Source organism: Apus apus, chromosome Z, assembly GCF_020740795.1.
Source record: "Apus apus isolate bApuApu2 chromosome Z, bApuApu2.pri.cur, whole genome shotgun sequence".
Taxonomy (NCBI): Eukaryota; Metazoa; Chordata; class Aves; order Apodiformes; family Apodidae; genus Apus; species Apus apus.
The window spans coordinates 55,161,464-55,233,552 of NC_067312.1; the positions used below are offsets into that span (position 1 = coordinate 55,161,464).

The following is a 72,089-nucleotide window of genomic DNA, read 5'->3' on the forward strand; positions in this document are numbered from 1 at the left end:
AGGTTGTCCTGTCTCTTCAAGCCCTGCAACTGATAGCAGCGCAGGTTACACGCTTGTGCAGATAATACTAGTGGGGCTTTACCCAGCAGCTTTCCTGCATCCAATCTTCTCTGCCCAGCTTCTACTTCCTCAGCAGCAGCTGTTCATTTCCACCCAGCTCTGATTTTATGCAGAGGATATATTAATCCCAGTTCTTTTCAAGGGATGCAAGTTATCTGGGTCCTGCAGTATACGTGGAAAAATAAGACAATGTTCATTGTCATAGGCAGATAATGTGTCTGGTTGTTTTCAGTAGTTAATGGAGCAAATTAATCAAAACAGTGAAATAAGCTAAATGGATAAAATAGGAGCAAAATTTTATCCATTAAGCAATTCTATTAGATTACAGACCAAAACAGATTATTGATTCTAGGAGCACAGAATGAGACACTCAATACTTCTGAGCATCAAAGATGCACTGCAGTCCATTACTGCTCACAGTCACTGGAGTTTCATATTAGGACAGAATGTGTTGTTAGAATGTCAGTGATTTTTTGAAAAATTATGCTGCTAGTGCAAAATATGATAGTGCACATGTAAGGACTACAGACAAGTGATCATACAGGGAATATATGACCTTCTCAATGAACTAATTATACTGCTACTGATAAGCAAACCAGGAAGAAGCACAGAAACTCAAATACAGACTTCACACAAGACTGGCTCTTATGTGAAGGCTAAACTCATACTTTTTAAGACAAAATTCAAAAGAGACTAAGCTTATCCACTTCTTGGATAATCAGTCACGGTTTTCATTACAAGTTAAATCTCCACATTCAATCTGATGAACCTCTACGTTAGACTAGAGGTAACAAACAATATTAGAAACTGCTACGGTTGAAGTCTCTGTGGGACAGCAGATGGGCAGGTGGGTTACTTCTACAAAAAGGAAAAAGGTAACAGCATAATTACAAGGGGTAAAAAATGGCAACTTCCAAAAACAAGGGCAAACTCCACTGAGCAGCAGCAGAGAAACAGAGGCAAACACTGTACCTAAACCTTATTAATTATCCTAAACTTTCCAAATGGTTTTATATTGCCATGCAGACATGATGTATTTCTTTAAAGGCTTAATTTTTAGAGTTTGCTGAAAAGGAGACAGAGACGCTTGCACATCTCATACACCTCTTGTCTTTCATCCAGGATGAAGACAAGAGCCACGTCTATTATGTGTGAAACTGAAAAAATACCACATTTGCAAGTCTCCTGATGTTTGTCCATCATTAGGCTTCCACTTGTAGATGAGGCTGAGCTGGTTTCCTCAAACAAAATTCAGTATCTGCTGAGGGAAATGCAGAAAAGTGCACACAGAAGCAAAGCATTTTGCATAACCATTTCCCTTTTTCCACACTGATCCCTCTTCCCTGTTTAGCTCCTATGTGGATAGAATTAAATTATACTTAAAGCTAGTTTTTATTCCAACAGCATCACCACTGTTTCCCACTAGAAGCAAATGCACATAAACACAAGTTCAAGCTGATTTAAAAAATCCCTCTGTTGTCTGATCAGATTGTTCCTTGGCAGGGCTGGCTAACATCAACTTTTACAAGTCAGAAGCTGCCCCCTCCCCACGGTGTGGAATCCACTGGGTACTTTCGTTTCTAACTGTGTGTCTTGAATTCTTCTTAATTCTCAAATGCTAAAGTTGAATTGGGGAACTAGGACTGTTGGAGGCTGTTGCCAGGTGGCAATTTAGAAGGGTTTATGAAACCAGACACCCTGCCTTTTGCAGAAGAGATTTCACACAGAATCACAGAATCCTAGAGGTTGGAAAGGACCTCGAAAGATCATCTAGTCCAAGCCCCCTGCCAGGGCAGGGTCACCTAGAGCACATCGCACGGGAACTTGTCCAGGCAGGTTTTGAATGTCTCCAGCGAAGGAGACTCCACAGCCTCTCTGGGCAGCCTGTTCCAGTGCTCTGTCACTCTCACAGGAAAGTTCTTCCTGATGTTAACATGCAACCTCCTATGCTCCAGTTTGCATCCATTGCCCTTTGTCCTGTCACTGGACATCACTGAAAAAAGCCTGGCTCCATCGTCCTGACACTCACCCTTTACATATTTGTAAACACTGATGAGGTCACCCCTCAGTCTCCTCCAAGCTAAAGAGACCCAGCTCCCTCAGCCTTGTCTCATAAGGGAGATGTTCCACTCCCTTAATCATCTTTGTGGCTCTGCACTGGACTCTTTCAAGCAGTTCCCTGTCCTTCTTGAACTGAGGGACCCAGAACTGGACACAATACTCCAGATGCAGCCTCACCAAGGCAGAATAGAGGGGGCGGAGAACCTCCCTTGGCCTACTAACCACACCCTTTCTAACAGACTCCAGGATGCCATTGGCCTTCTTAGCCACAAGGGCACATTGCTGGCTCATGGTCATCCTCCTGTCCACCAGGACCCCTAGGCCCCTTTCTCCTACACTGCTCTCCAGCAGGTCAGCCCCCAACCTGTACTGGTACATGGGGTTGTTCTTCCCCAGATGCAAGACTCTACACTTGCCTTTGTTGAATTTCATCAAGTTTCTCTCCGCCCAACTGTCCAGGTCTCACTGAATAGCAGCACAGCCTTCTGGTGTGTCAGCCATTCCTCCCAGTTTAGTGTCATTAGCAAACTTGCTGAGGGCACGCTCTGTTCCCTCATCCAGGTCATTGATGAAAATATTGAACAACACCAGTCCCAGCACCGACCCCTGAGGGACTCCACTAGTCACAGACCTCCAACTAGATTCTGTCCCATTGACTACAACTCTCTGACTTCTTCCCTTCAACCAGTTCTTGATCCACCTCACTACCTGACCATCAAGCCCATACTTCCTCAGTTTATCTACAAGGATGTTGTGGGAGACAGTGTCAAATGCTTTACTGAAATTAAGATAAACCACATCTACCGCTCTACCATCATCTATCCACCTCATAGTTACTTCCTCATAGAAGGCTATAAGGTTAGTCAAACATGACTTCCCCTTGGGAAAACCATGTTGACTGATCTTAATGACCCCTCATCCTTAATATGTCTAGAGATAGTGCCAAGAACAAGTTGTTCCATCACCTTTCCAGGGATGGAGGTAAGGCTGACCGGTCTATAGTTACCTGGGTCCTCCTTCTTGCCCTTCTTGTAGACTGGAGTGACATTTGCCATCCTCCAGTCCTCAGGCACCTCTCCTGTTGCCCACAACTTACAGAAGATGGAGTGTCCTAGCAATGACCTCTGCCAGCTCCCTCAGCACCCGTGGGTGCATTCCATCTGGACCCATCAATTTATGGATGTCCAGATTGCTCAACTGATCCCTAACCCAATCCTCATCTACCAAGGCAAACTCCTCCTTTATCCTGACTTCTTCTGGGGCCTTAGGGATCTGGGGCTCCTGAGGAGAGTCTGCAGGAGTAAAGACAGAGGCAAAGAAGGCATTCAGTACCTCTGCCTTCTTTATATCCTCTGTCACCAGGGCACCCACCTCATTCAGCAGTGGGCCTATATTGCCTCTAGTGTTAGTTCTATCTGCAATGTATTTGAAGAAGCCCTTTCTATTGTCCTTGACCTGACTTGCAAGATTGAGTTCCAAGGATGCCTTAGCTTTCCTAATTGCCTCCCTACATCTTCTGACAACTGTCCTATATTCCTCCCAAGTGGCCAGCCCCTCCTTCCATGATCCATGGATTCTCTTTATCGAGTTGAGTTTGCCCAGCAGTTCCTTGTTTACCCATGCAGGTCTCCTGGCTCCCTTACTTGATTTCCCACCCATTGGGATGCTCTGATCTTGAGCTTGGAAGAAGTGGTCCTTGAATGTTGACCAACTATCATGAGCCCCTTTACCACCTAGTACCCCTTCCCATGAGACTTCCCTTAACAATTGATTGAGGAGGCCAAAGTTGGCCCTGCGGAAGTCCAAGATTGTGGTCTTGCTAGGTATTCTATTCCTCCCACACAGGATCCTGAACTCCACCATCTCATGATCACTGCAGCCAAGGCTGCCATTGACCATCACTCCTTCAACCAGACCCTCCTTGTTGGTGAGTACAAGATCCAGCAGCACTCCTCTCTTAGTTGGTTTGTCCACCATTTGCGTTAAGAAGTTATCATCAATGCACTGGAGGAACCTCCTAGACTGTGAAAGGCTGGCTGTGTAGGCCTTCCAGCAAACTATCAGGGTAGTTAAAATCCCCCATGAGGACCAAGGCCTGTAGTTGTCAGGCTGCTTTCAGCTGCCTGTAGAAAGCCTCATCAACTCCTTCGTCCTGATAAGGCCTGTAAATAGACCCCCACAGCTGTATCACCCATGCCAGCCTGCCCCTTAATTCGTACCCACCAACTTTCCACTTCTCCTCATCTGCCCCTGGACAGAGCTCAATACATTCTAGTTGTTTTCTCACATAAAGAGCAACTCCACCACCTCGCCTCACCGACCTGTTTTTCCTAAAAAGGACCTAGCCAACCCTGCCATGGGAGAGGGTCCTCCATGAACCTCTCCTTCATAAGGTCTGCAGCAAGCTGCTCCAGCCTGGACTTCACACAGAGTCACAGGCAGCGTTCGGAACAGTCACCTTCCCTGGCGCTGGGGTCTTCCACAGCTGCATAATCCAAGTCCACTGGCAGCAAATCCAAGTCCACCCTTCCTGTACTACCTAACAACCCAGACTTGGCTACCTGAGTTAGGGAAGCTTTTAGTAGCTTTTTACAGGAGCTACCCCTGGGCCCCTCCCCTGCTACCAAAATCATGCTAGAGGCAAACCAGCACAATGAGCCTCATGAATCTGATTGTAAAATCACATGTGAACAGCCATCATGTGATTCCATGTCAAGGGCTTATTCTGTCAGAACATAGTGGATGCAGAGCCCAGGATTTCCAGTTTCCATGTTCTCCACCAAGCAGTTATGAGCCACACGCTTGGCTGTGTCAGAAATACTATGACCATTGCAAGCAGCTCCTCAGGGACGTGCAGACATGATTTACAAGCTCCCAGTAGTTCTGTACAGTTGTGAAACCCTGATTTACCATATGCAGTGATCTTCTTCACCCTGTACCACAGCCTACTGTCCTGCCTTGAGAATGTCCAAGTGACTTTGGAAGAGAAATTGTAACTAGTAGAAGCATCTAAATACAATTACATGGTTGTTGCCTTTAACAATCCTGAGCAATCACTGTTACTCATTAGTAGTCAGACAAATCACTGCTGCAAATTAAAGACCAATGATTCAGGAACATTTTTCTTAGTTCCCCAGAGCAATATATTTACTTCAAGGTGATACAGTTTTTTACACGTGCAACTCAGCAACACCAACAGAGATAGACACCAGCCCTAGTTTAAGGAAACCACGTTCCCAGAGTGGAGTGGCTAACCCATGGGACAGCTGTGGGACATCGAAACATGGCACAACCAGGGAGGTTTAAGAATTGTGGTTGAGATCCTTTCTTTACCAAGCAATTCCTTTTCTTTTCAGGGACACTCCTCTGGAAAATGTCCAGAAAACAGAGAGCCAAAGCACCCTAGTGTGGGTCTGTTAGTAAAAAATAAAAACCGTATTTTTTAAAGGAACTGAATAGAAGATACTGATGTTTATGTCATATCATGTTAGTTCAGTTCAGCAATGCCATCTGGGTTAAGTTACTGTGTATTTGGTACTGGACCTGTATTTGTCTCCTATGAGGTGCATGTTCCCAATTTGGTACTGTTTCCTACTTGGTTTAGTCTACTAAAACTGCTGCAGCTGCTAACGCTCCAGAAATTCCACAAAAAAGGTAACTTTTGAACCTATAGCCTTCATGTTTTTCGAATAAAGTTCTTACAAGTTAGGCCACATCATACAGTATACTTTTTTTTTTTTTTTTAAATGAGGAAATTCTAATGCATTGTAACAGCCAGTAAGCATTTGGCTCATGTAAACTCCATCAGCTTTTCAACAAAGAGACCAAGCGAAAAAGGTACTAGGGTTTTCTCTTTTCTATCACATATGGCCACATAGCCTACCAAGCTACCTAACCTGAGCACAGAGCACCTTCTCATGCTGCAAATTAAGTTGCAAAGCAGCAAAAAAACCTCAGGAAATAAAGTAGAGGTCCTGAGTTTCTGCAGCTATCCTTGATCTCCCTACTCAAGAGGTCTGGCAGGAGGGGTGGTCTGGCAGTTTCCACAGTCATTGCAGGACAAGCCAACTTTGGCAAGTCACTCAACACCAGTCTTCAATCGAAGCAGACACTAGCATGCACGGAGTGCCCACAATGCCTGTGTTTGCTTTGTTACTCGTTTTTCTTCTCTGCAGCTCATCCAGCGCTTTGCAAGCTGAGGCAATTAGATTTTTTTCTGCTGTACCTGGTAGACAAGTAAGAGGCAGGCTCAGCTGTCCGGACGCCAGAGATAAGGGTGGAAGGACAGGGCTGGATGGAGGGCAGCTGCAGGCAAGGCTTCCTGACAGCTGAAACTACCCAGAAAGGCAAGCGCTGACCCCGGGGAGGAGGGCGTCAGGCAGGGCGACGGGGGAGAGCCCGTTCCGGAAAGTCGGCAGCAGCCGCGCTGTAGGCGACAGGCAGGCCGGTTCTGCGGCTGCCCCACGCCACACCCGACGGGCCGCCCGGTGCCCAACCCCAGGCTCCCCGCGTCTTCCCCCCGCGCCGCGCTGCTGCGGGTCGGCCATCGCCGGCCGTCCCCCCGCTGGAGGCGGCGCGGCCCGGACACTGCCTGCCTGCGGCTCCTCGCAGGCCGCCCGCCCGCCCGCCGCCATCTTCCCGCTTGGCTGCCGGCCGCCATCTTCCCTCGGGCGCGAGGGCAGCGGGGCAGCCCGTACCCGGTACGGACCTGCCATCTGCTGGTGGACGCGGGACACAGCAGCGCGGCAGGGCTGCGGGAGCCGGTTCCGAGAGCCGGAAATACGAAAAGACAGGGCGGGTTGTATTTGTTTGGTCTTACTAACTTCTGCACCTAGCGCACTAGTATTTCTCCTGCACGCGGCACTCTTCATACAAATCCACGGGATCTGGCATTTTTGGCAACAGGATTATGCCGTAACAGCCGAGTTCCCTTTGGCAGGTCTACCCTTTTCCTCTCAGCCAGGGGTGCCGTGGCGCGATGGGTGCAAGTGCCTCCTGGTTTGAGCCTGAGTCAAGCCCATTTTCTTTCTAGTCATTTTACGTTTCAGTTAAGTCTCTTCTAAGTAGCCACACTTGCTGAAATTAACAGCATCTTTTCAGGCAGCGTCTGCTTCTAAGACTTACAAAGCTCAATGTTTTAGTTACAGCTCGAGAATGGCATGCAGAACCAAGGCTGCTGCTTGGATCTGAGAAAACCTCTTATGCTGTTTCTTTAATTGCCTGCCCAGCATTAACCCATGACGAGATGATTTACAAATCACATCTATGTTCACCTTTTGAGAGAAGGCACAACATTAACAGAACCTTTACAGCAGAACGTAGCCAACATGCAGAGTCTGTACCACAGTAATTCCCCAGGCAAGCCTAGTTTTTTGGAACATCTGGGGAGCTTGGTGTGATGACTCTAAGGACACCAGCATGGAGACACCACAGGCAGGCTCTGTGGTAAACATGGGAACCTGAAGGCACTATGGGACTGGTAAAGCTGCACATTTGGAGAGATGAGGGGCTCAGAAGCCTTGCCAAAGCTGTCACTGGGGAAAGCCGTGCAGGCCAGGGCCCTCAGCATGGGGCAGGCCCAGTGGAGAACTGAGATGGTTTGGCCCCCGGACCTGGACATGTGGAAAGCATAAAATCCCTGGGAGCCACATAGGGATCAGGGTCTCACAGCCTTGGTGCTGCCTGGAGGCCTCTGCACCCCTGAGGGGCCCCCCCCCCCCCCCCCAAGAACTGGGGCTTCCACTGCCCGTGTGGTGTTCTCTGGCTGCTGCCATGCTATAAGCATGAGAGAGTTGAAGGCTGAGAGCAAGCCCTAGCAATCTGTGCAAGATCTGTCACTTGATCATGGGGCAGCTTGTTAAAACTGAAGGCAAAATAATTTTCCAGTTCATAAAAAACAAGCTGCTTGAAAAATGCTGACTCCATGGTGCTCTGTCTTCTTTGCAGGTGGCTGCAAAGTTGAGATCCGTGCTTCTCAGCTATTCTTATTTTTAACCTGCAGAAATGCTGTAGCTCTGAGGAGGAAAGAAGCCATAGAATCATAGAATCATAGAATCTAGGGGTTGGAAGGGACCTCGAAAGATCATCTAGTCCAACCCCCCTGCCAGAGCAGGGTCACCTAGAGCACATCACACAGGAAGGCGTCCAGGCGGGTTTTGAATGTCTCCAGCAAAGGAGACTCCACAACCTCTCTGGGCAGCCTGTTCCAGTGCTCTGTCACTCTTACAGTGAAAAAATTTTTCCTGATATTAATCTTAAACCTCCTATGCTCCAACTTGTATCCATTACTCCTTGTCCTATCACTGGTCATCACCGAAAAAAGCTTAACTCCATCTTCTTGACACTCACCCTTTACATATTTGTAAACATTGATGAGGTCCCCCCTCAGTCTCCTTTTCTCCAAACTAAAGAGACCCAGCTCCCTCAGCCTTTCCTCATAAGGGAGATGTTCCACTCCCTTAATCATCCTTGTGGCTCTGTGCTGGACTCTTTCAAGCAGTTCCCTGTCCTTCTTGAACTGAGGGGCCCAGAACTGGACACAATATTCCAGATGCGGCCTCACCAATGCAGAATAGAGGGGGAGGAGAACCTCTCTTGACCTACTAACCACACCCTTTCTAATACACCCCAGGATTGGCCTTCTTAGCCACAAGGGCACATTGCTGGCTCATGGTCATCCTCCTGTCTACCATGACCCCCAGGTCCCTTTCACCTACACTGCTCTCCAGCAGGTCAGCCCCCAACCTGTACTGGTGCATGGCGTTTTTCTTCCCCAAATGCAAAACTCTACACTTGCTCTTGTTAAACTTCATCAGGTTTTTCCCCGCCCAAGTCTCCAGCCTGTCTAAGTCTCTCTGAATGGCAGCACAGCCTTCTGGTGTGTCAGCCACTCCTCCCAGCTTGGTGTCATCAGCAAACTTGCTGAGGGTACATTCTGTGCCCTCATCCAGGTCGTTGATGAAGATATTGAACAACACTGGTCCCAGTACCGACCCCTGAGGGACTCCACTAGTCACAGGCCTCCAACTAGATTCTGCCCCATTGACTACAACTCTCTGACTTCTTCCTTTCAACCAGTTCTTGATCCACCTCACTGCCTGATCATCAAACCCATACTTGATCAACTTATCTACAAGGATGCTGTGGGAGACGGTGTCAAATGCTTTACTGAAATCAAGATAGACCACATCTACCGCTCTACCATCATCTATCCACCTAGTAATTTCCTCATAGAAGGCTATGAGGTTAGTCAAACATGACTTACCCTTGGTAAAACCATGTTGACTGCTCTTGATGACCCCCATCTCCTTGATATGTCTAGAGATAGTGCCAAGGACAAGTTGTTCCATTACCTTTCCAGGGATGGAGGTGAGGCTGACCGGTCTATAGTTACCCGTGTCCTCCTTCTTGCCCTTCTTGTAGACTGGAGTGACATTTGCTATCCTCCAGTCCTCAGGCACCTCTCCTGTTACCCATGACTTACCGAAAATGATGGAGAGTGGACTAGCAATGACCTCCGCCAGCTCCCTCAGCACCCTTGGATGCATTTCATCCGGACCCATCGATTTATGGATGTCCAGATTATGCAACTGATCCTTAACCCAATCCTCATCTACTATGTCCTCACCTATCTTGACTACTTCTGGGGTTATATGAATCTGGGGCTCATGGGAAAAGCCTGCAGGAGTAAAGACAGAGGCAAAGAAGGCATTCAGCACCTCTGCCTTCTTCATATCCTCTGTCACCAGGGCACCCACCTCATTCAGCAGTGGGCCTATATTGCCTCTGGTATTAGCTTTGTTGGCTATGTATTTGAAAAAGCCCTTTCTACTATCCTTAACCCGACTTGCAAGGTTAAGTTCCAAGGAGGCCTTAGCTTTCCTAGTTGCCTCCCTACATTCTCTGACAACATTCCTATCAGATCTCTGCCCTTCTGCTGGAGCTCCCCTCTGCACACCCTTAATTCAGGTATGCTGGTAGGTTGTGATGCTGGAGTTACTCTACTGAAAACAAAGACTTCATCAGAAATAAATTCTGTCTCATTGTTATTCCAGTAATTGCATGTTAATTTGTACTGAACTAAATCCAATAGCTGAACAAAGAAACATTACCTGTAGCTGTCTTTGTTTTGTGACAAACTGGATTTTCATTTATAAACAGCAGACAGCTATTGTAGTTTTTTACAGTTACCCTTTACTTATGGTAGTAGGGAGCAATAACTTTAAATTCTGGCTCTCACATCTATGTTGGTTTGGTTCTGGCATGGTTTCAGTAGCAGGGAAGGGGCCCAGGTGTGACCCCTGTAAGAAGGTATTAAAAGCTCTCCCAGCTCAGGTGGCCAAGGCCAAGCCAGTAGAGAGACAATAAAAATGTGCTTTCATTTAACATATGAAAGAACTGATATAAGACCTGAAAGCAGAGGCAGTAAAGTAGAAAAGCTGTGTTGGAGAGGTGGTAGCAGTGCTGGGGTGAGGATCCTGAGGTTGGTGATGAAGAAGGGGAAGGAGGTGCCCAAGCATAAGTTCCCCTGCAGCCCATGGCGAGATGGCAAGTTGTCCCCTTGCACTCATGGAGGAACATGGTGGAGCATGCCCTGAAGGTGCCAGGAGGGGCAGATGTGTACTTGCCCGTGGACTTGGACCAGAAGCCATGGAGGACCCTGGTGCCAGGAGAGGTAACTGTTCTCAAAGCAGCCCACGACTCTGTGGGAAGTCCGTGCTTGAGCAGCTTGCTCCGGATCTCGTGGGAAGGACTCATGAAGGAGGTTCGTGAAGGACTCTCTCCCATGGGAGGGAGCCCGTGGGGAAGCAGGGGAGGACTGTAAGGAATCCTTCTCCCCAGGGAAGAAGGAGCGGCAGGAACCATCAGCCTGTGAACTGAGTAAACCCCATCCCTTGTCCTCCTGTGCTGCTGGGGGAGGGAGAGAAATCAGAAAAAAAAGTAATTTGGGCCCAGGAAGAAGGGAGGGGGGTGGGGGTAACATACATAAGCACTGATCTTAGTTTTGTCCGTGTCCTGTGGGCATTTGATAAGTGGTAAGTTAAGTCGGTATTTTTTCCCCACACTGAGTCTGTTTTGCCAGTAACCTTAATCAGTGAAGAACCCACCTTGTCCTTTGTCTCAACCTATGAGCTTCTAGTTGGCCTTTGTCTTCCACATCCCACAGTGTGTAAGTGAGTGACTATGTGGCTGGTTCTTTGTTGTTGTGTTCTGGCCAAACCACAGCAATATCACGTGTATCTTCCATTGTTTACAGTTGAGTGTTTTAGCTATAATTTTGTCAGCAAAAATGCTTACAAAAAACCCAAGAAACCAGTCCTGGAAACCAGTTGATTGCTGTGTGACTGATAAATTGACAGGTGTTTCTGGATACTTAAATTAGTTTCTTAGTCATTCCTTGTAAAGTCTGGTGGTGCCAAGTAACTAGTTTAATGTCTTACATGCTTTTGAATATTAATCTTTGCTGTTACTTGTCTTTGCTTTGAACTGGTTTACAAGGAACAGTTTTGCCAGGAACTTTCTGCAGTACTTTGAAAATTGGTGTGATGTGTTTGGCTTTGTTTTGTTGAGACAAATCACTTGCTTTCTTAATTCTTATCTTATTTTTGGTGTTGACACATCTCCTAATTTTGTTGGCATGTGATATTTCCTTCAAGTCAGCATTGTCACTGAAAGACAAAAAGGATGTATACCATGCGTTTTTTTCTCAGTAATTTAATTCAACATGCCACCCAATCTCCAAGAAGCTCAGTGTTCTTAAGAATCTATGTGCATTGTATGAATGGGCTAACATTTTCACCACAAGTACTTACAGGTTTTCTTTCTGCCAATCTGACAGGCATCACATTAGTTAAAGAAGCAGTAAATTACACTTAATTGCATTTTTGATGCACTGCAAAGCCAATGTGTGTGATTTCCCATGATAGTTCACAAGCGCGCCGTTTAATGGAAAGAACTGCAGTTGTGTTTGTGATAGGGTGGTATTGTTTCCCCTGTTTTCATGTGTATGTGTAATCCTGAGATGTTTGGTGTCTCCAAAATAGGTTTGTTGTCCCTACTTTCACTTACTCAATATTTTCGATTTCACAGTTCCTACAGAAGATGGTGTTCATTTCCTAATGGTGTATCCTGGTTATATGTGGAAAAAAAACCCCACTGCCGCCCCTTTGGTATCCACTTTTGCACATGTTTGATAGAACTGCATAAAATTTACTTTATCATGTCTTAGTTACATTTTTTTCATGAAACTGTTTTTACCTAATAATCTGCAATGGCATAATTAATAGTTGTTCTTACTACCCCTCATGTATAAATTCAAATGCCTTCCACTCTTCCCAACAAGTAATTCAAAGCATCAAGGGATATGTTTTGAACATATCAGAGAGAGCTGGATTGGAATTAATTACTCAAACATATTAGGGAGAGCTGGAAGTGTGCTATTGATGCAGAGTACCATATTTTTGTATGTGATTCCCCATTGTGTCAACTACTAATGAAAAATAGAATGCCAAGACAGAAAGTGAAGCTCCAATAGATAGCACAAAATGCCAAGAAAGCAAATTTACTAGACCAAATGGCTAAATTTCCAGGTCTTCTAGTTTTCAAGTGCTCAAGCTGTGCAGAAGTCACTCTGTTCCAGCACAAACAATTGGCTTGCTCAGGAAGAACTGAAATACGGCACTCACCATGTATCCTTAGCCTGCACTGTCATCTCTAGAAGTGTCTGAATATTTCCATACCTTCAGTTCCCATTCCCATAGCGCAGACCCTAAAAATGGGCAAATTTTATAAAGCATTGTGCTTTAATACGTTAGACTATTTTGAATCATATCACAGCGCTGGTTTTCAAGACTTTATCAAAATGTTACCACGTGTACAGACATGCAGAACATTAGTAAACATTTTGGGATGGACATAGGTATCTTCCAGGCACTAAAGTGGCTGGGCTGTGGTTATCAGGTACAGCTTAGTGTAGCGATACTGCCTTCTAAGTATCCTGTCTGAAGGACAAACCCGTGTGCATGGCTAAGTCATTGTTCGTTCCATACATCTAATGAAGAGTGAATACGTATTGTGCAATTCTAAGTAGCACTTACCCATTCCCCCCTAGTAACTGAGACTGATTTTCCTTTTGAGGTGCTTTTGACCCTCTCAACTAAATCAGACCAAACTGGTATTGGCACCTGTCACTGTTTGACTCAGGTTGACAATAATGCTCTTGATCCCCTCCCCCTCCCACCCAGGTAGGGAAGGAGAGAGAGAAAAAGAGAGAGACTTGGCTGGATTGAAAACTAAACTACACAGCTTTAATTAAACACTAATAATATAAGAAAATATATACAATTATATACAAATATGTTCAGATATGTGCTAAATCTTTTGCCTCCCCCCACCCCCAGCAATTCCCACAGCATCTCCTGAGCTGCAGACAGTCCTGAAAAATCCCAGAGCTGCTGCTGGAGAATGCGGAGGGTGATGAGGGTCAGGAGAGCTCGAGCCTGGGGGTCGATGGTGATGGATGGATGGAGTCCTCCCTGGATGCTGGCCATAGATGGAAGGCAAAGGGAAGAAGAAACAGGAAGGAAGTTGTCTTCTGTGATCTCTGACCTTCCTCTGAGCTTACGTAGATATATGGAATGGAGTATCTCTGGCCAGTTTTGCTGTCTGTCTAACTCAGCCTCCTAAGGGGGGGTCACAGATCTCCCCATAGTGTCTGAGCTGGCAGAGTAAAGATGTGACGTTGACGACCCAGCAGTTACAAAAATAATCCGTTCTTATCAGCCTTAGTTAAAACACACTATGACTAGTTAAAAGAGAGCTTACTGAGGGAAAAAAACAAAAATCAGTAAAAGGAAAATTGGCTTCATCCTGGCTCAAACCAGGACAGCACCCTTTGTCAGGGAGGGCCAACCTGCATCCCTGCCTACTTCATTGCTTGCCTGTAAAGTGTCACTCCACAGAAATTATCAATGCCACTCCCAGTACTTAATAAATCATAAGGCTATCTTGCAGTTTCAGGTGTGCCAGTGGCCAGCATGCAGCAAATCTCTTTCCTCTCAGTTACTTTCATCTAGTAATCAGGTTTTCCAGTCAGGAAAAAGGGAACAGCATAAAATAGCAGTATGTCTGCATCCAGTCAAGGTCATTTCGGTGCAAAAATCCAGTGAAACCCATTTATTCAATACAGATGTACAATCACTTCCTCACTGTGTGATGCCACGCACACGTAAACCTTTTGTCCTCACAGCTCTAGGCTTTGATCCTGCCTGCTGCTCTTTACTTTGCTTGCTGTCCTGGATACCACCAGCTCTGCTCCTTGCTCCTTTAAGCACAAACATTTTGTCTATTTAAACACTTGTAGCATCCATATAGCCTGTAGGACTCCACACAGTCCTATTGGTCATACAAGTCCAGACAACTCTGAAATAATTTTTCTTTCCCTCTTTCTTCTTCCCAAGCTTTAATATTTATATCCCAAAACTTTTACTTGGGCCAGCTTACCAAAGCTGGTTAACCCAGGTTTCTGTGCACAGTTGCAATACTCCATGTATTGTGTCAGTATATTGTATGATTCTCTTACACATTGTTTCTTTTTTCAAACAAAAGCACACAAGGATGGAGTGAGAAGTGTTTCTTCTTGACAAGGTTAGTCTGGCCCACTGGCTACATGCTAGTAATGAAGTGAAATGGTGCTACTAAGTATAGGTCATGTTCATTTCATGCTTGGAATTGAAAATTATTGCAAACTACTTTTAAGAGAAAAGAGAATCCTCTTTGTGGGACCAGAACGATCAGATTTTAAATATATCCTAGTCATAATACACAAAGATGTAGCTGTTTCACAAAAGCTCACAAACTCATTTAGGTTTGTGAGGTTTTTTTAAACAAAACAAAACAAGGTGCAAATTGGTTTAAGAACCAAACTGATGCAGTGGGTATTTATCAAACCACTGGTACATCAAAAGGAAAAAAAATAACCACTGAGTTATTTAAGAGAACAATGCACTTGTGTTTAACCAAAGCCACACAAGTAATCTTCTCTTCAGCTTTATGCTAGCCACAGCTCCCCAATGGAATTTCAGTTTGTATCTCTTACATAATCAGAGCACACGTTCAGGGGAGAATTTGACCCTGAGAGAGGCAGGAGAACTGGAGAGACTTGCTAATGGTCATGTGGTAAAAATAGTCTTTTCATAAGCCCTGCATGAAACACCAAGAGTGTGTTGAAACATGCCCTAGCTAGTATCAGAAATAGCCAAGTCAGAGATGAAAAGCATCCTTCTGCTCAAATGTAAAGGAAAAAAAAACCACAACCCTAAGATATTCTATAAAAGTCCTCATGAGTCACTCCAATGTGCTAATGAGTTCGTCACAAGCCACCATCTAAAATATCATCTTTCTCACCAGCATGGAAGTATACCAGTTTCCTGGGCATTCAGACTCTCACGCATCCCTTTTCTTTGTAAATGTAGAATATAGTAACATCAGTCTCATTGCAGGGTTATAGAAATTAGCCTTCCCAGCACAGGTGTTTATTCTCAAAAAAAAAAAAAAAAAAAAAAAAAAAAGGCAATCAAGCTTAATGATCCCTGGAAAGCAGCACTTTCTCCTTACTCTTTCTGGAAGCAGCCTGGCCCCTTAATCCTCTGTTGTTTGACAGTCGTAGAAGATTTGTCCTACTTAATGCTTGGAGGGTTAAGAATTTTGTGTTATCATTCTTCTAAATGAATTACTTTAATTACTTGCATCTCTGAAGTTTCTCCTGGAGTGTGGAACTGCTTATCTGGCTTCTATAGGATATAAAGAAGGTATAATAAGGTGGATTTTTTTTTCCACTTAGGTACAAACAAAATACATAGAAAGTTGAAAGTCATCTCCTATTAATTGGATAAGCACCTCAGGCATGAGGAGAGGACATGTCTAGTCCTTTTTATGACTGTACAAAAGAATACCTTATTTTATCCCAACAGGTAAGTCACATGAGGTATTTCAGTTTCAAAACAGTTTCCTTTTCTGTCTCTTCTCTGTCAGCTTTTGAGCCACCGTTCCTTGTATAAAAGTCACAGGGCGGATGGTGGTTTGAGCTCTGTTTGGGTGCTAAATGCAGCAGGAAAGAAGTTGCTGGCTCCACAGCAACTCCCTGTTTTCTGTCAGAAGGAAGGCATGTCTGACTTTAGCAGAGGAAGTAACGTAACCAAAGAACCAGATAATCCTGAATGGCAGATGAATCTTTTTAGGTTCAGTAGGGTCTGAAAATCCTCAGCTTCTCCCACTAGACTAGTTCTGACAACTAGTCAGTCACAGAATAGTCTACAAAATGGTGTTATGCCAAACTGGACATTTACCAAGTTCACTCCACTTGAAGCACAGAATTAAAAAGCTCATTGAGCCTCCATCAGCAGGAAGACTGGGATGTTAAACAAAAACTGGGTTTTACCCTTTTTTTTTTCTTTTTTTTCTTTTTTTCCTTTTTTTTCTGGAAATGTGCCATTTATTTTAATTGAAGTGTGAGAGTGGTTTTTTGATTATGATCCTGGACTGCATTTGTGGTTACTTGTTTGCATCTGAATCTCTAAGGAGAAAGTGTTCTTTCCTGCTGTTGAAATATCTGTTCTCCTTAGACTTACGCATTTTCTTTAAACACTCTTTATTTCCATATTATGTTGGTGAAACTAGGATAGTATTTTTTTCCAAGTGAAGACATGTGGGAATACATTTTTGTAAGGCATCTTAGTACATGGTATACTGGCAGAAGCCAGAATGGTGAAGGCTTCAAGCATGTAAGAGGTATGCACAACATTCTAACTTTTTTTGTATAGCTGGAGTAAGTGCTGAGCTGAAATTATAGCAAGTTAGAAGCAGGTGATACCACACCTGTCTAGTCCGAAACATGCAGAAGTGATCGTGACCTAAGTAAAGGAAATGGTTTGGACCTCTGTTTCATTTTGGGGCCGGTCCAAACAGATGGTCCAAAAGGCTACATGATCCTTCAGGTACAAAAGGCCAAGAGGCTCCCAAGAGGTCTCAGTGACCTCTCAGTGTCTCTTAGGAATTCGTGATCACATGAGACCCTAAAAATGTGGAAGCAGTTACGAAAATTGCTGTCTTTCTGGGGTGCATGCAATGCCAATAAGTGTGCAATGCTAATGTGCATAGAAATATGGGCAGAAAATAATTTAAGCATTCTGAAAACAGAAATGAGTCATGCAATGAGAAGTGAGAAGGAGAGAAAAAAACCATTGAAGTGGAATACAGATTTCATTTGAATGCCACTACAACCAGTGGAGTGACAGTGGATCTTAGGAGCATGATGGAGGTAAAAACAGAAATGTCCCTCAGCTGCCATCTCTCACTGACACCTAGATCCACCACATTAGATCTTAGGAGCAGCCAAGCTTTCTGTTTTTAAGCACTGCAGACATCTATTACATGTATGCCTGTGTGGGAGGACTGAAAGATGGGAGGCATTTGAGAACATCAGGGATGTTCTGCTCAGTTTCTTCCCAGACAGAAAACTCAAATTATTCAGTGCTGAACTAGGACCAACTCTTCTTAAGCCTTTCAGGCAATCATCCTATCAAATTGAAATTCATTCTCACATTCTCAGACTATCTGAATGTCCTTTGAACAACTACAGCATTGACATGCTGCGTTATAGTAATAAAAACACAGTGATTTATTCAAGCAGATCTCTTGATGTAGAAGTCTCCTTTAAGTTATGTGCTTAGGCTAGGATTTTCTAAAGGTTAACCTGTATCACTCTGAAAGTAGAGTTCCTGTTGGCTTCCCTGAGACCCTGGGAATCTCATGTAGCTGTCCAATTTGTCACTCTGCTGCTGGGAAGGGGAGAGGTAGAAGGCCATCAGCTGCTGCCATTACACTGCTGGGAGAGAACCTGAGGACTGGTAGGTTCTCTGCTACATTGCTCCTAAGTACTCCATTTATGGCATCAAGCTGAGTCTGTCCTTAAACTACACTGTGCATAGGAAGAATCTGTCTCAAACGAAACCACTAGAGGGAAGTGTCCGAGAGCTCTGGCAGTGCCTGCTCACCTCTGCAAATTTCGGGAGCTTTGGTGATCTGTTATGATCCCAGTAAGAAAGGCATTAACATCGTTTGTAATTCAAAATGCTTTTGTTAGAGCTGACATTGTAAAATGAGAATAGAATAGATAATCTTACATCCTTCTACATGCTGGGAACCCAGAGGACTGTATCATTGGGCAGGATGCCAACCCACGTGCAGGATGGGTATACTCTGCATATCAGAGTTTTGTATTTGAAGAAATTGAGTTTTAACTGCTGATTTCACAAAGGACAACACAGTTCTGATAAATGGTATCTCTGGGATTCCATAATTTTCAAATTTCAAACAACATCTGTTAATAATGTTTTGAGACTGTTTTTTATTGAAAATAACTTTTGCTAGAAAATTTATTCTAATTAAAAATGAAGTATTTTAAACATCTCTATTTGAACTTCAGTATGTTATCAAGACAAGAATAATCTGGAAAGTTTGAATGCCAGAATAAATAAATATTTGCAAGGGTATTTGAAGCTTTGATTACAGTGATTTTTGTTTGGGTATATTGCTGGTAATTGGGTGTATTGCTGGTACCTGATAGAACATAATTAGCAAGTTTTATTTAGCAATATTTTAACCATTGTTATTGTTTTCTAGAAATATTGCATATTTGTATTTTATTTATAAGATTATTATCAAAACATTAATTAAAATGCATAGTTTTAACAATATCTACAGTGATGTTGCTTATAAAATCTTGAAATATCTTTATTTTCCCTGTGCTTGGTAGAAGACATTGAGTTAATGAATGAAATGGAAACAAAGTAGCTTAAGAGACCATCAGAGCACAGCCAATGTAACAGAAATAAGCCTTTAAACATAAATTAATTTGATAGACTTCATTTCTATCAGTAGAAATTACCTATTTTTTTCAGACTAAGAGTTCATTCTAGGAGCCAAAGAATTGTGCTATTGCACTAAGCCAGTGAAGAGGTAGTAGGCAGAGTTCAGTTAATCTATGCTGGGCTGAGTCTGTCTATATTGATAAACTCATTTTGTAGTATGATGCAATGTTCAGATGATAATGCCAATTATGTGACTGCATAGAACTTACAAACAGAAGAAGGAGCATATTAGATTATTAGTTTTGAGATGACCACCTAATTTAAATAAAATCTGTTTCTGATTTCCTTTATATACAGAGAGTTGTAATTGGACCTAAATAATGCATTATTCAATAAGCTGTCAATCCTTTCTTTTTTCCAAGGTTCATATATTTGTATTTCTAAGTAGTCTTCACTGATTTTCTTTTAAAATTTCCAGTGCTTAAACACGGAGATGGTAATGTGCTTCTCAAATATCTAAGGTAGATTGTTAAATCAGACAAACATAAGCCATTCCAAACCATCCACTCAGGATTCTTAGACCAGCTTCTTGCATGTGGCCACTCTCCAGGAATTCTGAACTTTGTGATAGCCAAGTAGCTATAAAGGTAATGTATGATCTTTATAGTCCTTGGATCATTATATTAAAGTTGTGAATATTTGGCAGTCCTATTAAAGAAAATAGGATCAGTCTGGTAATCTTTCACTTGCTATAGGGTCTAACAAGTGGTAAACTTTAGGTTCTCTGCCAGCAAATTCTTCATTAAGCTCAAGATGTCCTAAAACAAATCACCTGTAAAACCTCTCTGAGATGTTAATATATGTGTAATTCTTCTAAGCAGATAATTCAAACCTCCAAAAAGAGCATTTCTTTTTCTATTTCTACAATCCAGCCAAGCCTCCATCTATCAAAACCTGGGATTTGGGTGAAATGGTCATAGTGAGGCACAGGAAGACGCAACACAAATGAGATGTAGGTTTTCACTGCAAGCATAAAATTAGAACTTAAAATGTTTGTATTAGTTTATACAAATATCTCATTTATTAGTTAATTCAGGCAGATTTTTAATTGATCTACAATCCCTTTCAAGATGAACTGGGCACCCATTGCATTTTTTTTCATGCAGTTTTGATGGAATTATTAGTGAAGTCCAAGTATTTTGATTGAGATTCCTAATGCCAGTTTTGGCTGAGAACCAGAGTTCCAGAGAAAATGCAGGGAAACACTGAAGGGAGCTGAATCACAGCTGAGGTTCTGTGTTGTCAGTGACTTCATCAGGCAGAAATAGTAATGAACACATCTATTGTTTTATTGTACCAGTATGGCTACACAGAGGTCTGTTATACCTGTGTATGTAGCAGGACACTTCTCAGGCAGAAGTTGTCTGACACTTCCAGGGACTAAGAAATTGAAGTTGCAGGATCTAATACAATTTGGGTTGAAAGGAACCTCAGGAGATCACTGAGTCCAGCCCCTTGTCTCACAGTTTATCTTATGTAGGTGTTCTTGTCTTGCTTTCAAGCTTGTAGACGTCTCCTCCCCTAAGCCAAGCTATATCTCTGTGTTTATTTCCGTGGTATGAGTCCATCTGCCTAAGTGTCAGGTGCTGCCCAAATTCGACAACGCAGTGAAATAAAATCCTCCCATTGCTTTTCTAGCTTTGAGGTGATAGGGGCACAAATTTCAGTGGTCTGAGAGCAGGGCTGCCCACAAGACAAGTTATTTTTCAGAGAGGTTCAGAAGAGGTGCAGAGTGTTGTTTCAGCCCTACACTGAGGAGAAGTGGGGTAGTGGAGAAGAGGGAAGGAGCAGGTAGAACAGCTGCAGCAGCTGGAGTTTTCAGGATGCGCTTGCCTAGCAACACCCCCGTCTTAGGCAGGGGTATCTAATTCAGCAGCAACAGCAACATCAGAAACAACCCTGACACTTTGTGAACTGGGTGCATGTTAGGGAGCATGAGAGCTGCTAAAACACCAGCCTTAGGGCTCCGAAGCCTCAGTTTATTGGTAGGTAAACTATGTAGATTTGCTTAACAGAATTTATTCCTTTAGTCTGTGCATACAGAAAGAAGCGTATATAGCTTATTGCAGTGATATAGCTGTTTATACCAGGCAATTGTTGAATGTTATTTGAGTAATGTAGGAAAAAATAGTAATAGAAGAATATATTAGAAAAATCAATTGTGTAATTCTGTCTTATGCCATGAATACTGATTAATTGTATAATCCAGTAATTATCCTCCAGTAATATATACAAAAATAATAGCAGTTTATATTAATGTAAACTATTTTCTTTTACTAGAATTGGAGTAAGACCAGGGTGTATTATCATAGCATAATATGTTATATTCATCTATGCCCCAGCATGTTTTTTTTAATCTGTGATCATTTTATCTATTATAATGTGTAACGTATATGCAGTTATTAAGTATGTTCTACTTCTCTTTCTATGCCATCTATATGCTACTATGGTAGAATGGATGCTCTATTCTATCTGTAATAGTCTTATGCAGTCTTAGTATTTTGAAAATTATATATTTTACCATTTATATAATTAACATTGTATTGTTATTAAAGCTATAGCAAAAAATTACTCATTCAAAGAATTGACATGTAAAAGACTAAAAGAAACTGAGCAGTTTGGAGCAGGGTTGTTTGCCATTTTTAAAAATGAACAAAAAAATCTCTTTAAATCAAATATCTCTGTACATATGCTTCTAGAACTGCCTGCTCTTTGTAGAAAAAACACCTGCAATGTAAGTGCTAGTTAAGTCCTCTCATTGTTTCATGGCTAATTTCTGGATAGATCAAAATAATATACTGATCAAGTCGAATACCCCTAGGAAGCTGTCATTTTTACTCCAGAAGAAAGCGAAACATGCTAGGCTGTGTTTCTGGTTTTGGTTTGATTTCTTTAGAAGAAATACAAACTTTGGAGATGAACTCATCCTTTCCCTGTTCCCATACTGTCTGTTACTGGAGTCTATCTGTATGTTTTTTTTCTGGCAGGTGATATTAGTGGAGGGGTGGCATGATTTAGATAACAAAGACTATGACTGCTGGCCCCTGGAAAATCCAGATGAGTATAACATGCTGGACTGTGGAGGTGAGTGAATCCAAGAGATGCTCAAGGAAGATCATCTCTTGCTTGGCAAGTACTTGAAAACCCAATATTGAAGTACTCAGAATAATACTTAACTCGCTTACTGCTATGTGTGGTGGAAAGCATCTGAATCAGTGACAACCTCTCTTTCTAGAGGAATAAGTGAAAATAAAGAACTAAAAGATACTTCAGAGCAATTATTTGTCCAATATTCATAGGTGCCAAAAGAAAAAGTAATAGCAACAGCTGAATCCCTTCCTCTAGAAAGAAACTGAAAACATTTTCTTTCTTATTAAAAAAACAAATCCTCCTTAATCCAAACAAAGCAGGCAGGCAGCTCTGCATTGCAAAAACTTCTTTTGAGTCATTGCTGAAGTTTTGTAGTTGCAGCTGAAAAGTGAACTGTGTTTAAACCCTCCAGCCAGCAAGCAAAGTCTCTGATTCTATGTGTCATGCTTTTCCACCTTACTCAAAATTGTATTTCATTAATATTAAAAAAAAAAAATCTGAGATCTTTAACGACTTATTCCAGTCAGTTTCAAAAATTAATTTACATGATGAGATAATCAGAATATTTTTTTATGTTGGCATTTGATTTTTTGACATTGAAAAATAATTAAAGAGAAAATGAAATAATTAAATTTAAATTTAAAAAAACCCACAACTTTTTATACTGTAGGGATGGTCAAACAGTAGAACACGTTGCTTGTAAAGGTTGGAGTTTCTTCATCCTTGGGGGTCTTCAAACTCTGACAAAATCTAGAGCAACCTGTGTTAGGTGACCCTGCCTTGAGCAACATAGGATTGGACCAATTGATTTCCTGAGGTGCCTCCCAGTTTCAACTCTTCTGTGATTTTGTGCCTCTAACTGATAAATGACTGATGTAAAGGAACAATTCTATTTATGTTGTGAAAGGTAAAAGCAGAGACAATGTGTTTCAATTTTTAGAAAAAAAAAAAAAACAACCCACACACAAAAAACCCCAAACAACAACAAAAAAACACCTGAGAAAGTAGTACCAATAAAACACTCCAGGAAATATACTGCCGAGACACACTCTGAGCTCAACATTACTGTTAAACTTTTTCCAAAGAGTTTTGTTGGAACAAAGAAATTAAGAGAATCGTAGAATGCCAGGCTGGAAAGGACCTCAAGGGTCATCTGGTCCAGCCTTTCTAGGTAGGAACATGGTTTAGATGAGATGGCCCAGCACTCTTCAAGCCAAGTCTTAAAACTATCCAGTGTGGGGGAATCCACTGCTTCCCTTGGGAGCTTATTCCAATGTCCGACTGTTCTCATGCTGAAAAATTTTCATCTGGAGTCCAGTCCTCAGAATAATTTGTAGCCATTACGCCTTGTTTTTCCCATGTGACTCCTTGCAAAAAGGGAGTCTATGTTGTCTCAAAGACTGTTAGATGATTGATGAGTCCAGACTATTATCCCTGTGTGAATTTACTATTACTTTAACATTGAAATAGCTATTTATCAGAACTGATGACTTGTTTAAAGCGGTTCTTACTAATAATCAAAGTGTCAACTGAGTACAAGGAAATCTAAATTAGTAGGTTGCTTAATTAACAGATACCCTTTAAAACCAGTTTTAGAATGAACTCCAGGCTCTGTCTTGCCTTTCTCTGGTTCTTCTGGTCATCTTCTGAGCATTGCTGAAAGCAAAACAAGAGGCCATCTGTCATCTCATTGCTGTGGATTTAACACAAGATCTTCAAAGCAATTAGATATGGGAGTATCTATTGCTGAAAGAAGAGTTTTATTTATCTTTGTGAAACATTTAAAGGGAAGTAGAAAGTAATTTAGCTGAAATTTATGCTGACCTTTTGCCTTCAGTCTCACACAGTCTCTGAAGCTCAGCTCTCTCTTACCTTTTAGTGCAAATCACAGTAGTGGTTTTTTTTTAATCTTTGTGTAGTAGTTTCTCTCACAGTGTTAGCATTTATAATGATTGTTTGCTTTTCAAGGGAGATCAGACTTCAGGAGTTTATATTACAATTTGCTCTTTATATCTAAAAGGAAATTAGGTTTACGGGAAAAAAATAGCAGCTTTGCTAACAGTGCGAGTGAAGAATACACTGGTAAAAAGAACTCCAAAGTAATAATAGGGTTTATAATTGAACAACAACAACAAAACAAGGATATCTTGAAGGGCAGGTTTACCTATCCTTTGCAGAAGGGATTTAAAACTTATTGAGACACTGAAAGCTACACACTTGCATGTTGTAAATAATTTGATGTGGTGCAAATTAAAACCTTTATCCAACAATATGGAAAAAGGCATGTGAATGGAGTGGGAAGGTTTTGATAGTGTTGTTTAACCCACCTCTTATCTGACCTCATTCCCTGGATCAGAGCAGATAATAAGGTGTCCCAGGGATAAGAGATAGGACTGGAATAAATCATCTTTCCCATTAAAAGTGTGGAAATGGAAAACGACAGATGTCTGAGTAGCATTCCTTCTACTGTTCTCTATTCTAGATGTGGTATGGTTTTATAAAATGAGAACACTTTCTTAAATATATAATTATTAGCATATATAATTTATTTCTCATGAGGATACACATTTTGACTGAATTTCATCTGTGCTGCAGTTGTCTGTTCTTATGTAGCAAGATGTGTGTCTCAGTGAAAGCAGCCAAGGATGAAGAGCAATGTTTGTTGCCTGATCAAAGAGGAAACCAAATACATCAGGACAAGAAGCACTCCAGTATACTCAGTGCAGAGTTACTTTAGATAAGATGACCATATTTGTCATATTTCTCCAATTGATTTGTTTTTTCTAAGTGTGATAATTGTTCAAATAATGTACATTTGTGTTTACATTTACAACCAATAAAATGTATTACTGTTTTGAGCTCATAAAACGCAATACGGATGATAGATGAAAATCACTACAGAGAAAGTTTTACATTTGTATGCATCTGTAAAGTAGAAAACAGTAGCAAGTATATTGGCCTATGATTGTGTTGTTCCTAGGCCTGGAGATGGCATGGGTGAAAAGGCCTCCAGAAAAGGCTGTGAGCGGGGAATTCTTCAACGTGACCTACTCAGTCTTTGCTTCAGACAGTTTTTATCAATATGCAGTGCAAAATGGAATCCTTTCTCACAGGTATTACCTCCTATAAAACTGCTTTCGTGGTCATGAGTATATGGGGATTCTGTGTGTAATTCTTCAGTAGTATAATTGGAACACATACTCTGGGACTCCTTGCTAATTCCTTGCATCTCTTGAACTCTTTTATAGTTGTTTGTCCTGATATTTTTTCCTCTGCAATGGCTTTGCTGTCAAAGCAGCCATCATGGCATACTTGCTCACATGGTTCAGGGTAGGGCAAATCATCCTGTTTCTGCTTTACTGTCTCAGTGCAACTCTGTAAATTCCTGCTTGCATTCTCTAGAATTTACAGCTGATGTTTAATCATGAGTTCCAAAATAACTGTCTTATACTAATTCGTAAGTGTATTTGAAGTGTACAACATTGATAGGAAAAAGAGGCTGGCCCAACCTTGAATTCAGTGATGAACTTCTTTTGATTTCTGTGGGATTTAAATAAGTAAAAAATTTTATATAAAAATTCAAAGACTGTGTTGTTAACTGTAGGCAACAGAGGTTAAATGCAGGAAAGGCTGCCAAAAGGCTAATATTCCCTGATTGTACATTTTTGTCTATACATAGCAGTTCTCAATCCATATACAGCAATGTCTGGGACAGAGGCTGCAGCTGTGTTTACCCACTTTCTGTGCTTTACTTGTTAATGTAAGAGATGTTTATGGAAAACCTCATTCTTTTCTCTGCCAGTCTTAAATTTTCACACCACGAAATTCGGATTGTAAAAGCTATTATCCAGATATTATTTTTTTTTCATATTAAAAGATGACCTAGAATCCATTTGCAATGGCAAAAACTTGATACTGTATTTTGATCATCTGTGTACTATGGTTACACTGTTTTGCAAAATTTGTTTCTCACATTTTCTGAAATGTATGGATAGTAGTAGTTCCAAGAACTTAGTTCCAAGAACTTAACCATAAAGCAGGATTGATCTCCTCTTGGAAATGAATCTTTTTTAAGTCTTTCCAGGGACACCGACTCTTTTAAAGCAGTAAGGAATTTGTAAATTTTTGCTCTTTGTGTACTTACACATATCTTGCACATAGACACAGATAGCAAATATTTCAAAAGAGATAAATTAATGCTGCAGCTCTTCAAAGGGATCAGATATGCACCTCATTTTAACTAGAAGACTATCTGATTTAAGTTTCAAGTGGCTGACTCAGATATGGCTAGGCTGGCAAGTCAACATGTGGGCATCAACATAATTGGGTGAAGCCATGATGAAGATACTGAATTACAAAAGAACAGAATAAAGGGTAAATTTAAAAAGCAGCCATAAAGACAAATACATGGTGGAATTAGGCACTGACTTGTTTAAGTATTTTTTGAACTCCCAACATTGGCTCAAAGGCCAATAGATTTTAATATTTCATCTGCTTAGATGTTTTGGGGACTGACAACATTCGGTTATCTCAGGTTTCATGTTCATACCTTTGTAAATCTAACCATGAATACAGTCTATGTCGAACATAATCCCCCATGTTTGTGTTTATTTCTTATAGTGCAGTCTTCTGTCTTAAATCTACTCATTACTGACAATTTTTTCCTTCGTTAAAAACACACCGATAAATAAATCCTGGGGTGCTGAAATTGCTTTATAGACATCCATCACAAGTGCATAACATTTAAACTAGACCCTACAATAAGTCTAGCTATATTTACTGAGTAAAACATGTTTGTGGAAAATAATTTTTTGTTAAAGCAAAATTTATTAGGGCAATAGCCATCTCAAAGTGTAAGTGAGGAAACAGTGGGGGAAAGTGTTGCACCACACATTTCCAGTTAACTACATTTGCCTTTCAGGGATGAACTTTCAAAGGGCCGACCTTGTTTGGCAGAACAGTCTATTCATAAAGTCCACTTTTTGCTCTACTTTTTTGGTTTGGGGAATTGTATCTGATATTATTGTCCAGTATAATTAGTTTTTAGCTGTTTGTGTTGTGGTCTAAAGGCAGAGCTGATACATTTGAATCACATGCATAGATTAGGGTATGTAATTGAAAACCCTGAGAATGGAAATAGCTAAGGACGTGTGTTTCTAGTACTGGAAGCAGAGTCATGTTATCTTCTTCTGTGTCAGAGATAGTGATGCCAAGTAATCCCATCTGGTCATGAGGTCAGTAAGGGGAGATAAGTGGAGGTTGGTACCTGCTTGCAGTGTATTATCTGCCAGAAGTCCCTACCATGTGGTAGTAGACAGTGGTCCAGTTGACAGTAATCTTTATTGCTGTAGGAGTGCTTCAACCAGAAGCAAAACAAAAGAAGACAAAATGGTGTAACAGTGTTTACCTCACTATGTTTTTGCTGCTAATCTATCTGTGAAGGGTAAAGAACAGGCTCTCATATGTTTCTTGAAATTTTGGGGAATGCAGAACAAGTATAAAAGTTTCTCTCTCTCTCTCTGCTGCTTGGCTAGCAATGCTACTGCTGCAAAGCAATTCTGTGAGGAGCATGAATGCCCTGCCAGCTGGAAAGATGCAAATGGGGAGAATTGCTGTGTCCACCATGCCAACATTCACTCCTGTCCTTTGGCCTTCATGGTTAGTATAATGGTGCAGTGTCATGTGCTCTGTTCTTGCCACTGGATAAGACATCACTGTAATAACCAGGTGCAAGTTAATGCAGTCTTTTCTGTGATTACAATTAGACTAAATCTGTAGTTCGCTAAAACCACTGTGAGCATATCTGTAAGTGTTAGAAATACGGCACTGGATGCTGAGGCTGCAAAGCAAATGGCTGGAATTTTTGATGAGGCTGTATTCAGAATCTCTTATTATGTTTACTGGGGCCAATTTCATCTCCTTGAGATTACTTGACTCAGATCTCTACAAGAGTTAATAGAGAAAGAAAGAAAGAGGTGATTTCATTCTAAAGCAAGCAGGGAGAATTGTCATTTGGAGGTGTTACTTTCTCTGCAACTTATAGAGAGAGCCTGAACAATCAGTCTGAATTACCAGGGTGAGTATCACTGGCTGTGACTTGTAGAGCTGAAGCCTGTATACACATAATCCTGAGATGTAATGATTTTTCTGTATTAGGTCAGAGAAAAAAACAAAAAGAAAAAAAAAAAAAGAAAAAAAAAGGAATAAAAATGCAGGATAAGATTTGTTCATGCAGTGTAAGCAGGATCTATTCTTAACTTCTTTGCTTGGCTCATCATAATAGCCTGTCCCTCTTTGAATGAGTATTTCAAGTTCTGACTCTCAACAATACAATTTGGGACTTGGGGTTTTTTTGTGTGTTTTTTTTCCTTTTTTCCTTTTTTTTCCTTTTTTTTTTTTTTTTTTTCCATAAACACTTTATCTTGGTCAACATGAATTTCATTTCTCTTTATTTCACCTGTGTCTTACAGTGCACTGAAAGAAATGCCTGAAGAAATACCTGGACTTAGGAGACAGACTTGATCCTTTCAAACAAACAAAAAAGTGCTTGATCTTCAGATAGCCAAAATAATCCTCTCTGGTTGCAATTGAGAGGTTTACATTTTAACAGCTTTACTGAGAAACAGTCTGCAAAAAGGCACAGAAGAGATTCCTCCCTTTTTCATTACAGGAAAAAAAAAAAAAATGCTGCTTTCTGAAAAGTGAAACTGAAATAAAGCCTTATTAGGCAGTTATAAAAAGTGGGATATAAGTATGTTTCTGGTTCTACTAATACAGCAAATCCTGAGCAAGTGTGTTTCCTTCATAGAATTACTGCAGTTAAAATTTGAGACCACATTTTGGCTCATGAATTTAAAAAAATAACTGATATTTTAACTGCAAGGCAGCACAATGGCTTCTTTCTCATTTTGTCTTTCATTATCACAAATCAGTGTTACTTATGCTTTGGCATTTTAATAGATTTGCTTATAAAATACCAGTTTACTTGTGGTTAGAGAACACAAAACATTTTAAGAAAGTAAAAGAGAAGGAGCTAGGATTTTCATAGTGTTGTGATTTACTGACATAACCAATATGTCTGACAGGGTAGAGGAGGAATATGTGGTCCGTGGATCCCAGATGATGGCCAGATATTTACTCACACTATGTCTACAGCCGGCAAAATGAGCCAAAGAAACTGGACTGCCAAGGTAAGGTATACAGGATTCTACCTGGTTTACTCTTTCCAGAGCTTATTTGCTAGTAGTTTAGTGACAGTTCATGTATGTGTTCCCCATCTCATTTATTTGTCAGTGTTACGTGTGTAAGTGATACATATGCCTGAGTAGTACCAATTCCCAACTGACTTGACTTGGAAGTAGCAGCTTTTCACAGTGCTACTCCTTTAGTAGAAATACTGGGCGTGGGAGGGAAGAGAATAGCCTAATCTGTCCATTTAAGGCCTACACTAACAGTAAATATCACTACTTAATAAGGTCATTATAGGGGCTTCTACTCAGCAGAAGTAACAGGGAAGCAAACGTGGGAGAATGCAGAGGCTGATAGCCCTACTTGCTGAAAAGAATACACACCAGGACAGGAATCAGACCTGCCTTTCCCACAAGAGTTGTCTCTCCTGCTTCTGTCTCCCCAGTCATCTGTCCTTCCTGATTCTGAAAAAACACCCACATTCTTTTTAAAGTCACCATAATTGCACAGTTATTGTTATAACAGCCTGATGTATGCAAGTGATGCTTGCTGCTTTATTCGCTTGTTTGGCAGGTGGTTTTGGTTCACGTGGGTGTGACTTCTCTCATTGCACACATCAGAGTTGGGAGGCTGCAAGTTGCTCTGGAAGCAAAAACCACAGTCCTTCCTGCAGTAGGTATGAAATGAAATGACTATGTCAGGAAAATCCTTATTCACTGCAAATCTCCGTATTTTTGTCATTTCTGCATGGTTACCAAGAGCAAAAGGGACTCCTCCCCTCCTTCCCATTGAAAATACACAAAAGTCTTCCTAAATTTCTTCTTTGCATAACACTGAACATCTGTAGAATTGTTTGAGCTTCTAACCTGCTCATGAATCTAGAACAGTAGGAACCCGTCTTGTCAAATAGGTAAAGTCAAACACCATGACTAACAGCTTCAGGTAATGCAGTTGCTGGGGATGTGAAAACATTCTTCCATCTAGTATGTTGTCAGGATCTGGAAACACTTCATGTGAAGGTCACCAGACTAGCCTTACTGTATTGGAAAGTGTTGGAAAGCAGAAAGCCATCTTCCTTCCCTTTTTCACATTAAAACTCAATTATTCCCAAAGTAATGAGTCTTTCATTCACTTTAGTATAGCTGTATGCAGGGAGGCAAAACCAACTTTTAAGAATTGTGTTAGCAATGTAAAATTTTAAAAATGGACTTTTAAAATAAACATACAACTTGAAGAAAAATGTTGGGTAAAATTGGAATGTCATCATAGTACTTTTATTACCAACTCTTCTGCAATTTTTTGAATGTACACAGCTGCAGCTGAGTTTTCCAGGAAACTTAAAATTTATTAGAAAAGAAATTGTAAAAATGCAGCTCTACCCCTATGGAAAAGTGACATCTGTGATTATCCTGGTGTTATATTTGAATTAAATGGACTGAGGCATAATTATTATTGAACAGTGGATTTTGTTTTGTTGAAGCTTCTTTTTTATTTTTTTTTTTTAATTTTAAATGACAGAATAATTCAGCTCAGTTCAGAAGGCTGAAGTACAGCATGATATTAATTTGCATTATATTAGTTTCGTTGCAAAGGTAAAATTGAAAAACTGTTCAGGATATGGGAGAGAGAGTTTTGTCCTTTAGACCATTAGTTTTAAATTACATCTGATAGTGCTGACAATTTTCGCAAGACCATGGAGAAAAAAAAAATGCTTGAATTAGGGATTGCAAGGTTTCATTCAGTGTCTTCTGCTGCTACTGAGAAAGGGTCGCTGGCTTCTGGAGATCTCAAGGGCTGGATAAAGTACAAAGAATACAGAAGACAGTGCCTGCCTTGAGGAACTTTAAACCTCAGAAAAAACAGATGGACAATAAGAAACAAAGTAGTGATCTAGTGATTTATAGGCAAAACATGTCAAAGGCTCTGATGTCTTTAACTATCTAATCTGATCGAAGGGATTCTGTATCACTTAATAAACTCATTCAGCTGCTGGGATGCTATTTCTGGATTTTTCAAAATTTATTATTTCGGGTACTCTGAGGTTTCCCAGCTCAATAATCATGTCTTGAAATCTGTATGCAACCTCATGAATGGATGAAACTGCCTTAAAATATTCTGATATGTGTTTCCTTTTCTAATCAGTCTGTGGAGATGGCTTATGTGAGGAAGAAGAAAGCTGCTCTATCTGTCCAGCAGACTGTGGGGATTGCCCACTCTCTGCACATGCTTGGATAGCAATTGCCTTACCAGTATGTTTAGTCTTCACCAGCTTCATTCTGACAGTCATGGTAAGTATGCTTTCTCTACTCTTCTATTTCATTTCTCATACTTCCAGGATTTGCATTAGTTAGAATATAGAATCTGTATAGATTTTCTTCTGCATCCAGAATGCGTGCTATGGAAGAAAGAAGGATAAAAAGAAACAACGTACTTGGCTTCTTTTTGAAGGGAGGCTTATTTGGCCTAGGAATTTTTATCCTGTAAGAAAGAGGACTGAAGAGGAATGTAACACAGGGGTGGTTATATAACGGTAAAGGAAGAAGGTATTTTTCGCAGCATAGGAACTTGGAGATGACAGTAAAGCAACAGTACATTTCTCTTAGAATAAAATTTTCTTATGAAATTAACTGCTTGGAAACCTTTTGGAGGCCAGAAGTATACATTAATTAAAAAACAAATTAGTTAAATTCATAAAGGGAATAGGTTCATCTGAGGCCATTAAATCTCAAGAGTCCAAACACAACTTAAAATGAAAAACATACAACTTGAGATATTCTCAAAAGGCATAATGAGAAGAGGATCTTTCTTTCTGTTTTGGTTTGGTGTTTTATGAGACTCATTTTCTCAGTGTAAGCAGTTTGGTTCAGTTCAAAGTGATTAATTTTGCATAATAATTATAAATTATTAGACTCAAGAAGGACAAATAAAAAGAGAATGAGGAAACAGTGAATATGATAGAAAATTTTGATACCATTACATAAAACCATCTGTATAAAGAGGAGACAGCATGCTATTATGGCTTATTTCACAGTTCTTCTCAAAAAGAAGATTTACATTCCTTACATTTCTGAAAAACAATTCTGAATTTCTTAGAATGGATTTAGCAGGTGAATATGGCAGTTGTAGATTCATTATATTGATGTACATAGTATGTGTAATTTGTTTGGGGTTTGGCCTATGATTCCATAGGCTCCTCTTTCCTCAGGGATTCCCTCTCTTTCCATCTTGTACTGCAGTTGCAGTGAGCATCTGAGGTAGGCAAGTACACTGAGAGGGAATGAGCAAGAGAAGGCTAATTGCCCACTGAGTGAGGTGCTGCAGGAGGCTTGAATCACCATTAGGTGTTTTCTTTACTCTGTGCCTCTCTGTGTGGCTTTGTGAGTTAGGAATGGAAGCACTCTTGAAAAATATTTGAGCATTCATAGTCCACAGGGCAGTTGTGAAGATGTGTTTATGGTGACTATCCTGTTTAAAACCATACGATCTGATAGAAATGTGTAATAAGGGAAGATGAGAAGTTCAGACAGTTTTAAACAATTGAGATTTTAGAAAGAGCAGTTGAGTTTCTTGGCCTTGCATAGGCTTATCTAAAGGTCTTGTCGCAAAGTTTACCTATTATTTCTGCTGTTTTTCTATGTTTTTTCTATTCTGTTTGCTTATTTTTTTTTCTTCTTGCATTTCTGTATAATTCTTCCTGTTAACAGCCACAGAATCCCTACCTAATATTCTAGAGTGCTTGACATAATATGACCTCATTTCTGGATCAGGAGCTAATTCTGTTACAGGATATAAAATGTACTGCTCTTTATCTTGGGGTTGGGATGTAATGTGTTCTTGTCATGCACATACTTAGCATAGGACATGTCCATCACATAAGGTGATGTAAACCACTCATCTGATGTCCAGGCTGAGATGTAAATGTAGTGCAAAACAAATACTGATAATAATGGAGAGTCTGTAGCCAATGCAAAATATGGCATTTAATTAGATTCAAGAATAGAATGTACAGGTTTTAATTTATTTATTGGATGCTACTTTTTTCTAAGTCTGTTATTAATACTCTTGGTTCTAACATGACTCATAAGATGTATGTTGGATGCTTAAACATCGTATTTTGTTTGGATACTTATAAACTTTCATATTTTCAAAAAATTATCTCAGGTTTAATTCCTTCAAAGTCAACAGAGCTACCTAAGAATTATTTTATTTATTTTTGTAGTGGTTTCAGTATCAGAAACAAAAGATGTTTTGGGATGAAAGCTGGATTATAGACTTCACATGCATCAAACAAGGTTAGTTACCTGTTGTTTTAATACTATGGTTGGTTCCCTTAATAAGATAAGGAAATAATTTAAAACAAAAGTACACCCTCATGTTTCAGGGGTCTTACAAAAGGTGAATAATTTCTGAAAGATATATCCAAAGTCTCATCCCTGTAACCTCTGTCAGCTGAACATGGATAGTTTTGCTTATTAAAACTTCAAATGTCAAAGTGGTTTTACATATTTTCTTTCTTTCTTCATAGTGATTTATCAATTAATAAAAGACAGACATATCCCAAAATAAACATATAACCTTTGGACTTGTACAAAATAAATTACAGCTGCTTCAGTGGATGCATCATTCTGTATAATTGGTCTCACTGAATTGCTCTGGATTTGCACAAATATAATGAGGGATATAATGGGATCTGAATTTCTCTCAGTGTATGCTGTCCATGACAGACTTGCTGCAAAACACTATTCATTGTGTCCAGAGGTTTTTTCATTTAACCATCTTGTCATAAAATATTTAATTAGTTCTAAGTAAACATGTTAAGAATAAAATCAGATGTTATTACATGCTTTGCTATACTGCTCTTTAAATAAGTATAGATTATTTACTCTGCTGTTCACTGTTTAGAAGGAAAACAATGCCTATATCCTCAGAAAGGGTAAATATGTAGAAGTCTGCTGAAGTTGATAAGTCTGTGCTGATGTACATTCTTTCACTTTCTGTCTCAGTGAGGAATTGCTAGAAAGATATCTGCTTTATCTGTGTTATGTTACTGCATTGCTAGTCGAAGTGTCCAGACATTCTTGTGTTTATAGATAGTAGAGATACTTTCAGCCTTGAACAATTTCTATGTAGTTTTGATACGATACACTCATTGCTGAAAAGAGTAGATGTTGTCTTAGAAATTATTTTGAGTACATAAACCAAATTAAATTTCAATGCATATTTGTCAAAACAGAAAGGACACACTCAATTAAGAGTGTCTTTCATTATAGGAAAATGGAACACGAGCAAATTTTCAGCTGATGGTGAATTAGAAGACGTCATAAACATTACATTGCATGATAAACAGTGAGAAGAGACTGAGAGATATTAGAACACATTAAGAATAAATCTGAAAAATTCAAGGTTAAAGATACAGTTTTCTTGGAGATAAGCCTGTGAAGCAATAATACTGTTTAAGACCTAGGAGTGATAAAGACGTAAGGGTAATGAGGTCTGATGAGATTTGAAAGAGACAGTATTTCTCCTTGGGGCAGCTGTCCAGAGATAGCCATAGTAGCCTGAAATATACAGTTATCTTAATGGAAACACATCAGCAGTGCTATACCCAGGGCACTGTGAAACATTAGCTTTATTTTTTCAAGATAACTTTTTTTAGGTACATTGCATCATATACATATATGTGTGTGTATATATACACAAACAGGTATGCATGTCTATATATACACTCATTATCAAAACTATCTCAGGGATCTCTAAAGTAATTCTGAGTGGAATGCTGTAGAAAGACTCCAAATGTCAATGCACTTTTGAACTGCCTATGGATAATACTATTGTGTGGAAACATGGCAGTCCTGATGTCAAGTGAGATGCTGCACTTCCTCAGCAACACTTTATTGGATACTGATACCAGGGAGAGTTGAGACTATTCAGCAGTGATGAGACTACTTGTATAAATCTGGGTTTTAACTGAAGATGGTGAAATAGTATGTAAATCCTCAAATTTGTTTTGAAATCCATTTTGGTACCTTGAGCTGGTCAACAGAGATTAAAAAACATACACTGAAATCACTGATTGTAATTTTTTATCTGACTGTATTGTTGCTGTTTTCTGACTTTCCTCTGGTTTCAGAATCACTTCTCACGTCCCTGTACTTTACAGTCTTGTAGGAGCTCCAAATAGACTTGTTAAAGTATGGTATAGGGCGTGTTCTGCTTCCCTGGGTTCTGCCCTTGACATCTAAGTAGCAGCAAGGGTGAATCATTCCTAGCACAGCAGAATGAAACTTGCATCAAATCCTGAGGATTAGTGGGAAAGATCTCTGGCAATGAATCTGGAAGTGTCTGAGTTTGGTTTTTTTTTTAACTTTTTATACAGCAGTCACAATCTAAGCAATGGCTTTCTATCTTAACAAAGATCAGCTGAGATGCAAATATGTGGAGAATTCCTTATATTTGCCTGCCTCCGAAGTCCCTGCCTTTGCAAAAATATGTATCTTGAGGTGCCTTTTCTCATCCCATCTCCTATTTAGATTGCACAGTATGGACAGCCACAGGAAGCATGATGAGTGCTCTCCCAGCACCCAGTGACTCCAGTGCCAGCTGTATCACTGCTCTGAGCTCCTGCACAGCAGCTGCCACCATGTCCGGGAAACAGTACTTCACCCAGACTGGGAGATAGTAAGTCAACGCATCACTCAGTTATTGCAGCTGCTACTGTAGTATAGTTTCATTTTGCTTTCTGGTTCTTGCCACTTTACTGTTAATAGGTGGTGCAATAAATAATTCAGTAGCTTGCAGTTAGGCCAAACCAGTAGGTTAATATCATCATCTGACTTCTGCACCACATGCTGCCTGTGGAATATTTTACATGCCAGGCTTCTATATTGGCTGTGATTTCTCCTTTTCTCTTAGGGACTTGTTAAAAGACTCTGACTGCATAATGTGTCTTGCATCTGTTAATGAATGGCCCATACTGTTCAAATATATGTGGAACCAAGGCTTTCATGCAGACCTTTTTCTAAAATTAAGGCATAGTATATCCAGATTCTTTGCACTTCAGAGTGTAATCCCGTACAGTAGCATTTTAGAAATCTTGTCCTTAAACCAGCTGATGTGACAGCAGATGCAAGAGGATGTCACCTGTGGATGACATTATAAAGGTACACATCATGTAACTCTACAGGCAAACAGTATAGCCATATCCTGCTATTTAGAAAGCAATTTTTTCCATAACAATAAGAGTTAGGGAGTAGGGGCAGAACATGTGCAAAAGTGGAAGTACTACCTACCATTGAATACACAGGGCAGGAGAGAGAACCATACTTAGGATCATTGGCTGGGGGAGCAGCTGCCTTTTCAGAGTAGGTCACTGTTCTGGAAAATCACAACTTCACTGATGAGACACTGTGCCTAACAAGATCTTTTAGCGAGCATTTTTGCTGCTTCTTTCTGAATTATGGCATTTTCATCATCATCATCCTCAGATGAATCAAAGTCAGACACAATCATCAAGGGTGAAAGATGTAAGAATGGGACATCCTTTCTCATTGGTGAAGCAGCTACATCTCCTGCACCACAGACCCTATACTCTGTATTCATGTGGTGGTTATCAACTATATTCCTGCATGTATCTCCACTCGATTCCTTTGTTCGTCCAAGGAAAATTGCTCTGCTATCAAACTCACCTGCTTCATTGCTGGGAATTTTTCATCTCAGGAGAACAAAAGTATTTTAAATATAATTGGTTGATCTCCAAAGCAGTAGACAGAAGCAATAGATAGCAGGGATGTTTCTGTGTGTATTCTACTAGCCCTGACCTTTCCTTTGCTGCTAGTCCATTACCCAACTGCCTGAACTGACTCCAGCATTCTCATGTTCCAAATGTCATTCACAGATGAAGGATGCTTGAATATAATCACTAATGCTTCCCTTATAGAAACAGGGTCCAATCACGCACTCAGATTCAGATTTACATCCACATATGGACATGCTTAAATTCTGTGCCTCATCCCTAGAGATACGAAGCTGCCCGCTGTAGAAAAAAAAAAAAATCTGGTCCATTTTTGTAGTCTGTTTGCTTTATGAAGTTGGTGTAAAATTCTACAAACAGCATTTCATTCTGTTTCAGTGATGGCAGAACAGTGGCCATCAAGAAAATAATGAAGAAGGCATTCACGTTGTCCAAATCCATACGTAAAGAAGTAAAGCAAGTGAGGTAAGAAGTGAAACCTGAGAAGTGTATGTTTTGCCATTTTTACACTGGTTCTTTAGGGGTTACAATCTGTTTAAATGTTACTGTAAATTCATTTTCCTCTTTCTTTCAAACTTTACTTTCACACCAGATCCAGATCTCCTTATGCCTGTTTTACTTCTCTCTCTACATTGTGAGACAAGGCACTCGGTTTTCCAGTTACCCTACAAAAAGCAGGAGAGACATCCATGAAAATTCCAAGTGTGTTGTGATTTCTTTTGATTTTCACAGGGAACTTGACCATCCCAATCTCTGCAAATTCATTGGAGGTTGTATAGAAGTGCCAAATGTTGCCATCGTGACAGAGTACTGCCCCAAAGGCAGCCTGAGGGATGTTCTGCTAAATGAAGACATTCCTTTGAACTGGGGTTTCAGGTAGAAGAAAAAATACAAACACAAGAGCTTTTGAAAAGCTAAATTATACAAACCGTGCTATGTGCTGTTTGGGAAAATATGTTAATTTTAGATAGATAGTCCTTGAATAGACAGGCCTGCACTGTGATATGGAGACAATGAAGAAGAAAGGAAAGGAAGGAGATCAAGAAAGGAAAGGAAAGACAGGCAAGGCAGGCAGGCAGGCAAGCAAGCAAGCAAGAAAGCTAATTCAAATATATAGCCAAACTTGCCTTCTGGATTTTTGAGCAATCGTGTTTAGCACTGGTCAAGCTAAGCCAATAACTTTTCAACCCACTTCTTTTAAACATTTTACCATGTGATTTAAGTTTGTTTTCAAATATATTTGGATCCCTGTTTAATTAAAAATCACTGAATCTCTGTTTGTGAGGAAATACTAATTATTATTAGCATACCAACCAATGCTTTATATATTTACCAACACAGAAAATGAGTTAACATTGTCAATGAAACTTCCACATAGGCAATGACATTGTTTTTTTATAATTTCATCTTGGCACACCCTTTCTACTTCTGTCTTAGGTTGCCTTTAGCAAAGAAAAAGTTTCTAAGAAAGGTGCCCTCTAAATAAAGTGAGAAAATTGATATAGAATTTTTTATCTTGTAAACATTTGAAAGCACTCTGAAGGATACAAAGATATTAGGAATTTCTAGAAGAAACTCAATTGTCTTAAAAGAGGCTAAAAGCATGTGGATTCAGACAGATTAGTGGGAGTTAAGAGCTTTCAGCAACCCACCGTAAGTATTTTTTTGAAAGTTATCATAGTGTCACAAATTGAAAGTTATTGCAGTCATAGGGAGGATTTCTGTAAACTTCAGTAGGCTTTGGAGCCACTCTTGGGGGAAGGCTTAGTGGAAATACGAGCTCATTGATTTTTGTCTTTCAGGTTTTCTTTTGCTACTGATATTGCCCAAGGAATGGCATATCTTCACCACCACAAAATGTATCATGGACGGTTGAAGTCTACTAACTGTGTGATAGATGACCGATGGGTTTGTAAAATTACAGGTAATGAGAAGATAAGAAACAGAATTTAAAAATTATCCAGCTAACCAACTAATATGATTGTGTTAAACAAACCTCATAAATAAGTGATAGGGGAGGTCTATAAAAAACTCCAGTGACCTCCAACATAAAGAGTGAAGCTCTAGGACCATCTTAATTAGAGGTCAGTCCAGACAAAATAAGACATCTGCATCCAGTCTTCCCATACACTCAGCAGAGTGCTTTTTGTATAAGAAATAAAACTGAAGTCACTTGTATTTTTCTCCTCTCTGATGCTGAGTCACATGCTGAGAGTCTCTTCTAAGGTAGGCCAAAAGTATAGCTGCAAAGGTGTTTCACATTTGTGCTGCTTTTGTTCTCAAGCTAGTGGTGTGCAAGTAAACCTGTCCATCTGGTTTTCAGTAGTTTAGTCTTTCTAACATGTAGTTGCTCTAGCAAACGGCCACCACAGATGAGGATCAGGGAATGAGTAGAACAGAAACTTATTTCTCTGAAAGAGTTATCAGGCATTGGAGCATGCTGCCCAGAGAGGTGGTAGAGTCACCATCCTTGGGTCTGTTTAAAAGTCACCTAGATGTAGTTCTTGGGGATATGGTTTAAGGGTGAACATGGTAGAGTAGGGTTAAAGGTTGGACTTGGGGATCTTGAAGATCTTTTCCAACCTAAATGATTCTATGATTCTATGCATGCTAAATCTTGTACTTGAAATTAGTCTATTCTCTGAGTTTAATTTTAGAAGGTCATAACATAATTCTAATTGGAAGGGGCCATGTAGTTCAGCTTCCCTGCTATCATGCAGTGTCACCCAAATATTTAAAGATTCAGTATTTGCAATTGGCTTAGTGGGACAAGACCACCAGACACTCACTATTTTTAGACTAAGATGTGTATTTCAAATAAGGAAAATTAAGTCCTTTATACTAGTTTTGTTACTGTCTACTAATACATGTGTTTAAGAGAAGTACGTGCTGAATAGTTTGCTTCTTGTTTTCTTCCATATTAGATTATGGTTTGCAGTCTTACAGAAAAGAAGATTCTCCTGAGGGGTCAAGCTCATACCAGCAACATTTCATGCAAATTTACACAGCTCCTGAAATCCATTCCCTTTCAGACTTTGAACCCAATTCTATGACAGATGTCTACAGGTAGTTAACTCTCTCTGTTTCTTGCACTTAATAATATAATCTCAAATTGAATATTCTTTATTCACAATTAGGCTGTGTTGTTCTGTGGTCACTGCAGATAGATATTTAATTGTCTTTTAAAAAGGATTCATCCTGGAATACAGAACAGCATAGATATCACAGAATCTTCTCTTTCAAGCTGGATAACCAAATACTGAATTCACTGACATTATATAAATGCAGAGCTGGTCTAATGCTTTCTAAGGAGTTACTGTGGATTGGTATATAAAAAGGTATAAAGATCTGCTATTATCTAGTAATCCTTTATTTTTTTTTCCCCTGTTTCTTATGAAAAAGTAGATTATTTTCAGTAATGTCAATAGCTTAAAAATTACTAGCATCATTTTCCCATGATGTCATAATGCACATATGCATGCCATAACTCTATAACTGGCTTCAATACCTTACTGTGTACAAAACATGACAATATTTGGTTGCCAGAGAAAAAATAGAGGTAGGAAAAATAAATTGATTGACTCATGACTAGCTCTGTCCCTTTTCTTCTGAAAGCCTTTATAGGAAATCACTTTGCAATGGCTTATTTGGCTATCAGGCTTAGCCTTTCCAGTGGTGGATAGTTTCTATCCAACCACTTTTCAGATAAGCAGGATTGTAATTGAGTTTCAGGAAATAATAAGCCAATTAAAAAGTCACTGAACAAGTTTTTTGTTTGTTTGTTTGTTTGTTTGTTTTTTAAATACCTATATTTCTTGGTTCTCACATGAATTTTCTGCAGTAAGTAGAAAAATCACTGTGCAGTTGGTGCATTCTGTTTCGTAACAGTGATGCTTCCTTGGTCTGCCTATTTCCATCAGTTTTGCTAAAAGCGTTTTCAAGGGAGAAATGCAGAACGGTGCTACAAGATGTTTTGTGGCCCTTTTCTTTTACTGTTTCTTGCCATGTTCCCAGCCCAGCAGAAGTCTTCTGTTACCTGGTGACTGAGGTATCTTGCATAATGTAAAGAAAGCAACTTCAGTTGGAGATTGAAATTACAATAGTGCAACACAGTTGAGCAGAAGAAAGCCTGGTTATTAGCACTGTCTATTAACAACATTTACCAAAGAGTAGCTGATTACTGCGTTTTATCAAAAGCTCTTGAGTTTTACTTCAGCCTGCAGTAGGCCACAACAAATGTTTACTGCCTTAAGTGACTGTTCTATAAAAGCCTCATAGGCTTTTATAGAAAAATTAGTTGCAGAAACAGAGAATGTTCTTTAGTTTCCCCCTTTTTTTCAATTAGGATTAATTAAAAATTATATATAGACATTATTATTATGAGGTTTACTGGATTAATGCCCATTATTCCCTTGTAAAGAAATGTATGCATATACAATGCGCTAAAACATTATTATTTGTATCCATTATATCAGATTATGTAAGCAAGAATTTGAGGTCTCAATAGTATTTTATCTGTAGATCTAAACATGCCCTTAGAATATGCTTCAGATCAGCTTAGCTAAAGGCAGTTTGTCACTGTGTTGATATTTCTGGCTATTGTAATTTGTCCTGTGTTGGGTCTTTATTTTTTCAACATGGACTGGTCTTAGAAAGCACTGTGCTCCAACTGAGCGGTAAATTTAGGATTGTTTTATGCATTGTAGTTTATCATTGCCCTACAGCCAAAATGTATTCCAGAAAGTGTGTCCTTGGTGCTTGTTGCTGTTCAGGTTAGATATCATTACTTGAATATTCAGGCAGCCTGGCCTCATGAAGCCATTTCCTGCCAAGGACTCCTCTTAAAATAGTGCTAAGAGGTGATTTGCCCATATCATAGATTACTATAATAAGCTTTTGACAGATTCAGTGAATGCTTGCTGAATTTACCTTACTGTCAGTCCATGTGTCTCCAAAATCCAGGTCTTCTTTTGTTGTACTGCCGTTAATCCTTTCTTCGTATAAAGGAAAAACCAGTAAGAGATGAAGTCAGAAAAAAAGTGAAGGGCAACATGCAGTTAGGGAAGAAAAATAGACAGCTACCTTGCAGAATTAAAACAGTTGTCTCTTTAACTGAGCTATTCTTCAGAACCTGCATTTCACCACAGTTTGTATTTGATTATATGAGCAGATGCTAAGCTTTCCTGATTTGTGTATGTGGGTTCACTGCCCAGGAACCACTGACTCAGTCTTGAAATCCTAAGTTTTCATCTGTGCAAAATTTCCATTAATATTTCTGAAGGTATGGCCCAAATAAAAAAAAAAAAAAAAAGTGGAAACTGCACGAGTGGGATTTGTAATTTTGTGTACTCTTACAGATGAATCACTTGCTTTTAAAGCTCTTCCGAGAATGTGTTGGTCAGATGGGAAAGCTAAAATGGAAATGAGAATGGGAGCATGAAAGCAGCTCCTGTTTGAGCTGCAGAAGCTGTTTGCAGTCACAGTTTCTCTTAGATTGGCTCCTCTTGATTTGTAATTGTTATGTGAATTTTGCTATCCACTGTGTTAAGACTTTTTTGAACACTGCTCCTGAAGCTGGATGAAATAAATACTTCTTGATCAGCATTACTGTAATCTAATTACTCTCCTTGAAAATCTGTTTCAGCTTTGCTATCTCACCAGAACTGGTATTCCTTGCTACTGACAGATCACCCCCAAATTAGCACAAAAATATTATCAGATTAATTTCTACATTATTCGTAGAATCATAGAATTATTCCAGTTGGAAAAGACCCTTGGGATCACCGAGTCCAACCATCATCCCTACTCTACAAAGTTCTCCCCTAAACCATATCCACCAACACCACATCCAGATGACCCTTAAACACATCCAGGGATGGTGACTCAACCCCCTCCCTGAGCAGCCTATTACAGTGTCTAACCACTCACTCCGTGAAAATTTTTTTCCTAACGTCCAGTCTAAACCCACCCTGTTGCAGCTTGAAGCCATTCCCTCTTGTTCTATCACTAATCACCTGTGCGAAGAGACCAGCACCAACCTCTCTACAATGACCTTTCAGGTAGTTGTAGAGGCTGATGCAGTCTCCCCTGAGCCTCCTCTTTCTCAAACTAAGCTTTCCCAGGTCCTTCAAGTGTTCTTCGTAAGATTTATTCTCTAGGCCCTTCACCAGCTTCGTTGCCCTCCTCTGTACTCACTCCAGCACCTCAATATCTCTGTTGAATTGAGGTGCCCAAAACTGGACACAACACTCCAGGTGTGGCCTCACCAGTGCTGAGTACAGGGGGACATTCACCTCTCAGCTTCTGCTGGTCACACCATTTCTAAGACAAGCCAGGGTGCCATTGGCTTTCTTGGCCACCTGGGCACACTGCTGGCTCATATTCAGCCCCTTGTCAATTACAACCCCCAAGTCTTTTTCTGCCAGACACTTTCCAGCCACACTTCCCCAAGCCTGGAGCATTGCCTGGGGTTGTTGTGGCCCACGTGCAGGACCCAGCACTTGGCCTTGTTGAAGCCCAGACCATTAACATTAGACCAATGATCCAATCTATCCAAGTCTTTCTGTAGAGCTTCCCTATCCTCATGCAGGTCAACACTCCCGCCTAGCTTGGTGTCATCTGCAAACTTACTGATAATACACTCTATGTCCTTATAAAGATCATCATTAAAGATGTTAAATGGAAACGGTCCCAACGCTGAGCCCTGAGGAACACCACTTCTGACTGGCCACCAGCTGGATTTGACTCCATTGACCACTACTCTTTGGGCCTGACTGTCCAGCCAGTGCTTGATCCAACAGATCATGTGCTCATCCAGGCCATGAGCAGCCAGCTTTTTTATGAGAGTTCTATGGGGAACCATGTCAAATGCTTTTTGGAGGTCCAGATAGACAATATCCACAGCCTTTCCCTCGTCCAATTGTCAGGTCATCAGGTTATAAAAGGAGATCAGGTTTGTCAGGCAGGACCTGCCTTTCATAAACCCGTGCTGTCTGGGCCTGATCCCCTGGTTATCCTCTGTATGTCTTCTAATGACACTCAAGATGATTCATCATGGTTCATATGCTTTCTTTATTTCTAGCGTAGTACACACGTTGACTGAGAGTTAGACATACTCCATTTTACAGCTAGAATGCCTTACAGAACAGAGCAACCATTAGAAATACAACAGATTGCATACCAGTATTCCCCCAAAAAATAAATGTTTTTTTTAGGTAGACATACATGTGAGGAGTTAATTATTACACAGTTTCAATATATGAAAAGGCAAGAGCATCTTTGATGGGGTTGTTGGCTGGAGCAGGTTCTGGCTTCTTAGAGATCACTGTTCTAAAAAATCTCTAGGGAGTTAAATAAGGAGCCTGAACATCCAGTTGTTACCTCATGTTTTCCATTCTTCACTCTTGATGAATGTGTTTGACCTGAGGAAGATCTGAGGAAAGTGATGATGAAAGTATGAATCAGACAAGACAAGAAAAAATGCTTACTGTAAAAGATGTGCCTTGGACACACTGTCTTGTTACTGACTTACTGAGATTTTCCAGAACAATGATCTGTGTGGAAAAGAAGGCACTTCTCCAGTAGATGAACCTGGTGAACCTGCTCCTGCTCTTTCCCCTTGGTTACGGCACAAACTTACTCTATATGTTTAATCAGTAGGTATCATGTAAGTTCCTGCACGTATGCCCTCTCGATTCCATTAATTCTTCCAGAGAAAATGGATTTGCTGTCCATCAAACTCAGATGCTTCATCTCTGAGACTGCTAACTGTGGGAGGAGACTGCTATGAAATTATAGGTGACAGATCTCAGAAAACAGAATAGTAACAGCAGCACTGTTGCCATCCTTCCTTTTGGGATACTGGGTTTTCAGCCATAAAATGGAGAAGCATAAGAAATCAGTCAAAGAAGAAATCACTGACTCCATTAACTGTTGTTTTGTTAAGATTTTTATTTGCTCTTATCCTACAGTTATGCCATCATTTTACTAGAAATTGCTACAAGAAGTGACCCTATGCCAGTAAGTAAACTTTGATTCTGTTTCTGCTGCAGATACAAACCAAACTCTGCATTTGATTTATTTTTTGGGCATGCATTTTCTTCTTGATTTTGTGGGTGAAAATTCAGTTCCAATGGCACATGCAGTTAAGGCTTTCTCATCCATCTGTCAGTCTTCCCTTCAGAACTCTGAGGCAGAGTGTGTGACAGAAATAATGTAGCTCCAAAGTTGCTTTTTGTTTAGCATTATGAGGCTTAATGGCAGAAGGGTGGAAGGGGGAGGTATGCCAAACATCTTCCTGTTTCTCCACCTTCCTTTTCCTGCCATGCATAGGCCCTTTCAGTGAGTCATCTTGTGGGAAGAATATGCTAGAAGAGTAAATGAGCTGCTCTCTGTAAGGAAAATGTTTTCTTTGCATTTGTCTTGTGATGAGTGTTAAATGGCAAACACAATGAAGACCTGAAACTGTCTTTCTTCCATTTCTATCCATTCTATCCATTGTGATAATAGGCCAATGTAGGCTTTGTGATTTCTCAAAAGTTTTCCAATATCATGCCAGGTATTAATTTTTTAAAAAAGTTGTTTGCTATATATAAAAACTGAGATTGTAGTCTTTTGGCCATGAAAAAGCTTTTGGACAAGGCCACAGAGTATATGCTGAGGTTTTTTTGTTAGTTGGTTGTGGGTTTGGTTTGGGTTTTTTGTTTGGTTTGTTTATTTTTACTCTTATGTAATAAAACTAAACAAACTGATCTGGAAGTGGTAGGGAAGGTGTCATAAAAGTAATGATGGTCACAGTAATACACTTGTTTCAACATTGTTTAATCCCTTTTTCTCTAGAAAGATGAAGTACATTCAGCTGAATACTCTTGGTGCCCACCTTTGGCAGAATTAATTTCAGGAAAGTCTGAGAATTCTTGCCCATGCCCCACAGATTATATAGAGGTGAGCAGGATACAATATTTGGTACAGAAATTGTTTATTAATGTGAATTTAAGACATATTACAGGAGTTTATTGGTAATATTACATTTGATGAAAGTGAACAACCCAGAAGTTGAGTATATCTCAAACAAGGCAAGATTAAATGCTTTAATATCCTTAATTAAAAAAGAGTCATTCTGACAAATTCAAGGCTTCAGTTGTTCCCTCAAATTGTCAGTGTCATCAGTGATGGCTTTAATATTCAATCATTGATTTTTGTGTATTTCCTTTTTATTATAAAATATTGAGGTCCATACATATTTTATATTAGTAATATCTATTTAGCTTACTGGCAATGAACTTTCAAATCGTGAAGTATGCATCTCAGGCAAAGTATAAGATTGCTTTGAGTCTCATGCAAAAGGTCTATGTGTTCAGTAGCCTCAAACTGCCTAATAAAACAAAGTAAAACTCCTTCCCATTCACTTAAATCAGAATAAGATTGTGGCTTGTTTCTGTTTAAGAACTATGTAATTCACCTTTGGTGGTTCATAGCAACCAAAAGGTAACAAACTTCTCATAATCAGCACTGCATTCTAGTGAGGAGTTAGTGTTCTTAAGAAGCAGTTGCTTTTAATCTTTTGTGAATTTTGTGTACAGACAAGTCACCTGAAAACAGTATGTGTCTCCAAAAGCATGACACTTAAAGCACAACACAAGAGCTTAAGCAGTGTTTGGCAAAAGGAATGTGAGTATCTAATTCCAGGTTTCCTGCAGCAGCCCTGTCATGAGCTAACATCCTTCATTCAGTATGGATGTGTAGAACTCTGGAGACCTCAGTATAGCTCTGCCGCTTTTCACCAGATACGGCTTCACGTGCACAGTTTGTGCTGAGAAAATAGTGGTATTACTAAGAAACACTGTCTGTGCTTGAAATTATAAAAGGATGTTTACTTTTCTCTCTCTTTCCCTGCTGCAGTTAATCAGAAGGTGCAGAAAAAATAATCCAGCCCAAAGGCCTACATTTGAACAAGTCAAGAAAATGTTGTACAAGATGAATCCTAATAAAGTTAGCCCTGTTGACATGATGATGACTCTGGTAAATTTAGTTTTTTAATCCAATACAAATAAATCTGCTCACTTGCAATAACTTTCACCTCTATCCTCTGAGTTTGTTTTTTGATCTCATACCCCTAGCTTGATGAGGAAATCCACAATCATTGAACTCTAATGGGCTGATGGAAGCAGCAGTTCTGCTTGAGATCCAGCTTTCCTTCTCATTTCATGTCTGCCAGTTTTTCATAAGTTTCTCAACTTCTTTTGGGGCTGAACACTTTTGTCTCTTCAGTCAAATGTTGTTTGTTTTTTAAAGCACTCTAAAGAAACTATATTCCCCTTTTCCAGTGGCTCCATCATGGTCTCACAGTACTGGTGATATAAAATCCCTGCATGCCACAAATAGCACATTTACAGCTCAAATTTGAGCGGAGTATCTTAAACCCATCAGCACAGAAAAGCAATTCCTGTCTTCCCAGCCTGTTGCCTCACAGAGCAAGGATGCAAAAAGCACAGCATAGCAGGATAGTTTACAAAACAGCGCTATGACCTTTTGCTAAGACGTTGAGACTTAAATAACTTTGGTTTTGGTAGCATAATTAAATGCATGTCTGCAGCTTGGTCTCTGCATTGGATCAGACCCTTGCTATTTTCACAGACTTTGAAAAGCCTGGAATTGGCTTCTGCCCTTTTGCATGCTCACAAAAATCTGAAATCTAGAATAATAAATCTACCTAGGGAGGAATCTGATCTTTGGGTTTTCTAAGAAAAAAATTTACTCAGGCCTGAGCCTTTGCTTACCTGAATGTTTTCAAAGAAAAATCATTCAAATGCTTAGATTCTATCCAACTGTGAATCTGTTTCAGTAAAAGGATTATTTTATGCAATTCTGTTTGTATGTTATTTAGATGGAGAAATACAGCAAACATCTGGAGATACTGGTTTCTGAAAGAACTCAGGATTTAATGCATGAAAAACAGAAGACTGACCGTCTTTTGTATAGTAAGTTATATAGCAAAAATAGCAGATACTCTTCTCGATAGTGATTATATTTTAACTGTCTAATTACAAACAGAAGCTATTTGATAAGTGATTCTGCAACAAAGAACATGTAGTTTGCAATGAATATACTTGTTCCTTTCAAAGCTGGAGAGATATTTAGCTACTTTTTATACTTTCCCCCTAAAAAGCAGTGTACTCATCTGAGAGCTATGACTCCAGCATCCGTAGTGCTCTCACTTTTGTCTTGCTTGACAGTGCTTCTGTATAGTTATAAATATTGGGGAGTTGCTTTTGGGCTGTGGTTACTTCTGATGGCAGTATATCTTCTGGAATTACACTAGAAAAAAGCGATAAAGGATCAGGTATAACACAATGGGGGGGCGGGGGGGGCGGGGCGGGGAGGGGGTGGGAAGGAAAAGGCTGTGAAAGTGCAAGAAGAACTAAAGAAGATTAAAAACATCTAAGAAGATATAGTAAACAAACCTAACACAGGAAAGAAATACTAGCAAAGAGTTGATAAAGAGGGAGTGAGTAATATCCCAAGTCATGTTATTAGAATCTAACCTGAGTCTGACTTGTAATGTATAGATATTGGTTTGTTTGAACCAAAAGTAATTAATCATCTGGAATATCTGGACTAATTATCAGTCAGATTTATTGTGAAGTCTGACATCACAGCAGAGCAGATTTTGATGCAGACTTCTTTAACCTTCAGAATATTTCACATTTATGAACACTGCTTTTATACCTTAAATCAGACTTGTTCTATTTGTTGTGTGCATTTATCCATGCCAAAAGAGTAATGATACTCTACTTTCTACAACAGGTATGTTGCCGAAGCAAATAGCAGATGATCTCAGACAGGGAAAACATGCACAAGCTCAAAGTTACTTAAGTGCCACCATCTTTTTCAGGTAAACAAAAATGAAAGGAAGGACTAGAACTGGCTCCTACTGAAGAAATTTCTAGGCTTCTAGTGGAGGTGAAGCTCCTAACCAAGTACAGAATTTCTATCTAAACTGCCATTTATCACACCACGTGGCAAAATCTGACTCTGCAAATTAGTGTCTTTCAAAATCATCACACCTCTCAATTTTTCATTATAATTGCTAAAATAAAAAATGAGATTACTGTGGAGCTCTAACACACAGCAGCACATTACTTTATGTGTGTTACACACACATGCATGTATTTTTCATAAGATAGGCCTAAGTGAAGGTTCCAGCATTTAGCTGTGTAAAGGAAACTTGTTTATCCTTGGAGTCCACATGCATTTAAAGTCTTATGTCTTGTTATGTGTGCATGAAGCAACATATAAATTGCATGTCTTCACTTGTCATAAACCAACAGATATTAAGTTCCCTTTTTCATTTGTACGTAACCCAAAATTGAAGACCACTTAGTTTGTCTCAGATTAAAATCTAGCTGCAAAAAATGGTTTACTACATTGGTAAGCAAAAAGACTTAGGTCAGTCAGTCTGTTTTAAGTTCAAGTAAAAGTTTGAAGAGAAAACTATTATGTAGAATCCTTAGCAAAAGAAATACTGAAAAAAAGAAGATTGAGGTAGTTCCACTGAAAAATGATTACTGTGTTCTTAGGATTTCTGGTTAAGACAGTGGATAACTATGTTATTTTTGTTGGTTTTTTTTTTAACAGTGACATTGTTGGCTTCACTCAGCTGTCCAGCAGCAGTACACCTTACCAAGTGGTAGATCTCTTGAACAAGCTTTATACCACTTTTGATGAAATCATAGATAACTATGACGTCTATAAGGTGGAGACAATAGGAGATGCCTGTAAGTTTCTTGAGCTGTAATAGGGCACAAGTATTTCATAGAATCATAGAACCATATAATGGTTTGAATTGGAAGGGACCTTAAAGATCATCTAGTTTCAGCCCCCCTTCATGGGCAGGGACACCTCCCACTAGACCAAGTTTCTCAAGGCCCCGTCCAGCCTGACCCTGAACGCTTCCAGGGATGGGGCCACCACGACTTCCCTAAGCAACCTGTGCCAGTGTCTTAACACCCTCCCATTAAAGAATTTCTTCCTAATGTCTAACCTAAATCTCCCCTCTTTCAGTTTAAAACAATTACGCCTTTCCCTCTCACTACAAGACCTTGAAAAAAGTCCCTCTCCAGATTTCATCAGGATAGAGACTGACTTAATGACAAGGAGGAACAGACAAAGGAGATTTTGAAAGTTTATTACCACTGGAAAGACCACACAAAACAATTACAGCCGAAGCCCTAGCAAAACCCTAGCAAACTTTAGGAGCATTTTCCTGCATACCTTTCATAATTTCAACAATTAATTAATCTTATGGATGGGACAAATGAACTGAGTAAAGTACCACTGGTGTTTGTTTGGCTCCTATGACCTGCAAGGTCTCACTTTAAACCTTGGCAACAGATTAATCACAGTTGAAAACTTCTCTTTCACAGGAATGCAACTGAAAAATTTACTTTCTACATGGGAGCACAGATGCCATTCCATAAGCTTTAGTATCTTTTCTGTTCTGCAAAGACCACAACAACCTTCTCTCTCCTAATACTCTGTAGGAGCTTGGCTGCCTCCTCTTTTGGGATTTTAGGAAAATGGCTATTTGCTACCATGGGAATCTGCTGGATTGTGTAGCATTAAAACTGAATTCCGTCAAAAAACAAGCAGAATCCAGCAGGATTTTTGCATGAGGCAGACAGAAAACCCTATAAAAGATGTGGAAAAAACCCTCTCTTTTATTTCTGTGGCATGATTGAGCACATTCTGGAGCAGAAAATTCCTGGACAAATGCATCCGAGGGATATTGAAGAGACATGTCTCGTCTCCTACAAAGTACAAGTCACTGCCAAAAGCATAGGACAATGTATAGTGGGAATCATTGTGTCTTTTTATAATACCTGCCCAAAGACAAATGTTATTAAGCAGCTACTTTCCCACTACCTGTGTCACTTCAAGCATCCTTAATGGAGGGAAGGAGAAAAAAAGGGTAGAAAGGAATAAATTGTATGGAAAAGTAAGAAGCAAATCTAACATTTTTCAGAGGTAGGGTAATTACACACATGAGCTGTTGCCCTATCCTTAACTTGTTTCTGGCTTTCTCTGCTCAGGCACAACTGTGCAACAAGATGTGAAGGAATAGGGGTTTATTTTTCTCTAACTGAGATTGCATTTTTTGGTAAATCTGTGAGTAATGGCAAAGGTTAACACAGCTGCATTGTTAAGATATGGTGGTGTCGGGAGTACCCAAAGAGAATGGAATCCTTCACGCCGGTGAGATCGCGAGCATGGCTTTAGACCTTCTAGATGTCTGCAAGACTTTTAAGATCCCACACAAGCCCAACACCCTCCTAAAGATAAGAGCAGGAATCCACTCAGGTATGTTAAGAGACCTGCAAAGAAATCTTGCTCTGGTTTAACAGATGTTTCTGTAGTGGCATTTCCTCTCCATTAAAAAATAAGTTAATTTCTTGACATGGGATGGAACACCTCATAGAGGTCATCCCAGCAGAATGAACTATTGAATACCTGAAACAGGAGGAACACAATGCGGGATACAACATTGGAAACACCACAACACCAGTGCCTTGGCTTATGCGAGTGAGGACTGTTAGAGAGTGTGTCTTCTGTATTTTAAATCACCAGGGTCTGACAGGAAGGAATCAAAATGCTCACTTTCTACCTTCAGTGGAGGACACTTATTTCCTCTTACTGATTTTCCAGGTGACTAGTCAGTGTTGTCACTGCCCTGCAAAATACTCTGTTATGTGTTGGAACATGATTGTGCAGGTGCCTTAATTCATGCACAGTACCTGCATCCCATCATCCCTTTCCCCACCATTCTCCTTTCAGACCCTTTTGTAATTCCTTCTATGGCTCTGGAAATCATCTATAAATCACATATATAACCACACTTGGTCTCTATCTTATTAATTAATGAGATACAAGATAGTGTAGGGAGCAGCCAGGAGGCTGTGTGACTGATTCTGTGATTTGAAGCCACAAAATATCTTTTCTTTTACAGGGGCAGTTGTAGCTGGAGTTGTTGGGACAAAAATGCCACGGTATTGTTTATTTGGAGATACTGTGAACACAGCTTCTAGGATGGAATCTACCAGTGAAGGTAACAACAAACCGCAGATGTTGTTTTGACCTTCCCTTAATGAGTTCTGAAAAAAATGTTATGCTGATTTTTGAGTACTGTCCTGTTAAAATGTCTTCAAATCATGTAAAGAAGGTGCTGATTTCTCTGTCCAACTTGCCTGCGGGCAAATTACGCCAGTGGTATTCTCTGCAACCCTTGTAACAAGATTCCCCTAGTTCTGCCAGTCTCAGATTTTCAGGGCTTTGAAATTCTCTACAATGAAAACAGTGAGAATCAGATAAAATGAGAGGTAAGTGTATATATTCACTGTTTCTATTCCTTCCTGGCACCTGGCTGATTTTATAGTAAAATTATGTTCATTATGCTTCTTTTTCAGTGATAACTGGAAACACAGGAGATTAGAGGACACCAGGAGAGCTCTTTGTGTCTTTAACCAGTATAGAAGATTGTATATGTGTCCTTTAGCAAAAAGATTAGACAGAAATCTTCAGAGATTAAATCATGAAGATATGCACAGTTTCACTCCTTTCTAAGAGATAACAGGGCTCCATGTTTAGTTAACAAGCTTTATCTTTAACCAGTATGAGCACTTGAACCTCAACTTCTGAAGTATTTTAGCCTGATCAGCAAGGAAAGAAAAAGGATGAGGGACTGATTCAAGATCAAACAACCTCAATGGCTTGTTTTTGTATCTTTCATTCATTAAATGAAGCTGAATAGTTTCATGGCTCACACTGCAATGCTTTGTAACTGGATTTGAATTGGGCAAAATCAAGGTGTTTTCAAGTTTAATTTCATCATAAATAATGACGCTTTCAACATCTATCATGATCCACTAAGAACAAGGCAGAAGGTTTATTGTGGGGATTTGAGAATCAATCAGGATCCAATCCTTCTCATCATTTTATGAAATTTCCCAAAGCATCAGTGGACAACATGTAAATTGATTTTCCTTCTGTCAGCCTCCCTGACAGAGATAACTCTTTTTCTTCACCTCCTCCTCTTTTCAGGCTCCTTGTATCATCTCATATGAATTGCCTCCAAAATCTGCTTCCATCATTTTTCATATTTCATCTATTGTTCTTTATGTCAGACTATTTTTCACATGGGTCATCAATACTATACAGTAAGTATAAAGCCAGAGCTTCTTAGCTTTTAAGTCTTCATTTTATCTCCCTCTTTCTCTGGCCTCATACATCTAAGGATCTCAAATTTCATTAACAATTTTTAACTCTAAAGTTATCATTTTGCAATTGATTAATTAATTACTAGCAATGCAAATTAAAATTGCTATCAGCTGGAATCTGAGTGTTAGTGTTTTGCTCCCAAGCAGCATGACCAGTTTAAGTATTATGTATCTACTGGAAAGACTAGTCCAGAGGCACATATCTTCATATGTTCAAACATATATTTCAGGCTTACTGGTCTACAGAGAGTGTTTTGAGACTAATTTAAAATCATTTTAAACAATCAATCAAACAAACAAACAAACAAACAAAGTGGTTACTACAAACCCCATCACTTTCTGATGTAAGAAGAGTCAGTAAGACTATTTTTGCCTGTCCTACTATCATCTGGGATCTTTTTCAAACAAAGATGCATAATGACAGTCTGGGTCACAGAATGTTAAAAGCAACAAACAAACAGACAAACAAACAAAACAAAAAAAACCACCAACCAGGATTGTTTTGGGCAATTTTCCAAATTTAGCCATAATTTTGCTTCCTTGCAAAAGTAGGAGTATCCAGAGTTTGTCCTATCTGGTTTCCTCCTTGGTCCTTCCTACATCATTTGCAAAAGGCAAGGCAGCCAGGGTTTACATGAAGATAAATTCTCAACTAAGGAAAATTCACATTAAAAACAAACAAACAAACAAACAACAACAAAAGAAGTGGAATTATGGTGTAATTATCTCCCCCCCTGTTTTTATTTACAGGAAAGCAAGGATGGCAGTTTTTTTAATGTTTATTATTAACCAGGAGATAGAACTACTTACGGTTTTCTTCACAGGATGAAAAGGGTACTTGTCAGTAACTCCAGCCAGGCAGCTATTAAGAGTAAACAAATAATACTAGATGCAGGATATCAAGAGTGGTGTTTGCTGACAGCCACATATTTGTCCTGAGATGCCCTCACAAAGAGCCCAGGATACTGAAGCTTGCGTGCAAACATTTCCAGTATCAGAAGAATGACAGCAAACACATGAAAAAGCAAGGAGGGGTTCATTAATGAATCTTGAAGTCTTTGGCACTAAGAGGGGAAGAGGTCTGTCTTAGATATTTAAATTGTTACAATATTATGACAACTGTCTCTCCTTCCAGCTCTTAAAATACAGTGCAGTTCAAGTTCATACCAGCTGTTGGAGCAGATTGGAGAGTATGTGTTAGTATGCCGTGGGAATTTACAAGTCAAGGTGTGTATGCAACGTTTATACTGAGCTTTTCAGAGAGGAGAGTGTGAAAGTACTCTGGACTCCCTGAATTTTAACCCATGGAGTCCTTTATATATCTGAGCCCTTGAGTTAGACTATTTACCATCCCTGAAAAAAGGAGCATGAAGTTTTAAATCAGGATTGATTCCTTTGGCTTGTTCATGGGACAACCCTGAAAATTCAGAGATGAAGGACTTAGCCAAACTTGGAAGTACGGTGTGGCATGTCGCTTTGTCATAACTGCTTGAAATCAAAAAAGGTTGTTCAGACACATCATAGGAGACATCCTAAGTTCCTTAAGAGAACTAACATACTTCTGGCCCCAGTTTTGGATGGGACTTCAAATAGTTGTTTAATCCATAGTGCTTTCACTGTCTTTTAAGGAAAATTTTATGCCTTAGTTTTTCTGTATGTAAAATGGCTGTAAGGCACATCAGTTTCCTTTTGGGACTTGTTTTGAGTTGTAATAAGATTATTACACAAATGGTGGGTAGCATTATAACCCCATGACTCACTCTCTTCCTTAGGGGAAAGGAGATATGGTAACTTACTGGCTTGAAGGTAAGAAAGCCTCTGTCACCCAGAAGGCAGTCACCAGCATTCCTGTGACTCTTCAAGACCCCAACAGAGCTTCGTTTGGTTTGATACCAGGTGTCCTTCCCAGTGATCCTCTCTCAAGTCTTGTTTACTAGCCACTTACTAACTCCAGCATCCATCCTGCTTTTAGTCTGTTCGATCATCCTGCAGAATTAGAAAGTAAGAAAAGATAGTATGCCTCTTTGGCCTCATGGATGTGTTAGCTCAGACTTTATTCACACACATCTCTCTCCCACCAGTGGCAGCAAAAATACAAAACAGCAAAAACTCATCTTGAGGAATGATTCACAAAACTGGCCCACCAGCTACTAGGGCAGAACATAGCCCCCAGTGTTACTTTTGCCAGGTAATCCCCTGCCAGCAGCCTGCATCACTTCAAAACCAGCTGTTTGGACATGCCAACCTGTAGGCTGCTCCCCCAAGAAAGAAGGAAACAGTGCAGTGTTCCTATTTAGTGGCATGGTAAAACTTGTGGTTGTGATTGATTTTGTGCTGCAAAAGAGAAAAATGAGATGTGTATTGTTAGACAGCAAGGCCCATTGATAAATGAGGATGAAGCTGCGCAGTTATATTGGATACAAATTGAAACAAGAATCTGTGCTTCCGCTTCTGTTTCATCTCCATTGCCTGCCACACAGAGAGAAAAATTAACGAGAAAGTCTGGGGTATTTCCATGGACTCAACACTTAGTGGTATCTGCCATCTTGGTAGTGAGATGTAAAATTTTTGGCAGAGAAGTGAAAGACATTGCATGCTGCTGTTAGACAGAAGAGAGTCTGTGGCTGCTTTGGGATTTATCTGGAAAACTGCTCTTTACTTTGGCACATGTTATGGAGTTGCTTTGACTGATGTGGTGGTGTACTTACTATAGCTGGCTAACTGTCTGGCTGTGAAATCAGGCAGCCCTCTTGAGTCACTGTGTAATTTAGGACATAGTTTAGAAAAGGTTATTCCTGAGCAAGAATTTCCTTTAAAGAGAGACAAGTCATGTCAAGTCATGACAAGTGGAGTAATCTCCATGGTTCTGTAAGCATTAATGGTGTTGACTTTCTTTAAAGGCAACTATGTACAATGGACCCTGTTCATACTTTCTAGGGTTTTATTCATGGCAATAAATTACCTTTCAGGGCTAATCTGTTTTGAAAGTTTGGCCAGTTCAGTTGAACTGATTAATAGTCTAACAGAAATAGACACATGAAACAGTTGAAGGAAGGACACCAGGAGTCACAGCAGTTCCACCACAATGTGAACTGGACTGGCCAAAGCTAACTGGGAGAGGGTGAAAAGGAAGGACTGTGAGTGACACAGCACCATATACCCCTCCTTATTCTGCTGGCTAATCCTCCAGTCTGACCCCAGTTCTAGGAACAAGTACAAAACCACATATGTAGATGCAATTTTTCTGGTATAAACTTATTTAGCTTAAACGAGCAGCTGACTAGTTGTCCATGTTGTCATGTAGCTAGCATTTTTTAAATCCTGAGTATGTGCTGTGTGATAGTAATAGGAGAGCCACATTGCAGTCCTTCAGCTTCTGTGGGAAGTAAATGCAGTGGTAACATTAGATTTTTCACAGATGCCTGACAGAGGTAGAAAGTTAAGTCCTTCCAAATTATGGAAGATTTACTTGAAATCCACAGAAAAATATAGAACATTCTTAGTGAAATTCTGTCTCAGAAGTCTGTGGGAATAATGCCTCTTGAATGAGACCAGATCTCAGCAAGGGACATTCACATAGCTGACCTTGTTACATGAGATCCCAACATAGCCAGTTTTTTTTTTAAAAATAAACATTTTAATTTGGTTCATATTTTTTTCTAAATCGGAAAGATTGCTTTCTATATTTTTAAATTTCATATTACTACATGGTACAGTACAATTACCTTATTGTTACTCTTAGCAAAATAAACCTTTCAGGTATCCAGAACCTAGAGACATCCTTTAGTATGATTTTGATTATCCAAATGCTACCTGGGTATTGTGAAACTCTGCTCTATTATAGTGCTGCATGATGTATGATATAGTTTACATTAGTGTTTTAATGAGTTAGCAATTTTTTTACATTTTTATTAGAAAGGTGCATGTCATGGGGTCTTTCAGCAAGCATGAATGTGAAATCATGTTGTTTTGTTATATGTTCATCTGTAGCAGTACTTCAGTTTTAACTATTCTGCTTTGTTTGTTGATTGGAGTTTTTTTGTGGGCTTTGTTTTTTGTTTGTGGGGGTCTTGTGTGTGGTTTGTTGGTTTTTTTACAATTAAAAGCTTTTAAATTAATGTCTTCTGAGTTTAAAGTCTTCTAAACAGAAAGGAGTGACGAGAGACCATTAGCAAGCTTGTTGGATTGACATTCTTCACCACTAACACATCCTTGAGTACTAGTCAAAGACTAGTGAAGATGGTAGAGAGAATGTTGCTGATTTCAAGAGGCTTAAGGTCTGGTGGTTATCTACAAAAGACATACAACTTGGACACCACCAGTGTCAGCCTGCCTCTGTTTTATTATCTCTTGATCCTCTCCTTGAACAGAGCATCTCCAGAATAACTAGAGTATTTTCTAAGGACCACTGAATCTGTGGTATCTCTCCTTCTGAAGCTTCAAGCAGTAGTCTTTATTAATGTCAGTTTGTCTGATGACTGTTTTTCCTCCAGAAGATAAAAGTACAGGGTAATGAATGTTATAGATGCAAATGTCCTCAGTCAACTGGTAAGTACTTAAGATTTATCTCAGGCATTTTGACAGATGTGGTCAATGCCTATAACCATATTTCATTGTCAACTACTGAAGCAATAGGCAGGTTTCAGGAACATAAGCTCTGAATGGATGGCATAGCTGTGGAGATAATTTTTTTCTACACTGTTGTGGCCATGCAGGTATATGGATGCATAAGTATATATACATAGAATATTTATAATAAATAGAGAATTATATATTCTTATATATTTAGTGGCGGACTTGGCAGTTCTAACAGTTGGAATTGATGATCTTAAAGATCCTTTCTAACGTGAATAAATTCTATGATTCTATGATATGTAAAACATGTCTGTCTATAAATATAACTGTAGAGGGAGAAGTTAGTGCAAATCAATATCCAGTAAAAGGACATGGAATTGTTGATAATTGTTGCCTCAGGTTTGAACCTGCAAGCATCTCAGTTTTTGAACCTACCAAGGGAACACAAAGTGGTGCTCTGCACCGAACTGCATATATAAGGGCAAGTGGTCTTCATAGCACCTGCAAATCAAAACACTGTCCCATCTCACCACTCTAAATCTATATCCTTGTGTGGGGTGGCACTTGCAACTGATGTTACTACAAATTCAGATCTCCAGAGAGTTACAGCTCCTGATATTTCTCACTACCCATGAAATGCAGCAAGGGAGCTTGTGGGTAGTGCTGTAGCTGCTGACTAAAGTCCTGATGACTTTGGCAACATGCAAGAAAGCATTTACCGGCTGGTAAAACTGAAGTATCATAACCAGCACAGTGCTAATCTGTAACACACTTTAAATCCACAGAGATTCACATCCCTGATGTGGAATTAGTGAGCTAATCTAGCAAGTATTATTTTCTAAAATGGCACTCTGTACAGATAGACACGTGATGCGTTCCTCCTTTCCTAGGAGATTCTATTTTTACCAGAAAATAGGAAAATAATTGTAATAGTAGAGCTGAAGAACTGAAGGTGTTATGTACTTTATAGATAATTTAGTTCTTCACTCAGTGGCCATTCATTGTCCATAGTCATGCAAAATAATGCAGAGGATAATACTGCTGTGTTCATGATGTGGTCATTTTATGGAAAGATTGTGTATTTTGGTCATTTATTTCAGCTCCATCTATATGCAGGTGAGGATGCAGGCAGATACATTAAATGAATCACATGACACAAAAAGTGACTTATAGAAGTCTTTAATTAGATCAATAAACATACACTATATTGTTTCAGTTTGAATGTTGAAGAATAGATTGAGTAACCACAATATTTCTAAAAATCCCAACAAGTAAAAAAAAAATGTTAATGTATTCAGGTGTAGAACTTTATAGATTTTATTCTAACAATTGGCTTTGGAAAAAGACTGTGCTTTGCCACCAACAAGTTAGTCCTTATCCCCTAGATTTGGTAGCAAACATCTTGTATTTAGCTTGTTATCAATATGTGCAGAGGGTCTCCAGTTCCATGGCTAACCGAGAAGTTAATCTGCTGCTTCACCCAGCTAATTAGTAAAACAAAAAAGAAAATGTATTTGAAGAACAGTGAAATTAAATCAGGTGTTCCTTGCAAACAGTGCAAGGGCATAGTATGAGTGTTGAGCCTGACTGTGCAGTCAGAGGATGTGGGGTCTCTTGAAGATCTATTTCTCAGGAAGGATTTGCCTGAGGCTCCCCAGCATTTCGGACATCTCTCTTTCCCACCCAGTTCATACTCCCAAAAGTTATTAATAGCCCTTCCATCTGAATTGACCTCAATAGCAAGATTCTTTGTTTTTTTAAGAGTGTCTTTCTGGGACTGTCCTTTCAGACCACTGAAAAGACACTGCTATGCAAGATTATTCTGATTATTCTCCAGCTGGCTACCATCTGCTTCTCAGCTAATGAGCACTCTGTCCTCTTAATTCCTGACTGAATTTTTGCCTACTTCACACCAGTCAGTGTAAAACATTGGATTGTACATTGTTACATTCTAAATTGGAAGTTGAAGATAAAATAATTTTCAACCTAATGTTCTCTCCAAAGAAAACAGGGGAAAATTCCCTCTCCTCCTAATTTACGATCTTCTAAAATGCATTCTGATGTAGAGATATAAAACAACCAGTTTGAAAAGTGAGAGAGTGGGTTTTGTAGAATTTGTTTGTGTGGGAACCCCAATCACTGAAACCTTAAAATGAGCATGCATGAGTCTATGTGATGTTATTTAGTGTCCTGTAGTATACTGACCACATTACTCTGGTTCAGACAGGGAACCAAGCTCCCCCATCTCCTGTACTTGTATCTCACCTTCCCACTGCGCTAGGTCTTAAGGCATATGCAACCTTTTTGGAACTAACCTCTAGTGCTGGATTTAATGGTTTTCATACGTTACTACTTTTGACCTTGAAGCTCTGCATGAAATTTTTACTGTTAATACTTAATGAAATTTGCCTTGCATTTTGATGGCAATAGACTAGGTACTTCCTAGCCAGTGAATGCCAAATAGGATGCTACTGTAGTAGCATACTTAGGTTCATGAGTGTGCATAATTGCCAAGTATTATCACTGCATTTATAGTCAAATACAGTGGTGTGAAAATAAGGGTTTTGATGAGATCTGAAAATGGATCAGAATTCCTGGCATCAGATCCATTTTACATAGCCATTTTTTTCTCTGGCTCTTGCATCCTGCCTCCAGGCAGAAAAACACTCTTTTTCTCCCTGCCTGGGGACTCAGTTCAGGGTAAGATATCAAAGAAAAGCTACACATATGGAAGAATGCACCAAACATATTGCCTATGTGACCAGAATATAATACAGTTAATCTAACAAAGTAATGAAATATTGTTTCTGAAGCCTTTTTGATGTCTTCTACTTTCATGAATAATACTTCTTTTTCTGTTCTTGTCTCACTAGAAAAAGTACACAGATATTTTCAATTTAATCCTTTTCCCCTTGCTAAGTAACAAAGCTGTAGGTTGAAAAACTACCACTGCTGGATCTACCAGAAGTGACGAAGGATTCAAGGCTTTTTTACCAGTGGTTTGGGGAAGTGCTGAATGCGAAGCACTGAAAAATTTAAGTTTGCAATTGGTAACAGAGCTGGGTTTTCACAGGGGTTATAATGAAACACAGTTCTAGGACATTTAAACTCTGTGTATGCTGTTGGGAGAACTTTGTGTCCTTAAAGAGCCACAATTGAGTTCTTAGAAAAATTCTCTTAAAAGATGGAAGGGATTTTAAATTGCAATAATAGGCTGCGGAATAAAATTTGGGTGAGGTGTTGGAAAGATGCAGTGGTTCTCTGAGAAGATCTCAAATTAATATATTGCTATGGTGCTTTCTGTGACCTGCTCTTGCAAACAGATGTGTAATGCATATGCAGTTACATGTGGTGCAGTGTGTGTAAGTAAAAACATGAAGCATAAACACTTATTTGAGCATCTGACAATAGGATAGTCGGGGCTAATCCATGCCACTGTTCTGAACAGAAAATAAACCATGATTTTAAAACCAATGATAGCTGGATCTCCTTGCCAGGTAGAGACGTACAGGATCTCCTCCACTGAGATGACTGTTATATTAAAGGTGATAATAACTGATGAAAGTTTGCCAGAGTGCATAAAAAGTGAATTCTAGATCCGCTCTCTGTGTTTTTTCTAAAGACCAAGCATAAAAGGGTCAAGAGAAGTAAAAACCTGGTGACCATTTTCCCAGCAGGGATTGCATGTTCTGACCAGCTGTAGAGTTAAAACAGGCTCAGGATGAGCTGCTTTGCAGCTGATGCCCCGTTCTGTGTGTTCAGAATGTGTCAAGAAAACTTCTCTGGTCTACGTATTAGGAAACTGCTCTACAGTTTTAATGTGAATGCGAAATTTTCACAGAAACCTTTCAAGATTCAGAAAATCTCCCATGTCAGCACTGCATTCTCTAGCAATATGGCTTTACCAGATTCAAGTTTCTGAGTGCAGATTGTGCTCTGCATATAAATAGATCAATCCCTAGATGCTCATGAAAATCAGGCTGGAAGCGCCTTTGTGGCCTGACAGTTACCCTTCCATAACCCATCTCTACAGCACCTTTACTATGAAAGTTATTACACAGAGATGCAAAATCCCAGGCCTGTGCTGCAAGGACTGACAATATTGCAGGATGCCTCAATGTAACAGCTTACATGGGACAATGATGTGGGGTCTGGTTCTAAAACTCAGGTCAAGAGCAGGAGCTGACTCCACAAACAGCCCGGCATGTACGAGGTGAAATGCTAAGAGGGGTCATAGTGGCTTTTACTCTGCTAATTACAACATAATAAATAGTTATTGGAGCCAGGACTGCAGAGAGGTTGGAAGGCATCGGGAGCAACTGCCTGTGGAAGAGCACCACACTTCTGCAGAATGCAGGTCAAGAATACAATGCTGATCCCAAGGGACATGAACCCTAAGCATGCTCACACTCCATTTGTTCGGTTTCAGGCAGAAGGAGGACAAACTGACTAAAACTCCAAATTTTCTATTAAAGGCTTTGCAATGATCACATTGTGACTGTAAAAATGATATTTTGACAACAAGTTTAAACAAAGCAACACAAAATTGCCTTGTGTACAGTTCATCTGATTATCACGCTTCTTAAAAGAAGGTAAGCTCCACTGTAGCACTATGATAAATGCTATTCTAAAAATAAAGCTTCTATCTCTTAGGACCCTTGTCTGCATGTCCAGATCACCAGTCTTCTTCAAACACTAATGCATGCCCTGCAACCTGTACTATCAGACCAAGAAATACATGGCCATTTACTTCAAATAAACCAGGGGTTAACCCCACAGAGCTCCACTACAGGTGTGTGCATTGTTTGGAGGACAGCATTGAGAAACAAAGTGGAATTTGGCCCCAAAGGTCTAGCAAGAACAGAAAGAAGCTCTTGTGGCTGGGCCATGGCCTAGAGTCACATGCCAAAATGTGGTATCCTGAAGCCAAATTCAGGCCTAGGTCTAGATGCTGCCTCTGAAAAGCAGCATGATTACTGCTGCTTGTTCCAAGATCAGCACTTCATCCTCTAAGTTCTAGTGGTCATCAAATAAGACCACTGAATAAAAATGAAGTCCCAGTAATTCTCTGGCCTGATCATGGTATCTGCATAAAAAGCTTGAAGCTGCTGTCTTTCATTAAATAAGCATTAGATTTCTACTGGGAAAACTGTATGAAAAAAAGCTCACTTTACAAAACAAACAAACCAACCAACCAACCAAAACAAAAAAAACCAACAAGCCCACACAAAACTGAACACAAATATTGTTCATTTTTAAATTAACAACATTTTAACTCTTATGTTTAAAATGGCCAATTCAATCCACTACCACTCCTTTCTCTGCTTAACTAGCAGAAAAGAAAGGAAAAATCATGGAGTGAGAGATTTTACAGGCAGTATTAATGTATTTCTTTAACTTCAAATTCTCACATGTTCAATAAAAAAACCTTAGTAGATAATGGTGGATTAGCCTAGAAATACTGGTTAAACTTGTGTTTTGTTATGAAGTCTTACCTCAGCTAAAAAAAGGACATTGCTGGTAAAGACCACATTTTAAACATATCTTTTTTTATCACTTTCTACATTGTGGGACATTTTCACTTCCATTAAACTTTCCTTTAATACAAACATGCTCTTGTTTTTTTATACTAAGAATGGAATAAAGCACATGACTCAGACCTGCATGGCTGTATCTCAAGATATATATTTACCATTCTATTTGTCACTAGAGTTTACTGTCTTGACTCATAAAACCCTATATAACTTTTGACAGAGAACATCTAACCCTTGACAAAATGGAAAAACTTGACCTCTTCAATATACATTTGCAGAACTTCACAAATGCAGGTTCCCAGCAGGTTGAAGCTTTGTTCTTTTACGCAAGGTTCTATTGCTCAGAACCCTGGCAAAGGCAGTATGCAGCTTCCTGGTAGCCTGTTTCCTCATTGTGGGTCTGGTCTTCAGGTATGCTGAACACCCATGGGCACAGGCTGAGACCCTCACCTGCTTCACTTGTGAACAGGAGACAAAAAGACCCTACTCCTCATTTTGTTCATTAGCAGTATTTTAGCTGTTGGCTTCAGAGGTCATGAAATAAGACTTCACAGAGCCATCAAAGAACTGTTCTGTACCTAGCAGAATGAGGTCCTACACTGATTAAACCTGCAGGAGACAATCTGCCTCACAGCGTGTTTTCATGTGGAAGTGGAAGCTGGACATGTCAGGGAGAGAGTCTGGTTTTGTGGAATTCCTTTGCTCAGTGGAGAAAACTTGGGATGTACAGATAATAAGTGTTTGTTTACTCCCACAGCACTGTTGCTGCATGCCAGAGCAGCAAAGCTGCCTGTAACCACTTATTGAGACTTTGCCTGACTCAACCTAGCTAGTATTTTTTTACTTTATTCTAATAGCAACCTGATGCCCCCACCAAAGCTTGGCCAGAGAGTTAACATTTTGTTAGGTCTGTAAGAAACCAAACTACCTTATGTAAAAAAAATTATTTCCTCCTGGAAATGTCTTCAGAGACTGGTTGTCTGTAACAATTTGACACAAGTTTCCAAACAAACAAGCTAGTGGTCACGTGAAGGTAGCTCATTTCAGTCAAAAATTCCTTACCATTTTCTACACTACATCTCAGATTGCTACAAAAGAAAGGCTGTTTTTCTTCTCTTCTACCCTGGTAATTCAATACAAATTAGCAAATTACTCTGGTGTTTAGTAACCATTATCCTAAGAGCTTAACCCTTCAAGTAGTGGCTTAGCATGCACATCCTACTAAACCACATGTCTGTTACCTACGTAGTAGAGGCCAGGTAAGATTTTTATACATAGCATGGAACATGCAATTTACTGTTGGACAGAATAGCTAGGATTTGTATTCCTCTTCCTGCAGCAGACTCAGATTTTCAATGGTTAATCCTCATTCCTCACTTCATACCTCTCTTGCTATGTATTCATAAACTGTGAAGAAAAACATCTGTCAGCCAGGTCCTCTGTGCCCTGTCCCAAGCAAGGCATGGCACTGACACCCCTGAGTGGACTGTAATAATTCATCAGACATAGAGAAACATCTGGCATTTTAGAAAAGGCACATGAAAATGACATTTTCAGAAGAGTCAGATCCAGCTCCGAACACAATCCATGGGAGTTTTATCCCTAAGCGAATTTAGAGGTACTGAAATATATTTTTAAGACCTGAGTCCACTGACATCTGCTCCTAGTCTTTGAAAGAACTGAGTCATTACCATGTTGTAATCTCCTTGTCAAGTATGCCTATAAAAGCCTAAAGTGTTAGAAACATTCCAGTGAATTCAGTGCCAGTATGGAATGAAGCTAAAACCTGTACCTTGCATGCTATTGATGATGGATTAGCCTTTGAAAACTCCCCTGAGACTATCTGGCTCCCAGGAGACTTTCAGAAGAGTCCGCAGGGTCGGCACATGAATTCCTTGAAGCAAAGGAAAATCAAATCCTGCCAGGAAGAAGTAAGAGAGACAAATCACTTTTACACTGCCCAACATGAGCCGGCTATTAGAGTACATGCTGACATCTCAATCCCAAACAAAGTGACAGTATTACTGAGACCCGTTTAGCCACAGAGAACCATATTCTTTCCTACAGGCAGCTCCAGTTTTGATTCTGCTCTTGATCTCAGCTGACAGCCACTGCTGCCAGTGTCTATGGGCTTGGGTACAATAGGTATCAGGAAAACAAAAGGGACAGAAAGATATAGATAACAAATTAAAATGTGATTTCTTTTCTCCAAAATAAAAAATTGAGTTCTTTAACCTTTAAACATGCTTGTTTACTTACAGAAAGAGTATTTCAGGCACAAAAGGTTTGAGTATCAGTCACATAGCAGGTTAAATTGTAATAGTATGAGGATTGTCCCATGCAGTGCAGTCAGCTATATTATCCCCTATCAAGAAGTTGAAATTGTAGGTTTTGTACACATACATATCTATTAAGTATGCATCATTCACACTATGGTCTCCTGGTCTGAGCTGACTCCAGTAGGATTTATATAACAACAGTATCTGTCATAAGGGCTGTTCTCCTTGTAAGAGCAGACAATGATACTGTCTTTAGGAGCAACAAAAATGTTGTCTTCAGTGTCGGGGGAAGTCGTGCTGTCCCTGGTGGGAGAAGAGCTCTTCTCCAAGGCACTGTACATGGAGCCATCTCCCACAAAGACATTCCCTGGCATCTCTGGGTAACAGGCCTCCAGGTATCTCAGCATTGCCTCCTGGTCCACCTTTCTGATGAGGCTCTTGCACTCTCCCATGGTGGTGGTGGTGGTAGTGGTGCAGATGGACACAGAGTCCTCACCTGGCAGCAGTCTCCCATCCTGCTGGTACGCTTTTTTGGCCAGCTCATTGCAACTTCCCTTGCCAGACTCCAGGTCCGAAGTGGTCCTCAGGAGCTCCATGACATCTCGGTCCTTGACTTGCTTGCAGCACGGACATTTGTTCTTGGGCCACTTGGTGCAGCCATCGGTCTTTCTGGTGAGGGCAATGGCGGCAATACCCGGTAGGCAGATGGCTGGCCCAATGGCCAGCAGCGGGATGTCCCCCAAGGTCTCTCCCTTGATGCCGGACACAGTGAACATGAAACCAAACACCAGGAATACGCTGACCAGAGCCACCACCAGCCCCGTCCGGGGGTTGATGTCGTCGGGTCTCATGGTCCGCGCCATCCTGCCAGGGCACAAGTGACCACTCTCCTTCACCGAAGACCCTCGGGGCAGGCAACGGACGTTCCCCGGAAAGGAGGTGAAGTTTCCCGGAGAGCGAAGAACGGACGCCCCCGACGGCTGGCACTGCCTGGCTTCCCCTCGGCGGAACGGCGACCGGAGGGCGGGCCGGGGCAGGAGCCGTGGCCGGGGCAAGAGCCGTCCTTACCTCCTGCCTCTCCCGATCCGCTCTGAGCCGCGCTCCGCCGGCCACTCCGCGGAGGCGGGACTGGCCCCCCTCGCCACCCCCTGCTGCAGCCCCGCCCGCTCTCCCCCCGTGACAGCCGTGCAGCCGTGGGCGCGGAGGTGGGGGGCTTACACCCCACAAAAGAGGACGGGGACAGAGGGAGGGAGACCCAGGCGAGCAGCAAGCGGCCGCACGGACGCCCTTCCTCCTCCTCGTCCTCGCCCAGCCCCGCGGCAGCCGTGACTACGTGCACCGCCCACGGGTCTGCGGGTCGGCACGGGGCGAGCTTGCACTTGGGCGGGATGGGAAGGCTCGGGGGGTCAGCGCACCCCATGGCCACCGCGGCTTGTCTGCCCCCGGACAGGCTCCCCTCCCCGCCGGAGGGGGCCGGCTCCGGGAAACGCTCGCCAGGACCCCGACAGGGTCCTTCCCCGGGGGGCACCGGAACTCCTGCGGTCAGCCGAGTCTGGGACCCTCTGCGCGGGGACCGCCGCCCTCCAAGCTCTTGTCTGTGTGGGGCTGGGATTTGCAGTGTAAATCCTGTTCCGGACAAGGAGGAGTCACAGACTCATGGAATTGTTCTGGTTGGAAAAGGCCTTTAAGATCATCGAGTCCAGCCCTTAACCCAGCACTGCCAAGTCCACTGAACCATAGAATAATTAAGGTTGGAAGGGACCTTAAAAGATTATCAGGTTCCAACATACCTGCTCAGGGCCACCTCACACTAGACCAGGCTGCACAAGCCTCATACAACCTGGTCTTGAACCCTTCCAGGGAGGGGGCTTCCACAAGCTCCCTGGGCAACCTATTCCAGTGACACCACTTCCCTGACCTGCCTCTTCCAGTGTCTTGACAACCCTTTTGGTAAAGAAATTGTTACTAATAGCCCATCTAAACCTCCCCTAGTGCAACTTCAGGCCATTTCCTTTATTGCTTGTAGTCTGGGAGAAGAGACCGACCCCCACCTTGCTCCAGCCTCCTTTCAGGCAGTTGTAGAGAACGATAAGGTCTCCCCTAAGCCTTTTCTCCAGACTAAAAACCCCAGTTCCTTGAGATGCTCCCGTCCCTAGTTAGATGCAAGCGCAGAACAAGACTTTTGGAGATGCTCTGCTGCTGCATTTCATCCTGGGTAAAGAAAGAATTTTCTGGTGTTACCTCCTCAAGACCCCCAGAATGAATCTAGCAGATGGGATGCATCTGGCAGTGTTTCCCTCTATGTCTAAGGCCCACCATAAATTGGCTGTGATGCTGGTGCTCAGTCTGTGTGTAATTCAAAGTAAGCCCAACCATCTGAAAGAAAATAGGAATGTGGAAGGGCAGGAGAAGCCTTATGAACACCATTATTTTCAGTCAGGTTTCTTCAGTATTTAGTGTGTCAGTGACATAAAGGAGTAAATACTTTCACCTGAGGCAGAGGTACTGGGAGATTAAAAGGAGTGATATCAGAAAGTGTGCAAAAGAATTAAGAGAATAAAACTGGATGTTCTGAACTAAATTGTGAAACTGTGGTTTATGTAAATTTTCCCATTAATATGATGCCTTTTCCTTATATTGAATATTTGGAAAGCTTAAATAAGCCATTTTGGGGACCTTACCCCTTATCTTTCAGCCACAAAAAGGTCTGTTTTCCATTTTTCCCCCCAACAGTACATGAACAAAGCACTTCTATGTTGCAGAGAGCAAGTCTGAGATAATCCTGTCATCAAGGGGCACAACTCCTGCTTTACAGGACACTTTGTCATAAACAGTGTGTCAAGTAATAGGCTTTCCTGTCTTAATTTGAAGGAAGAGCAAGACTGGGAGCATAAGTACACATACTGGGAAGAGATGTTTAAGTTGGTGGCAGTGGCCTGGTTTTGAGATTAGGAGTTTGTAATGGACCATGATCATCATTTGAACTTGTCCTTGAGAAAGCTGTCCAGTAAAATCCATGCTGAGCCTGTCACCCATTGCTGACTGGGCTGAAGCATAAATAATTTGGACTCTGCAAGGAACACCCTTTTTCTTGACTGACATGCTTAAAAATCAAAACCTTCCAGTTTCAGCACAAGTTAACTTCTAGTTTTGTCCCTGTGCAGGATTAGCAGCGTGAGCGATGACTGTAGCTTCTCAGCTTGTATTTTCTGGAGTGAGAATTTGCTGCTTGTTTCCATCTGCTGTTAATCAGATCCACAGCATTAGCATGAGTAATGCCTTTTTACCTCTGTGCTAAATTCTGGATGAAGAGAAATTATTGACCTTCAGCTAGTCTGTCCCACACAGCTAAAATACGGTAAAAGTTCTGTTAGGAGCAGAGATGAACTGGTAAATAATGCTGTGAAATGCACCATCCTGCTCCCTAATCTTCCTTCACTTCCCCCCATATATTTGAATAGTTGTATGATTTCCTTTTGGGTTGGAAATTGGTCTTTTGCAGAAAAACAAACTGTCTTGCTTGGGAATAGCAATTAATTGTAACTACTTTCATCAACAGTCCTTAAGAGAAAGGGAGACTGCATCAGTAGATGACACAAATGTAAATATCATTAGTGACATCAGTGGCGGGGAAAAAATACTGTAAGAACTGCAGTACATGTCAGAAGATCTAACAGGAATAAAAATGGCCATTCAAAAATTTAAGTGACAGGGTTACTGAGATGGAAGAGAGAACATTAGCTTGGGAATGAAAAGCTGTTAGTGGGCAGAAAAATACTTACATAAAATGTCAGCACAGAGGTGGAACTAAATGCCTCCAATTTGTCCCTTTGTCAGTGGTTTCCAAGGCTAACTATTGAACATTGTATGCTTCTTGGGTGGAACAGAAAAGGGAAACCAATCACCCCATTCCAGGAGTGCATGCTACAATTGTTGAAATTCTCTTTCCAAGCTAGGAACCAAGAGCTGAACAAGTATCCAATTACACAATTGAGCAACAATGCAAATGGTTCAATTTTCTATCCTGTTCATAACTAGAGAAAAAAATTACTCCTTTGAGGTGAAGCTTATTTCAGTTGTGGTGCCTTATACAAGAGTTTTGGATTAGCTGGTGCCATGACTGAAAATCCAGAGTATTAATTGAACATTAATTAAATAATTGATTAATTATCTTTTATTGCTATAAACCATAACTTAGACTGTTCACTCAAAGCAAAATTTGAGCTGAATTTAGGGAAAAAAACATGTTCTTATTCTACACTTTGATTTTTTCAGCTCTTTTAGGACTGGTCTAGTTGGATTAATCTCTGGAAGAGACTCTTGAGAGACCTCTTCATTAATGGAAGGCTGTAAATGGACATCCTTCACCAGGCCTGGCAGAATGCAGATATTGGACATGGGTCATGTGTCAGGTATAAATCAGGATACTAAATGATAAGCCTTTATGTTCTGGATTGGGACACTAATGTCAGTTTGTTCACCATGCACTTCCCGTATATACTTCGATATAAACCCTTTTTCCTGTCCCACATAACAGTTTAGTGTAACTGATAATCAGGTATTGTTTTTCATCCTCTCATTGGTTCAAATTCATAACTGAAAGTAGTGACCACTGTCGATAAAGTATGTAAGCATTATTCAGGTTGAAAGCCTCTAAAGAGGTGTCACCTATCCCAGCTCCTTCTGGTTGAGATGCAGAAGCTGGAAAACTGCAAATTAGAGCTGACTTCAAATTGAAAATAAAGATTTAAAATAGAGTTAACTGAAAGCGCAGTGACTATTGTGGTGTTCATTATGTTAAATATTGTCAGTGCCTAGAAGTGCTCAACCTCCTTCTTTATCATCTTGATCCTTCAAATGTAAAGTATACATTTGAATGGCTCCAAATGAGTAAAGCACTGTTGAAGATTAGTTAGAAAGTTGAGAACTTTAACATGTCATAGATCTGAGAGTCTTTAGCAGGCCCAGTCTCATAAAGTGGTCTGAGTCCAATGCGTCTACAGGAATAACTTGTCCTTCCAAAAGGATTTAATCCCTCAGATAGGGATGACCCCATCTTCTTTTTTATCTCCACTACTTTTAGCACTTGCCACCTCAACAATGCAAACGTCCTCTAGCATGCATTGGCTGACCAGTTGTATTGATACTAAAATACAAAAAACCAGCTAATCTGGGTTGTTAAAGTTTCAACTTGAACTGATATTTTATCTTAATGGCAGACTATTTCTTAATTATGATGTGCAATCAAAACAGCTATCTATATAAATAATTTTAGACATGCTGCATAATTCTGGTTTTATGTAGGTTTGGTGGTACAGATCAGAAGAGAATAGACCAAGATGGATCTGGTGAAAAGAGTACCAGCTGCATGACACTTAGATACATTTTCCTTCCATTTCTTTCTTAAACCCTCCTCTGAATCTTCTGTTTTGCAGATCTGATTGTCCACTTCAGTCAGTGGCTTTGTGTAAAAGCAAAGCCTTTCTCTGATCAGGCAGTACTGTGAAACGCATGGAAACACATGTACAGCGTATTTTTTATCATCCAAAAGGGAGACAGATCTGGGAGGTGGAGTTTCAAATTGATGCATTACAACTGACAGCTGACCTATCTATGTCATCTCCACTGTACCATCTCAAGACACCACAAGTCCTTTGTAACATCACAGGTAAAATTAGATTATCCTTCCACAGCTTGAAATGCTTCTGAGTGTGGGATCATTTAAGTCCTACCTAGAATTTGGATATGAAACACAGGACTTGTTTTGTTGACAAAGTCTGCAGGAGTCAGGATGCTCAAGTTTCAAGCTTTTACAGCAGTGCTCTTGTGCATACATTTGAGCCATCCCATTAGTCTGAGCAGACTTCTGTCATTCTGCTGAGGTCACTGGCACTTCAAATCTACAAAGTCTTTCCAGTTTGCTATCTATAGCAAATACTCCTTGGTGATGGTGGGTGCTGAACGCCACATCCATCTCCAAGCCCTCTCTAACAATGTGTTTTCTTGGCCACAGCCACAAAAGAAAATACTTTCCAATTTCTTTGTGCTGTGCAGATATGTGCTGTGATCCCCATACGTCGCAGTTAACAGATTTTTTTTCCATTTGAAAAAGCTTGTCATTCACCCAGCTCCAAAATTAATGTATTTATATTGTTTAAGGATACTGTGGAGCCAGGCCCTATGGCTTTTCCATTCCTCCTAACTGCTCTCAAAGTCCCAGGCAGCTATCTCTTCATGTCCTCAAGCACAAGAAATTCACCTCAGGTAGGAGTCTTGGACCCTGGCTATTCACTAAAATCGCTGGGTCTTGATCTTTGATGGCAGTCATTTGTGCTTGACTGCTGCTTGCTGAC

The 72,089-nt window shown here is 40.2% G+C and overlaps 2 protein-coding genes across 2 annotated transcripts; one reads left to right on the top strand and one right to left on the bottom strand.

Moving 5' to 3' along the window:
- The first annotated feature begins 20,983 nt into the window (after positions 1-20,983).
- LOC127396025 (atrial natriuretic peptide receptor 1-like) lies at positions 20,984-55,285 on the top strand. The gene is made up of 23 exons (XM_051643574.1): positions 20,984-21,034; positions 22,037-22,133; positions 25,120-25,252; positions 27,674-27,797; positions 29,225-29,329; positions 29,901-30,003; positions 31,470-31,615; positions 33,547-33,619; positions 35,858-36,005; positions 37,456-37,542; positions 37,810-37,953; positions 38,880-39,001; positions 40,002-40,143; positions 45,048-45,096; positions 45,916-46,020; positions 46,978-47,097; positions 47,963-48,056; positions 48,883-48,970; positions 49,714-49,853; positions 51,283-51,435; positions 52,082-52,180; positions 54,484-54,575; positions 55,121-55,285. Exons 1-23 carry the CDS (start codon positions 20,984-20,986, stop codon positions 55,283-55,285), a joined length of 2,580 nt encoding a protein of 859 aa, XP_051499534.1.
- Positions 55,286-65,882: 10,597 nt separating this feature from the next.
- On the bottom strand, positions 65,883-66,599 carry TMEM215 (transmembrane protein 215). The gene has a single exon (XM_051643259.1). The coding sequence runs from the start codon at positions 66,597-66,599 to the stop codon at positions 65,883-65,885; it is 717 nt and encodes a 238-aa protein (XP_051499219.1).
- Positions 66,600-72,089: the final 5,490 nt, after the last annotated feature.

Bases quoted from the DNA above. Each gene is read 5' to 3' on its own strand.
- LOC127396025 (XM_051643574.1), top strand. From the start codon at position 20,984: ATGAGAGCTGCTAAAACACCAGCCTTAGGGCTCCGAAGCCTCAGTTTA. The intron at 45,097-45,915 runs GTAAGTAAACTT...CTTTTTCTCTAG, and splicing joins CAAGAAGTGACCCTATGCCA to AAAGATGAAGTACATTCAGC. The intron at 49,854-51,282 runs GTAAGTTTCTTG...TGCATTGTTAAG, and splicing joins GGAGACAATAGGAGATGCCT to ATATGGTGGTGTCGGGAGTA.
- TMEM215 (XM_051643259.1), bottom strand. From the start codon at position 66,599: ATGGCGCGGACCATGAGACCCGACGACATCAACCCCCGGACGGGGCTG.